This window comes from Poeciliopsis prolifica, unplaced genomic scaffold (assembly GCF_027474105.1).
Source record: "Poeciliopsis prolifica strain line A6 unplaced genomic scaffold, Auburn_PproV2 SCAFFOLD038, whole genome shotgun sequence".
Taxonomy (NCBI): Eukaryota; Metazoa; Chordata; class Actinopteri; order Cyprinodontiformes; family Poeciliidae; genus Poeciliopsis; species Poeciliopsis prolifica.
In genome coordinates, this window is record NW_026562413.1 from 1,837,858 (window position 1) to 1,908,238 (window position 70,381).

Here is a 70,381-nt window from a genome sequence, read left to right on the forward strand (position 1 = left end):
GTTGCGCCGGGCCAGACGGGGGATGCAAAAAGTCAAGGAAGACAGCTTCACAAAGACGGGCATGGTGCTGCGCCGGGGAGGGGCGGACAGTGTGAAATCAGGCAGCGCGAGGGAAGAGAGGGAACTGGGTTCAAGTTCAACTGCAAATCCTCATCTCCATGAAGAAGTGATGAGGATAGAACATCGCAAAATTATGTCACACAAATATTTCACGCGTCTTTATGTGGATTTAAAAACCAGAGTTCAGTCTAGAGCTGGTTCTTTGCTTACAGCTTTAGAAAATAGACAACTCAGTCCCAGAAGATCAAAAATGTTTGTTTTAAATAAAACTGAAAATAAAATGCACTTTTTGTTTGGTACAGTCCTTGATGTTTACCCAGATGTATTTGACAGAAAACCTGTAGATAACTTACAGTATTTAAGTATTCAGCGTTTCAATCAGCTCAGAATGCTTCAAAAAGACAACACTTGATGTTTGAAGGATGTTTGTTTCTGCGTCTGAATGGAGGCTTGGCTCCTTTTTTGGTGTATGGCACCCAAAAGATAAACTTTAGCCAACTAATTAACTGCAAATGGTCATTTTTAAAGGTACAGACTAGAAATGGGTGATAAGGGCTTAAAGTTTCATTGCAGTATTTTGTGGTACTATTGTTATAACAGTAACTATGTATCACCTATTAAATATTTGGTTGTGTCTGCATTAAGCAGCGTTTAGAGCATAACAAATATAAATACTGCTTTTAAAATACTATAAGAAGTGCAGCCAAAAGCCACTTCTTGAAGGTAAGCAGTTAAAAATATACATTTATAATACACTTCTTTAGGACACCAATGATTTAAAAAGGATGATTTGTATCACTAAACTGAATCATATTTTAAAATGTATTGATTTATGGAATTAATAAAGTATTTTATAATTAGAATTTTTTAAAATTCATTCTGAATATTTACTTTATTTTCATTAAACAAACCGTGGAGTAAATAGTAAAAATAACAATTTTGACAATATAGACAGTTTTGATTTTTTAAAAGTCATTAGCTGGAATGTATTGTGACGATAATAAATCAACATTTTTATCAATAAATGATAAAACAATACATTTATGCCCAACTTTAGCACAGACTACTGATCAAATTTACCTAAAAATGTAAGAAAAATAATTGAGTTGTATTCAGATGACTTAACTAATTCGCTCATTTTAGAATTTATTAACAGAAAAAAAGGTTTTGAATTCATAATACAACACCCTAAATTTACAGATACTAGAAAGCTTTAGGCAAAGGAAATTTTGATATTTCTGTTTGATAAAAACATTGTTCATTTTCCTGAGAGACATTTCAGATGAATCAGAATCAAATGTTTATTCAGAAAACTTCTCATCAGAGCTATAATCCATTAAAACATTTATGTTGCTGCCAGATTGAAACAACTTGAGCCGTTTTATTTTAATTTCAGAGCTCTTTGTTTTTTCTGCTGACTTTCTTTATAAATGGGACGAATACAAAACGTCTCATAACTATTTTACTTTTGATCACTTTGGTATGCAGTGACTGATAAGTGGGTTTTGTTTGTTTGTTAAAGCTAGAAAGACGTTATTGCCAATTAATTGGCAAAAGTTCTTAAGATCAGGTGATAGAAATAACAGAAGAAAGTACAATTTCCAGAGAAAAAGTGTCTGTACCATTTTAAAGCATTTTAGTGCAACGAGTAAAATTGTGGGAAAATTTGAATGAGTTGAAAAACGTATAAGTCAATTCAAAACACTTTGTAAGAAAAAAATTATTGATTTTTATACTCTTGTTCATAATACGAAAAAGATTAGACATAAGATTAGACATATAAACTTGACGAAATGTTTTGTAAATAAATGATGTAATTCAAATCTAGAAAACAAAACCACTCGGATAAACATCTGAATAATTGTTTTATGCCTCTTCTGGCTATTAGTAAAAACATTTTACAATAACAACTTGATTTTCAACTTCAATATTTATAGTAAAAGTGTCCACAGATCTAAACATTTTATTTAAGTGAACATCATGTGCAGTTAATGAAGAGCCTCAACATGTCCGAGGTCAAAAATTAAGTGTTACACAAAGAAATGTGACCCCAGGGCAGCTGGACAAAGGTCACATCTCCCTGCTCATGACCTCTCTCCATAGACTGTGGTGAATGGAGGAGGGTTCTCCCCGTGACCCTCACTGATAGTCTTTTAAATCCACAAGTTGTTTGACCTTTGAACCCTTTGATTGTGGCTGTGCTTCCTGCCAGGCCACTGGGATTTCCCATAAAGACACCTGTGAAATCCTGCTGTTAGCTTTATGTGCCGACACACCCTCCTGATTTAACACAACTAATTTCTGCTAATATGGGGAAAGCATTGTGACAGAAAGGATGACAAAAGCTAAAATAAATATGGAAAAATCAGCAGGTGTTCATATAAAAGCTATGTGGAAAAAAAAGACTGACAAAATGCATGAGCTTGTTATCAATTTTCAGGCATTTTAAAGTTACCACTAAAATTCACCTTCATTGTGATTTAAAGTGACTATTTCTCATCTTTGATTCCTTCTGTGTTGCCAGTTTTAGATGCTATAGCCTACTTCACGTTGCTTAGCAGGTTCTATTTTAGGGATTTCTTTGTTCCAATGCAAATCTTTACTTTGTTTTGCTAATAAAAGAGATGCTCAAAAGTTTGTCTGAACACAATTAATATATGATGTAACAAGAGCAAGAATTATAAGTAGCTAAATGTGACTAAAATACAAAAACACAACCCGAATGGTAAGAACTCTTTTATAAATATTTAAAGAAAAGAAAAAAGAAAAACAAAAAAAGAAGAAAAAAAAACAAATAAATAGAGAGGAAGAGAGAAAAGAATAAAGGAAGTAAAAGAAAGTGGCAAAAGAAAGAATCAAGGAAACAGAAGAAAAACAGAGAAAAGGGGAAGAGAAATAAAATAAAGCAAAAAAAGAGAAACAAGGAAAAAAGAAAAAGGAAAAATGAGAAAGAGAAACAAAGTAATAGCAAGAAAGATGGAAAAAATAAGGAAATAAACGCAGCATGAACGGCAGAAAATAGCAAGGAATAAAAAAGGAAGAAGGTGAAAAGGAAAACCACACAAGAAAATAGAAAAGAAGAAAAAACATAGAAAAGGAAAAAACAAATTGCGAAAGAGGAATAATGAGATAAAGCAAAAAAGGAGAGAAGCTAGTAAAGAACAAAGAGAAACAAAGCAAGAAAGATGGAAAAAAACAAAGATAGGAAGAAAAAACCAAAAGAGAGATAAAATATCAAGAAGGAAAGAAAGAAAAAAGGAAAGAAAGTTTTCTGCTGGAATTAAAAAAAAAAAGCTTGACTCAGAAAATCTAAAAAAAGTTGTTGATTTTTCTGTCTATTTTTTCAAATCATGTCAGCAACTGAAGAACCAGAGAAAGAAAAACACGTTTTCTTTCCTGGCGTTTCCAACTTCTCCACAGGGACGAAGAGGTCGTGTCCGGATAAAGAGCCTGTTGACCTGCTGGTTTGCTGAGTTTAACCTCTGCCTTTTTTTTGATGGGAGGTCAGAGGTCAGGTCTCAGCTGGGAGCAGCATCCTCGGACTGCAAGACAGGAGGCCGGAGCGTGTTGGACCGTGGAGGTCTGCGTTTAGGCGTGTGCTAACCAGGCTAACGCTGAAACAACAGACTCCATGTTTTTTGTGCTGCAGATGCTGCATGGGAAACTGCTGCCTCAATATTCAGCACCGTCTGAAATTCTGACCAAAGTCATTCACCCTCCACTGAAAGCGTCTGGTGGCTCCTATTGAACATTTTTTGAATTATTCCTTCTCTCTCACACACACACACGCACACACAGACACACACACCGCTCGACGGGAAAACAATGCGTCATAGATTACGATAAATAACAGATCCATCCAGACTAAGACACAGGCACAAAACATGGCGAGAAATCATCCATGAGTTTGTCATGGCATGGTGGAGGGTCTGACTGCTTAATTAGATGAATAAAAGGGCCGGGTCAGACGGATCAGACAGGCAGAGAAAGGCAGGCGAGATGAGGCCCTTCAGATCGTCTGCGTCACACTGAGGCTGTGTGTGTGTGTGTGTGTGTGTGTGTGTGTGTGTGTGTGTGTGTGTGTGTGTGTGTGTGTGTGTGTGTGTGTGTGTGTGTGTGTGTCTGGGTTGTGAGAACCTGTGAACATGTCTGCGTTCTGGTTGTGTGCAGGAATGTCTGCCTGTCTGGAACAGTTTTCTATTTTAAACAGATTAGAAAAGAAGAATTATTGATACTCACTACCTGGAACATCTGAAAGCGATAAAAGCTTTTCAATGGCCGAAGATGATGGTGCAAGATTAGGACTGAAAATATGAATCGGATAATTGCAATTAATATCCGATTAATCGAAAATATCCGACTAATGAGTTAGAGTTATTCTTTTGTTAAAAAAGCCCAGATGGACCGGTGCCAGTGAACTGTTAATATCTGCTCTGTCAGCTCTTTAATGGCTGCTTTAAGAAAGATTATGTGAAAATTTATGTGCCATTTAAACGAGTCTAATAGTAGAATTTCTCTATTGTTGACTAACATTAAATATAATGCAGAAAGACACTCATCTGTACTTTGGAGACATTGGTATGACTGTCTCCTGAATGGTTAGGGGATTTTTTATGTACTTTTTTATTCTCCTTTTTTATTGATTCTTTTTCTTGTTCTTCTAAATGGGATTTAGGATCTTCAATAAAATCTATCTTAACGCGACATAGTTTTAGCTCTTTCGTTCTTTGTCTTGTAAGACAAATCACCTATTAAGCACATTTTCTGTGCAATTACTAATTAGTCAATCCAAAAATAATCAACACATCAGGACTACACTGTATTGATGCAACCAGAAAAGGTTTTCTCATGTTGGTGGTGAAACTATATTTAGCTGCAGATCTATCTTTACTACAAATCATTAAGCATTCACTAAACTAATGTTATTGTATTCTAGGCAATTAAATTTTTATTTTCTTTTTTTAAAAAGTGAATTGAATTATTTGTATTTTAAAATGTGTTTCTAATATTGTATGAAAAGGCTTAAAAATCTGAGAAATGTCCCAATTTTTATCCAATGAATAGTCAAATTAATGAATAGTCAAATTAATCATATACTAGTTATTCTAGTATCTGATTACTAGAATAACTAGTACTCATATAATACGTCACACAAAGAGAAAACAAATCTACAGGTGATATAAAGTTGGTAGTAAGATTATTTAAACTATTTTAGCTCTTATTTCAGGGTTGTTTTGCTAAAAAATAATAATTGATTATCAGAATTGTTTAAAAATAAATACTTAGGTAATATTTAAATACTCATATGGTCCATCACAACAGAAGAAAAAAAGGGAACTCTGGTCCACTTAAAAACCCGGTTTGGTTTTTGTGACCTCTCTCTGGTCACTTCCAAAACCAGGAAGTGGACTACAGCACAGAGCATTCTGGGTAAATACAAGCAAAAACAAACAAGTAAGCTGACCACCAGCTGGAAAAATTGCTTGTTGCTTTTAGCCAAAGACAAAAGAGAAATCCCACAAACCACTAAAACTTGACAACACTCCGTTTTTGTTTACGTGAAGCAGGAAGTTGTGGTCAGCATTTTCATCAGACGTTTTTCTGTTGTTTCATTCAATAGTTTTTGGTGCAGTGCCACCACAGGTGAGGAGGGGATCTGGTTTTCTAATGGATTTGGATCATTTGATTTAGTGGAGTGTGAAAGTGAATCACATTAGCTGCAACTGGATCTTACGGTGAAAACACCCTTCCTTTCATCTTCTTGCAGAGAAGACTTCCTCCAGACGTCTTTCTACGTCCATAAAGCTCAGAAAAGTCAGAAAACGTCACATTTCACAATTGTGACCTTTTGTTTGTGGATCTGATGCACAGAATCCCAGTCAAACGTAGCAATAGTTATGCTTGTAACACGACAAGGTGCATGAATACTTTTGCAAATCACCATATGCGTTAAAACCCGAGAACTGACAGAGGGGTTTGTTTCTTTTCAGAGCTGGTGCTTAAACAACACAGAGAGTGTCTGAAGAAGTCATTAACGATCAAAACAAGTCAGAATCACTTAAAATAATCACTTTTTCTTACCCACTCAGAGATGCTTCTGAGCAGACGTGTCCCAGTCTGGAGTCTGCGGGTGAGAACCGACCAGTAAGCCTCTGCCTCAGCTGCAGCTATTTGTTATCTGAGACACAGAGGAGAGGTCAGAGGTCAAATAAGTTCACAGGAACTCCATGCTTTCAAATGTTAATGCATCGCAGCAGCACATTAAGAAAACACACAGACTCGGTGGTGATTCTAACATGGTCAGAACAGAGTTTATTTAAATGAGTTTGACAGACACGTCTGCTTAACTGGTAGAAACAAATGACTTTCTGTCCTTGTTGCTCAAAATAAGCAGTAAATACAAACATGAAATAGATAAATGATGATGCTGCAGCTGGAGAAATGGCTCTAAAATGTTTATTTTTACAGATAATTTTCAATTTTACTATCCAAGCTCCACCTTTCAGTTTAAATATACCTGATAAACAAGACCTAGATGTCACACTGAAGCATTACTCGTAGAAAATTTTGACTCAATGTCAACATTTAATTGTGGTTCAAAGTCAGAATACATTAATAAGAAATATATAAAGTGCAAGAGCACAAGTTTGGAGTACAAACTTGGAGTTTGGAGAAATGTCTGAAGTCCGAAAACATCTGAATCACCTCCAGTCCAGACTGCCCCCTGCTGGACATGTGCGGCTCTGCAGCTACAACGTAAAATCAGACACATCCGAGCACAGATTAAATCAGCAAAAGACTGAATGTTTCAGATGCTTTTGTGCCAAAACTGACATTTGAGTCATTTTAAAAGTATTAGATAAACAGAAAGAAAGCGAAGCCCTAAACCAGGGGTGCTCAATATGGCGGTCGCAGAAGTTTCGCAGAGCAGGAGTTTAAATTAGCTAATCAACCACTGCCATGTTCAGGTCTCCGGTTTGAGACCAGCTTCTGACTGAGAAACCAGTAACCTGCTCCCAGTGTCAGAATCTCACTGAGGAAGAAACCGCATTAAGTTTTCTATCACTTTATCACTTTTGACATAACTGATGTATATTTGCATATAAAATGAGTCAATAGAGTTTAATTTACATTTTGTATGTCTTCGTGTCATGAGGTAGATCTCAGCCGGCTGGTGAGAGGAAAAATAGATCTTGGTCTCAAAATATTTGGGCACCCCTACCTTAAAGCCTAGCCACTGTTCACTCTTTGTGACCTTCTGACCCCAGGGTCAAAGGTCTGAGTACACTCCACCAATCCAAACATCTAGAGGTAAGTTGTCGGCTCTACGGCCAAAAGGACGGACACCAAACTTTTTATTAGGATTGAACTGAATGAGCTTGTTAAAGACTTCACAAGTGGAGTCCTGGTGTTCTTCTATTTATTAAACATGTCTGATAAAATTGACCTGTCCTTTTTACCTATTTATTTGGTGCATTTTAATGGGATTTTTATAAAATAGAACAATACAAAGGGGAAAATAATTTTTAATTTCTGAACAATGTCTCTACCAGTTTTTCACATGTAGAGATTAAATTACTTGCAATGAAGGAAGATTAATTGAAATCCCATGCAACAGCGTCATTGCTTTCTGTAAAATATCATTTCATGAAACATGTTCCAACGCTGCCATCTGGTGGCTAAATCCGTCCATGCAGCTCTTAAAAAAAGCATTTTTAATATCTAAATAAACTCGGAAGTTGTCAAATTATCAGAGCACAGATAGGTAAATAGCACAAAATATACGTATACAGTTTATCAGTAAACAACATTTCTTTACAAATTTTAAAGGGTCATTTTATGCAAAAGAAGCAAGAGGCCTTCTCCTGTTCACCTAGATTTGTGCATTTTCATGTTTTTACGAGTCTTTAAGGTCACTTCTGATTTACTAAAACTTACCTGTATCAATTTCTTTCTCTTTCTTTTCTATTCAACTTATTTTAAATACTCATACTCGGTTGCTGGGAACAAATATGGCAGCCGAAAAGCGAGACAGTCATGCTGCTAATTAACGCTTTGGTTTTAGAGATGTTTTATGCGGTACTTTTCTTTTAAATTTGAACTGTAGATAATTTATTAAAGTCTTTGGTTTGTCAAAGATGCTCTATTGTTATCTTGAGTTGGAGATAATTTGCTACACATACAGAGCAGCACATAAGGGTTCAAACAAATCTATTTCATAGCAGCTGGCACATCAGAAACAGTAAAAACAGTAAATACTTTTACATGAATCAATATGAAATAAAGCCAACACACAGTGAGAGTAAAATAGACTGATTTATTCTTGGCTCTGTTCTACAAAACTTTATTACAACATAAAGCCACCGAACAAAACTGTGTCTGTTTGATCTTAAGTTTCCTGTTGGAAAAAAAAACGTGGAAAGTAATTTTAGCTGTGAAAACCAACATATACAACATTTCTTGGTATCTGACGAATCACTTAGAGGTGTCAGGATCTTTGATAAAGTACGAACATGACACAATAAAAATCTAACTCTGTAAAAGTGTCTTAAAAGCTTAGCACCATTGTGTGAAAAGACCCTAGCAAAAACCACACCAAGAACAATTATTAGGAAATATTTATAGATCATGGCTTGATTTGGGGGTAATTAAATGCCACATGATGAGTTAAAAATATTCATAATCATTGGTGCACATTCTTATCTGAAGCAAATTTTCATAATTTGCCATCATTTTTTGTTTTTGTGGTTCATTATTCAAGATAATTTGCATTTTGTCATGGTACAGTAACCAAACTGTATTTTTAAGGTGTTAAAACTTGATGTCCCAGAACTGTGGTGTCTCTTTAGTGGCTTCAAATTCAGTTTCAGCTGCTGAAAAGTTGCTGTCGGTTTGCGACAACAAGGCGAGGTGCTGCATAATTTCTCCACCTTCTGGATTAAATTTGAACAAACAAATAATTAGACATAATTAAAATGAATAATTGGGTATATTTATGGAATAAACTCCAATCTCACCAGGGATGCAGAGGATTTGAGGTCTCTCCCATCGGCCTCCGGACAGACACCGGACCACAGGGTTCAGTCTCTGCTGGAAGCCCTCTGAGCAGCGATACCGCACAACTGCATTGGTCTCATATCTCACTCGCGGTTTTCCGAATATGGACGCATTACGAACTTTTGGTGGAGGCCCACAAGAGGCTGTAAAAAGAGAGAACAAATTGTGATGTAATGGCTTCTATTAACCAGTAGAGGGAGCTGCAATCTCAGGTCCAAATGATGTCTGCTCAGTCTTGACTGGCGGAGCTTACAGGTGCCTTTCTTGCAGGTGTATGCCAGGTGGTAGTTGCAGGGTACGTCACTCCAGCGGCCGTTATCGTGCCACACCATCACCACGCAGTCTTCTCCAGACAGGAAGTAGCTGTCAGGCTGCCCTCGGTACCAGTTCTCATACAGCTGTATTGATTTGGAGAATAAGTTTGAATTTGAAAAAAGGGGTATTTCTTTCATACATTTTAATTTTGGAGTAATAAGAGTTTTAAAAATTATTTAGTGGCGTTACAAAACTTTTAAAATGTACCAAAAACCACAACTGATGTCCTGAAAAGATTGTAACTTTCTTGTGATTTTCTCCATATTCTTCATGGTTATTTTTGTCTTTCTGTCCACCTGTCTATATACAACTGAAAGGAAAAATAATCTTCAGAGATATTTTTAAGATGGAGTAAAAAGGCCAACTAAACAGAAAAGTGAAAAAAAATTACTATCTGAGAATAAATTCATAACATGAAGAAAAGAAAGTCAAAATAATGCAAGAATAAATTCATTGTATTACAAGAATATGTTATATGAGAATAAAGTTATTATATTATGAGAATACTTTAATAGGATTATGACTTTATTCTATGAATATTCCAACTTTATTCTTGTAATATTGTTGTTTTTTTGTTGATGTTTTTCTCATTTTCTTAGCATGGCTGTAATACTTTGTCGTAATTTTGTGTGATGTTTGTTGCTTGTCTTTTTTAAAAGCAGTGTGTCTAACTTTTCTCACCAGTGGGTTTCCGTCAGACCAACGAAAATCATCCTCAACCGTCTTATCGTTCAGACCAGTCCATTGGTACTCCTTGTAGTTACCTAGTAGAGACATATCCCAGTTCAATCATAAAATAAAACACAGGAAAGAAAAGGTGAACTGGACTTCGTGGCCCTACTGTTGATGTAGTCCTGCTCCTCTGGGGTCATGATGGACACTAGATGAGCTCCTTGCGTGCGGCAGTGCCTCTCTGCCACCTCCCAGCTCTGGCGCTGGCTGAAGTGTCGATAGCAGAAACCGTGAAATTTATCCCAGCCTGGTTCACATCGCTCCAAGTCTGAAACACAGCAGGGAGTCAGGAAAGCACAACAAAGAAAGTTTAGATGACTCAGCAGGTTCTGCACTAAATGAATGCTTAGTTTTGTTCATTTTGTGGTAATTAATGGCTCAAGAGAAACTTGTGGCCTGTTTACTTTTATTCCACTCGCTGCTCTGCATAAAATTATAATAAAGGTGTGGAAAAATCTTTACTGTTCATTTCCTTACTTTTATTTTCTGCTTTTATATTTCACTTTGCTGCTACCAGAGCTGAATTTCCCCAAAATAAAGAATATTTCTGTTTTTTTCCATCAGCTGTTTAGTAACCTCAATGACCTGCTTTTGTTTTATCAATCATGGACAACAACCACTAGTCGCAGTATCACTGTGTTTCCATATTTTCTCAAACAATTGTCTTCATTCTTGGCACTTTAAATGTTACAATGTGGATTTTTGCACTCTCTCCTGACACAATGAGAAACTTCTTCAAACTGAGTGCAAGCTAATCTGCAGCTAAAGAATGCAAAAGAGCAACTTAAAGACCCATCTAGGATAGCGAACCCTTATTTATAGTTAATTGTGTAAATTATGACAGCTTTGTGTGTTGAAGGAAATTTAACACTGATTTGAATTAAAAGATGAACCTGTAAAGTATCATTTAAAGGGGCTGCTGGGTTCATTTAGAGTTTTTTAGGCAGTTAGGATATTTAACCTAAAACTGCAATTAACATTTATATTGGGAATTGATATGATTATTTTGATAAGTTTTTGATAAGATCCCCCGATTAATAAAAAAAAAATTAAGAACACACCAGAGGGCATGGCAAAGATGTTTTTAGTTTTTTTAAATAAATTTTTGGGTGATTTTCTGAACTTGTAAGATCAGATCAAGTTAACTTTGGTTCGCATCTAAGTTGTAAGAAATTTTTAGTTATTAAAATATATATATATATAAAAAAAAAAAAGGTAAATCAAGTCAGAAGTGCATTTAAGAAACAAACCACCTGTTTCCACCCACTTCCTTTTCTTGGGATACTTTTGATTGAGTCTTTAACTTTTCATTGCATTTTTCCTGTGAAAGATTAGTTTTCATTTCAGATGATGAATAATTTTCACTTTACAGGTGGAAAAAGTCCTAGATTGACTGATCACGATCTTATTTTCTTAGTGAGAAAAACATTTGATACCTCTGTAAACAGGTTACATTTCTATTCAGTTATAATTACACAAAATGTTTTTTGTTATTCGGATTCTCCCTTTAGCTGACTAAAGCTGAAGGGACAATGATAGAGTAAACTATCATTGTCATTACCTGTGACTTTACTATTGTTGTTCTTGTCAGAATAAACCAAGAAACCACCAATAAATAAAAAAATAACGTGTCACAGCCAAAACATTTAATAAAATCAACACAATGTAGGAAGGATCCAATTAAATGTGCATGTGCTTCAAAACTCTGGACAGCAACGACAGGCAGGAATCTCACCGCTCTGACAGAACCTTCCTCCATAAGTCGGCAAACAGAGACATTTAATGTGTCCGTCCCGCTCAGTGCAGGTCCCTCCATTGAGACAGGGGTTGTCCAAACAGGCATCTGAAACACAAGAGAGGGGCTACTGCAGATCAATGTTGAAATGAAAACCACAGATCTGACCCACGTGGGAACATTTTTCAAAATATTACTTAAGCACACTAGTTTAAAGGTAGGAACTTGTTGTTTTATACATTTATTAGTATAATTTAAAATGCAAGACACAGAATTAAAGACAAAATGTAGGCCCAGAGAGGACAGGGTGATCTTTTCGTCTTCTTAGGTCCTTCCTCTGTCGTCTTCGTTCCTTTTTGTTCTTCTCCTTCTTGTTTATTTTTGGCATTTATGTTCATTATTTTTATTAAAAGTACCTACAGTTTTTTTGCTATGGTAATGAAAACTATAAAGGAATAATCTGAGCTAAATGTGCCAGTCAGATGACTCAACATCATTTCATACAAAGTGTTCACTCAAGCAAAATGTTACTTGAGTAACAAGTGCACAAAACAAAAAAGTATTTGCTTTGTCACATTGAGATGGTAGCTTGCTTGTTTAAAGCCTTCAAAAGAAGAAAGAGAGCTCAAAGTCTGGATTTATTTTAAAATATATGAAAATAAAGCAAAATATGACATATCTATAGAACCAGAAATCAAATATTTAACAACATAAGCTTTGTCTTGTCATTATGTTCACTTTCACATAAAGCTCCTTCCAGAAACATCTCTGCAGTGTATGTAAAAGGTAATAACTACCTTTCACAACACAAATGGGAATCATATGCTCTTCAGGCGCAACTGTTGTCATATTCCTTTGCTTTATAAATAAAGCAAAGGAATATAAATAAAGCGTGGGAAACCAGAGACTCCTTTAAAGTCTAAAGGACCCCGTCCTCTCATTAAGATTGTTTTACTCATGTTTATGCTCACTAAAACATCAAAGTTTTACTAACTTGGCAAAGTTTAACTCAGTAGAGATGTTTTCACTTTTCTTCACCAAAAGGGGAGATGGTTGTTTATGCGTCACTAAATCTGAAAATCAAGGCTGCAACTGGTATATTACTAAACCAAGCACAATAATTGTGTGATTACTTTTATTTTAGCAAACGAAAATGAACACCTTAAGCATTTAGAGGACAACAGACTTAAAATATGTAAATCTGTGAAGTCCATCTCCTTATACATGCATTGCTAACATATTTAAAAGACTTTGTTTTCAGTGCAGTTACTTGAATAAAAGGGACAGTTTTAGTATAAACACAAATAAAACAGATTAAAACCCAGAATAACAAAAAAGAAAACAAGTGCTAATCAAGAAAATTCTGTTGTAGCAATTACATAAAGTATATGGAGAACTAGAACCAAATAATGTATTTTAGAAATGGCTCAATATGCCCACAAAATAATAAAAACAACTAGTTGAAATCATTATGGATTTATTAAATGTGGCAAAAAATTATATTTCTATTTTAATTTATATTTGTAAAAAAACAGCACAACTATTTTTTAGCATTTGACTTGTAATTGTGACATTCATTTTAAAATTATTTCACATCGAAAAGTAAATGAGAAAAAATAAGAAAGTGAGAAACTCAGAAATTAAAGTTAACGTGGTTGTGAATTTTGTAATAAATATAAAGCAAGCGAGGAAAATGATACCAAGATAAATTATTGAAAGAACATATAAAATAAAATATTTATAAATTACTGATTTAAGAGTAAAGAAAAAAAATTATTACATTAACAAAGCTGAAGTGAAGTCTACTAGAAATGAAAATATAAAACAATTAAGCCACATTTTATAGATGATATAACTGTTTTTGTGTTATATTTTACCAATTGTTATTATCAATTTGTTGTCAGATGTTGACATTTATAGTCTCTTTTTCTGATATTGTGCAGAGTATTTCAATATTTAAAATCCAAATTAAATATTTAAATTTTTAGATTTTTGGTGACAAATGCTTAATATTATGGTAAGCGTGATGATGTATTCATAAGAAATTAAAATATAATAGTTTTGACTGTTTTTTATTATTGTCATGAGAATAAAATGTTTATATTTCTTTGTGGGATGAAATATTCAACAAAACTTTCTTTTTTGCACTGTTCTGTCAATAATTAAGCAGCCATTTCTGACTAAACTAATAATGATTTAACTTTAACTTGTTACATTGAGTTCAAAATAAAAGGATCTTAATTTACTAACACAATGACACTTCAATTAAAATGGATTTCTGTCAAGCAAATTTTATACAAGCCTTGTTTTTTTTGTTAAAGTATTTTTCTTTTTTTTCAAAGAAATTAACATTTAATGCCTCTGGATGTAGAAACTACCAACCACAAAATTACTATGTTTTTACTACGGTAAACAGAAATACAATATATAATAATGGAATTACTTCTTAAAAACACAACACACATCCTAAGCAATCATGAATACACAACAGGCAATATAATAAGGGAACAGCTTAAAGATAATTAAAAACAAGGTGCAAAAGCAGTGGCAGTTCTTGCATGAATGGCAACTGTGCTTATCCCGCCTCTTGCCTCTCCCAAGCCAATCATAATGCAAGAAGGTTTTTCATTTTTCTGAGTTTCTCCATTTGATATGCTCAAAACCATCAGAAAATCTTTTTATTGCTGCCCTGGGCAACTGCCCACATGGCCAACCTCAAAAACCCCCACTGCTCACAACAAATTGTGAATAAAAATGGTTTGTGCTTCTAAACCTTAACACAATGTGTGCTTATGTTAGCTAAAGAGGCAATATCAGAGAACATTCCTGTCAAAAAACATTATTCCAGTTGCATTGGTCAGTGCTTTCACATTCAAATTAATTTATGTTACATTCATAAATTAAGCTACATGCACACTGCAGCCTGACGTAATCCAAATCCGTTTTCTTTTTGTTTTTTTTTTACCTTAATACCACCTGTATTTGATCTCCTGTGACTGTCTGAATGACAGAGGTCCGTATCCGGTCTTTTCAAATGTGACCTGAATCCCAACGGCCAGGTCCTGAACGTCATTGATACTCGACAAACGTCACTGTTCTGCGTCTTCAAAATGCTGATACGCGCAAGCGGGAAGGAAAACAACAACCATGGCGGACGACAATGACAATTATGGTGTTAATGTGTTATTTCGGACAACAAAATCGTAAGCTATGCTACACCGTTAGCATCCACATTTACTCCCGAAAACACTGAGACCTTCTTCTTCTTCCTCCTTTATGGCGGTTGGCAAAACACCGATCATGCTCACTATGTGTGACGCTATTGCGCTCTCTACTGCGCATGCGAGACACTTTCAGGAAGTTTGCAGTTCACACAGGGGAACACATACAAGTGGAATAAACGACCACACCCCCAAAAATCTGATTTTATAAAAGAATTGAATATCAAAAGCCTGCAGTGTGAATGTAGCCTTAGTTTCAACATTTATGCAAAACACATTCTGATTTCAGGGGCTACTGCCACCATTCTTGTAAGGGAAACACTAAAACATTCATTCAAACTTATCTGTACTTCACAGAAGTCAGTCTTTGGATGAGTAGGAAAATGTCATGCAAAAAAGAAAAAAATGTTGACAAAATGTCAACTGTCCGAGTGTGAGTAGCAGGAGAGCAGTGAGGAGCGTAGGAGTGTTTTAAAAGGGTGAAGCGTTTAGGAGTCAGAAAGGTGTGAGGATCTGTTGAGACAGCGAGTGAAACAAACAGGGAGAGGGTTTTGTTTTTTGGGGGGATTTTTGTTTTACAGAACATGGAGGAAGTTTGTCAGAAAATAAACCTGGGATTTTAGTGCATCAGTGTGCTGAGCAAGAAGAGGACGGTTAGGTTGATTAGAGTGGTTTTAGCATTACCTGAAAATGCCCCTGTACCACCTACAGCTGCCCTCTCTTTGGGCAAGTTATGCAGGGTGGGTTGCTGGGTGAGGATAATGTCAAGATCAATCACACCTTGATCCAATGGTGGGATGAAATGGTTCACCTTCTGGGTTTCTGTCGTCTTCTGGAAAGTGTGAGGTCTTGTGGTTCTTGGGCTCCAGGTGCGCTGGGGCACATATGTTGGGGTAGAAATGGTAGGGGCAGAAGACATAGACTTGGTATTCATTGAGGGCTCTGACACTGACATGAAGGGGGGTTTCTGACTGATCTTTACACTATTCAGATGCTCCTGAGGTTCAGTTGTGGTAGTCAACAGACTCCACATAGATGTTTGCGTATTCACAGGAAAGATTGTAAAGTCCTCAAGGGTTGGTGCAACATCAGCTTCCTGCTCAAAATTAAAGATTGAAGTAACTTCAAGTTCATCAGTCACAAAGGCTGGGGTTACTTTGGATTCTTCTTCAGGGGCACCAGAAAGATTAGTAATTTCCTCTGAATTGTCAAACTTCAGGACATTGACTTCTTCCTCCTGGAGGGGGATTTGGGTAGATTTACTTTCCTCATAAATCAAAGTGGGAACAACATGAACTTCTTCTTTAGCACTTGGAGTAAAACTAGCTTCTTTTTCAAGAACCAGAGTTGAGTCAACTTTAGCTTTTTCTTCGGAAGTAAGTCTGGATTCCTCATCAATAACAACTCCAAGGACTGGAGTTGGGTCAACATTAGCCTCTTCCTCAAAACCCAGAGTTGGGGGACTTGAAGTTTTTTCTGTAATTTCTGGGTCAACTTTAGATTCTTCTTCAATTGCAGAGGTTGATGCAGTTTCAGAGTCTTCTTCAAGAGCAGCTGTTGGGGCTACTTTATTTTCTTCAACAGCCAATGTTGGGATAACTTTATCTTCTTTTGCTGGGACAACAGTTGGGTCCATAGTAGCTTCTTCTTTAGGAACCATAGTTGGGCGAATTTTAGCTTCTTCTGCAACCGTTGCTTCAACATTAGTGTCTTCTTCGGTAACCAGAACTGGAGCAACTTTCACTTCTTCAAGGACCACAGTTGGGCTAACTTTAGTCTCTTCATCTAGGACAACAGTTGGGTCAACATGAGCTGCTTCTTCAGAAACCACAGTTGTTGTAACTTTAGCTTCTTCTGCAACATTTGGATCAGCTTTAGTTTCTTCTTCAAAAATTGGGGTTGATGCAATCTTAGAGTCTTCTTCAAGAGCAGCTGTTGGGGTTATGTTACCATCTTCTCCAAGAGCAGCTATTGGGGTTATGTCAACATCTTCTCCAAGAGCAGTTGTTGGGGTTATGTTAACATCTTCTCCAAGAACAGCTGTTGGGGTTATGTCAACATCTTCTTTAAGAGCAGTTGTTGGTGTTCCTTCAGCTTTGTCTTCAGCAACTACAGCTGGAAAAACTTTACTGTCTTCAAGACCCAATGTTGTGCTAACTTTAGCTTCTTCTACTAGGACAACAGTTGGTGTAACTATGGTTTCTACTTCAAGAACAAGTGTTGTGGCAATTTTTTCAGTGCTTTGGCTAGCTTCTTCTATGGGCACAGCAGTTGAGAAAAAAATAGCTTCTTCTTCAATTGAAGTTGAATTGTACTCTTCCTTGCCATGGGTTGGGGAAACTACAAAAGTTTTCTCAAAAGGCGATGCAACTCTAATGCCTTCCTGAAAGATGGAAGTAACTGTTCCAAGTTCAGATCCGCTTGCCTCTTCATAAGAGCTGCCTAATGTCTGATACTGTTCCGTTGCAAATTCAGACGGTGAATGAGAGATATTGAAGTCCTCTGGAGATTCGGTCATAGGCAAACTTACTCCAGAAACTACCTGTTTAGGAGCCTGAGTTGCATCTACCTCCTCCGTGTCTAAGCTTGTACTTCCTTCCTGTCTAGAAATAGTGAGTTCCCACAAGTCTGGTGTCGCGGTGTGGTTTTCAAAATTCAATTTGTCCATATGGCGTGACACAGAAGACAGGGTTGGATCAGGAGTCTCCCTCAGAGGTGTGGTGCTAGCCACTGCAGAATCCAGCGGTTTAGCGGTGTATCCAGCAGCGGAGGATTGAGACGAGGACATGAAGGTGGCTGCTTCCGTTTCAAATTCTCTTTCTGAAAGAAAGCATAAAATGTTTTGGGTTATAGGTTTGACAAAATGCTTAACTGATAAGAATTTACTGAGATAACATATTATCTAAGTATCAGGTTTGTAAAGTAAAAACTGTGGAAATCTGAATAAAAAGTCTTCAATAACATTGTTTTTGAAAAAGTTTAAATTGATTTACACATCGTCGTTTTTTCAACTTTGCACCTAGTTTCCTAGCTCTCATTTAGCCTTAAATATTGCACCTAAATTTCAAAAACATTTCGCTCAAGCAGTTTAGTCTTGCAAAATAAAATCTTTTTTAAACCACTAAAACACTGAGGATTTTCAGCTCAAGTAAAAATATAAGAAAGAAATTCTGACACTTCAAAACATTTTATTTTGATATCAAAAAAGCTTCTCATAACTTAACACCTGGCACAAAAATCCAAAGTCAAATACAATTTGTGTGCAAGTAGTTTTAAATTAAGCAACTTGATCTTTGTTGGATATTGTTCAGAAAAATATTTAAAGTGGCTAAAATATAAACCAATAATTACATAATTTCCTGTAAATAAATAAACAAGAAGAGAATAAATAAATAAACAAATCAATTGAAAAAATTCAATTCTTAATATAAATGTTTGTTGTAGATACTGTAGGAAACTTGTTTGCAGTGTTATTAAAAAACACTGCAAAAACACAAAAAGTATTTTTGGTCTAGTTTCCAATGCACTAAGTTAGTACACCTGAAATAAGACAAAACTAACTTACAAATAACTTTTCAGTGAGATACAGGAGCTTGTTTTAAATAAATAATTGCTTAATATTGATGAAAAAGTACTAGTGTCACTTGGAATTTTATTCAACTTGTAAAATGGGAAAAATGTCTGGTTATAAGTGAAATAATCTGTCAGGGAAACTGGTACTTTTTCATCAATATTAAAGCATTATTCACTTATCTTGCTGAGAAGTTACTTGTCTTATTTCATATGAACAAAGACAATTTCCCTTATGAAATAAACTAAAATTCAATGGTAAGATTTTGTGTTTTTGCAGTTAAATCTGTCGTGTTTGACCTTAGTTTAGATAGAAAATACCAACCTCTTGAAAATTCTGCCTTGATCCAACTTTCTAAATGTGGTTTATGACATGTATTGAATATTGACATTTTGAGCTAATATGCTCTGATTCTAAACATATCATTTAATTATACAATGACACATTTTCAGGTGATTGGCCTATATAAATGCACTTATTTTATTAAAGTAATTTCCTACCTTGGGAAATATCTCCGGATCCATCACTGGGAGTCCATATTGAGTAGGCCTCAATGGTTAGTTTAGTAGTTGGAGTTTCTTGTGTGGCTGGAGTTTCTTTGTCTTGGATCGTCTTAGTCGTGTTCATCTGTCCAAGATCGTCTGTGATTGCATCTTCCAACTTTACCTGAAGCAACGGACCAGCCGCCAAAGTCGTCCCCTCCCAAATCGCTTTCTCTACATCTACGTCTGTATGGTTGTTCTTGGTTTCGCCGTAATTGGTGTGAGATTTGTCCAAACTGGTCTCCTGAATTTCTTGGTATTGGATTGTCTGTTCAGTTGATTGTAGAGACTCAGTAGAGTTTGTGTCTGATGCTGTCTGGTTCTGGGTCTGTGGTCCATATGTGCTTCTCTCAAACTCTGATGTGTGAAAGGTGAAGCTCAGGTTCTGGTGTAAGTCTGTCCCATTGTCATCACCAGGAAGAATCGTTGTGCTAGGAATCATTGTGCTTTGTGTTGAATCAAAGGTCTTCGTTGTGCTGATTGTGCTGACAGCTGCCTCTGGAAGACCCTGGGAGTCGTAACGTATTTCTGTGCTTTCATTTAGTGGTTTAAGGAAGTCCAAAGCGTAAGCTGTAGTAGGGAAAGATTCTGCTCTGTCTGAGGTGACCGTTTGGTTTCTGTCGAGTGGATCTTTTGTAGTAAAAGAGTCGGGCAACAGGGGTAAAGATTCCAGTTCGCTTTGTGCTTCACGTTCCACTTGTTTCTCCAGTTGATTAAGATGGATTTCTTGTTCTCGTTCCACTAGAATAACAACATTTTGTTGTAAGTTTTCAGCTTCTGTGATCAGATTATTCACTGGAGAGACAGTAGAAGTTTCTCCATATCCTGTTGAGGACATATAAGAAATTAAAAGTTTGATTTCAGAGTAAAAACACCAACAAACGGGAATAATAAAGTGTAACTAACTCCCAAAAAATTAAAGTTATTTTTTCTGATTAACTTACTAAATTGGTTTTTTGTTTCTATCTCCAATGGTCATAATACACTGTCAATTTTCAGGTTTTGCAACTTGGCAATCTTTCTTCTTTTTTTTTTTTAATCTGGACCAAAACTTTTCCTTGCAGTCAAGCAAAACAGTGATGTATCAGTTGTCGCTTCATGATGACCTGTTGGAGAAAATTACTGCATATATATCTTTGATTTACGGTTACATTGCCGGTATGTACTAAATGAATAATTTTGTAACACTGTTTTAATGCTAGATGCATTATTTGACTGTAAAATGAGTCATTTTGCTATAAGAATTAGACACAATTTGCAAAGTTGTACAAGATGGCGTCAGTAGTGTAAGTTCTTATAGATGTTTTGGCTTTTATTCAGCAGAAATTCAGTCAATGCTGCACAGCTTTATAAGTTTTATGACATTGTCTTTTTTCAATTTCACTCTTGTGCATGTCAATTAACCTGCTGACAACAATCTTTGGTCTCCACAGTCGTGATAGTGACAGGCCATGGGAGGTTAGTCACACTTTAAAGAACCACTTCACAGTCTGGCGTATTTAAAGACACCCACCTTTGAAACAATAGACATCATGCAGGTCAGACGGCTCTGGGAAACCGGTTTGGTTGCTGAAGCGGTAGAGTGTTTTGACACCTGCTTGTGGGCCACCACATCGCTCTCTTGGAATTACGATGGGATAGCGCACGCTGCCGTCAGACAGCCAGCCTGGACTGCAGCGGTCCAGCCCTTCGCTCCACTCCAAGTACAGCTGTGCGGTTGTAGCCAGCTGTGCTCCCGCAGCTCTGCAATATGACTGGGCTTCGTCAAATGACAACTGCTGTGGGACGGGGTCATTGAAGACCTTTCCTAAAAACACAAAATATTAACTTTGATTATATTTGTATTGTATACTTGTACGGAACAGATCGAGGTTATAGATTTTATTTCTTGTCATTTTTAAGGTCCCTCAGGCTTTTCATTTTCAGAACGTGGCTTGTATTTGCATAGTGTGCTTAAAACAATAAGACTGATGAAGGAGAGAAGAAGGTTCTGATCTATAAAAACTATCCAGAACAAAGTGACAGTATCTGCAAATCAACTACTTAAAATCAGGAATAAAATTCAGCAAAAACTTGTCAGAGAAATCAAGAGATTCATCACCTCTCTATTGATCATAGTTTCAGTTTTTATGCCTTTTGCTGTTTTTTTTCTTTTTTTACAAATGTTCGGCCCATTGCACATGGTAATTTTCGGATTATGTTTTTACATTAGTTAAATGTTGTTAGGATTTTAGTTGGTGTGAGTGTTCTTGCAATAGACGATCTTCGTGGGAGCGCATCTGAAGCGCACCTGAAGCGGATCTCCTACAATGGGCGGCAGGATTCTTAAGGAGCGGTGGTGCAACCAGTCATCGCTCGATGGTCCCACTTGTTGGTCAGAGTCAAATCTAATGTCTTGTTAAGTCTCAGGTCCACAGAAGATCTAAGTAAGCTGTGTGTGTTCTCCCACAGATTGATGACGTCTCGTTGGGATTTTGCCAGGAACTGCACCTGCCCTATACTGCCAAGCTGACCACGGATTGACCGGAAACATCTGCCTGCCGCCTCGGCAGGCAGATGTTGCCGGAATCTACACACACACAATTCCTACCACCTCCCTCAGCAACTCTCCTTCCCCGACGACCCGTAAGCCTTCTCGTTCCCTCCTTTGCCACGATCCCGCCGTCCTTCTCCTTTCTAAACCTCTCCCCTCTCCGAGCAGCACCCGAGCCGACCCTCTGTTTTCCAGCTCAGAGGACAACCCGGACTCACCACCCTTACAAAACTGTAAAATAAATTTTTTGAACTTTAATTCTCATGGCTTGTTGTTTGAAGCCTGCATGTGGGTAAAAAAACTAAAATCCAACATGACAAATGTAGCTTTAAAATGTGAAATATTCAGACTTAAAAAGTCTCCTAACCCACTATTGTGTTCAAGCTTCTTTTCTGTTGTTTCTCTCATGTGTCTTGATAATTTATGCTCTTCTGGTTTTCCTAGTGTCATTCTAAGGTTGTCTTAAGAAAATATCCTTTATTTTGAGACTTTTATTCATCTGTCTACTTTTTAGTCTGACTCCATCTCATGGTTTTATGAACCAGAAGATCCAGAAACAGCAGTGAAATTGTCCACAGACTCTAAACTTTTAAATTTAGATGTAAATTTTGAAAATACCTTTTGAAAGTGTGAGGAAATTCATTTCAACAGTACACTAAGATTGCAACTTACAATATAAATAACTCACAAGATATTCACAAGAATGTATGACAGCAAAAAATAACCTAATATTGCCAAACAGTGAGAAAAAGTTTTGTGTACTTTTTAGAAAGCTTATCTAAACATCTGATTTGAAGTGTTTCTTTCTGTGTATACCACATCTAATTTTACACTATGATAAATCGTACCGTGAATTTGCTCTATGTAGCAATAGACGTCAAAGAGATCATCTGGATCCATCGTCCCATAGTTCCTCACTCCTGGTTGCCCGTCCATGTCTCCATAGCAACCTTCACGGGGCACTTGGATTGGATACCTGCGTCAGTCAAGAATAATGCTTTCTAAAAGGAAACTGACATCTGATTGACCGAGAAATTAATGCTGGTTTGACAAAATAAAAAACAAATCCTAGGTTAATAAAAGTTCAAAGATATTATGCTTTGAGCTTTAGTAGTGCTGTACAAAACATTTTGGTTATATTTGTTTTACACAAAATCATTCTCCAATGAGATTTCAGTCTGTATTTTCTTCTAGAATGAGCTGCTGTAGGGTGTCTTATCAATTTAAATCCAGATGATCTGCTGCTGGCCATGCCCCCCAACTCAACGTTCACACTCGCACATGAAAATGGCTACAAAAAGATGCAACCATGTATCTTTGAAAAGGAGAAGTAGAGCCTCCTGCACAACCAAAATGAATGCAGTAAGTGGTTTCTGGATGGTAAGTCAACAACAAAACACTTTTCCAGCAGCCATTATGCAGCGCATACTACTATAAAACCAGCTGACCAAACGTGCTGGGGTTGCTAGGTAGCAGTGCAGTGCCCATTAAATGTGACTTAACAATCAGGGAAGATTTTGAAGCATTTTCCAAAAAAACATTAACTGATTGCCAGAAAATGACTGGGTTGTTTTTAGAAGCAGCAGAAACCCAAATAGAAAGACAAAGATGTGCATTTTACACAATAGGTCCCCTTTAAAGAGTAAAAAACCTACCTGACAGATTGGTCCGCCAGCCAACCTGCGTCACATTGCTCATATCCATCAAAATAAGCTGCAAGCAGCTGGTCGGGTGTGGCGACCTGAGCACCAATCCCCTCACAAGCCCTCTGGGCCTGCTGGAAGGAGAAGGAGTACCGACCCAAAGCATCTCGGTAGTGGAAGACCACACCTGAAAACATCAGAACATATGTACACATTCAGAAATATACTGGATACTATGGTAGTGCAATTATTAACATGTCATAATATAATAGTTTGCAGCTGACACATAGCAAGCTGGGAAGAATACACAAAAATTGTAGTCAATTAACAGTAGCACTACTTCAACATATTTTTATTTAAGTAAAAGTGAAAAGTAGCATCCAAGAAATTACTCAAGTAAGAGTAAAAAAGTATTTGGTAAAAAGTCTACTCAAGTACTGAGTAAGTGATCAAATTATTAATTTTATATCTTAAAATGACATAATCAGACGGACCAAAAGGTAAAGTTAAGTGGGAATGTTTGGTATTTTTTGCACGAAAATGACAATTCATATAAGTAACAAAAGACAACAAAATCAGGCAAAAGAAAAAAATTTCTGAATCAGTTTCTTTCAACAAAAAAACGTATGAAACTTGAAAAAAACTGCATTGTGTGTCTGAATTTTTTATTAAAACATGTTTGTTTTTCATTCAGTGTGCAGAGAATGCAGAAATTTTACTCAAGAGTTGCAATACTTCATAATAAAATTACTCAAGTAAAAATAAAATGTATAGCATAGTAAAAATACTCCTAAAAATTTATTGTAATTGAATAAATGTAACTATTTACAACCCAACTCTGGATACAGTATGATCAAATATTTTTCAAAATTTCCACCAGGTTTCCCCCAGAAAATTTGCCAAGTCATGTTTTTGAGTTCAAAGACGGTTGAATTTTAAAATATCACTTGATAATTGTGTTATTGAAATATTGTAAGATTAACCCCTGAACACCAACTATAAAGTCTTAAATAAAAGACTTATTTATTTAAGTCTTTTGAAAAGACTGCTTTGCCTGGCGGGGTCACAAGGAAAGCCTGGTGGCCCACCAGGCTTTTAATACACTGGGGGAAAGTGTTGCACAGACAGAAATCTCAAATAAGCCTCAACATGCTGATGCTACCTTTGACTTTGACTTGCACGACTTTGCTGGCATCTTCCAGTCCCTGCTGCACCTCGCAGCGATAGTGACCGGAGTCGCTGTGGCGCAGATCGCCTAACCACAGAGAAACGTCTTCAGGGGACGACGTGTAGTTCAGCAGTGCCACGCGGTCGCGGTACGCTTCATTGATCTTCACCCTTGAACTCCGCGCTACCAAGATCTGCGTCTCAATCCCGCCGGACACAACTGTCCACTTCACCCGGGGGACAACAGACGGGGACGAAGAAGAGGAGGAGGACAGAGACACGAAACAAGGGATGGAGATGGAGCTGCCCAGAGGAACAAGAATTGGACCTGAATGGGGGATGTCCAGCTTCAGCTGTCGCACGTCATCTGATGGAAACAAGAAAAAAAAAAAAAAAAAAAAAACATCATTACAGGGGACGAAATGGCTCTGAAAGCTTCCCAAAACTAAATTTATTTACTTTTATGCTAGAAATAACATGGAGGAGACAATAATACAAGAAAAGGACAAATTAGCTTAGCTATAAACACTAAGGGACTGTTGTCTTATTCAGTTTGTCTAGGCTAATGTGTGTCTATCTCTATCAAATAAACATAAAGTATAGCTTTACAACATTTTCCACATCCATCATTTTATTGCAGCTGTAAAACTGCCTTTTCTTGTTGGAGTTCTCATGGACTCCAACAAGAATGTAATGTTATAACTATTCTTGCCATATTCCGACTTTATTTGCATATTATTACAACTTTATTATTGTATTACTTTGACTTTATTCTGGTAATATAATTATCTCTTTTCTTAGCCTGGATATGGTAACTTAATAACACTAGTTCATGGTGAAATTAGACATATATATCGAGCATATTTTTTGCTTGCTTACTTAAAGCAAATACAAAAACAGTTCCTTTGCAAAAATACAAATTATTATACATCATAACTATAAACTTTTATGTAGCTTATAAAGGCTTAATGTGATTGCACAAAAATTAGTAAAAAAAAGTTTAAATAAAATAAAGTTTTCCACTAACATTCTGAAAACTGTAACGTGTATTGATATTCAACCCTGCTTTCCTCTTATCTACCTTATTCCTGGAAGGTTTATTGTGGAAACGATTACGGGTCTTACTTCCGGCGCTCACCGGAAGTAGCAGTATTTCGTGTAATTTGTAGGTTTTTTGCTGACAATAACAGGTGTGTCTAGAACATGTTCCCAAAGCAAAGGCGGTAGTTTTCATCGCCTACCGATAAATGAGGAAACAAAAATAATTTGGCTTTCAGAGAGAATCCAAAATGCTTTATGTGCTCGTTTCATTGTGTGGATAAAAAGTCAAGGGAAGTGAAGTAGCTAACTATGCTAGTGCGGGTTATTTGCGCCCATTTCTTCAAGTCCCGGCATTAGTTATAGGTAGTGGTAAAACAATATTGCCACATGTAAGCTGTAATAGTCGGAGTTCCCACTTATTTTATAGCTTAAAACCTCTGCGGAAACCCGGTTAGGGAGGTGTGAGCATGTAAACAAATGGCGGTTCCGGGTAGTGGCGGAAGACGCGCCCATAAATCACGCAAAGCCTCATGGGAGCTCGGAATAAGGTGGATACCTCTTGATAAATATTCACTGCAACCAAATGCATAATGAAGCAGCTAATGTCACATAATGTGGTGAAAGTTCAGACGGTTTTTCAATGATTTTGTAAGGCAGTAAATGTGAACTCACCGTGAGCTGATGGCGTTTGGATGGGGAAGGCCAGGGTGAGATGACAAACTGCACAGATGACTGGAAGGATCTGGACATATCTGGAAAGATAAAACAGTAATCACTCTAATTACCACAATAAATGACCTGAAACAATCACCAACATTGTGATTAATTGTCCATCAATTTAGAATACAGACTCAAAGATATGACATGTCCTGAAGAATAACAACTTTAGAACAATAAATAGAAACAATTGCATTTAAGATGAAAAGTACTATTCTAAATCTCCTGGAGAATAACAAAGAAAATAGATTTTTGATGCTGGAAAGCGTGCATATTGTTGGTTTAGCTAATTATACTCCATTGATCTCAAATTGATCATGCATGTGCATTACACCTGGTTATATCCTGCTGTTCAATTAACTATCATTATTATTGATTGACTTCATTTCTTGACAAGAACAACTGGAGATCTATTTGATATAACTGCTTTTTCAGATTTATTCTGCTTTTGATTTATTTTGTTAACATTAATCTTGTTTATTTTTTATCTTAAGTATATGGTTGAAAGTCATTTATAGACTATGATGGAGTATATATCGACAGGGTATATAGATCAAAGTAGTACTTTAGTTATGAAACAAAAACAATGAAAATCTGTGTGTTTATATCTACTGAAATCTGCAAATGTTTTGTGATGGTTTTATACATTTTCTACCTGAATGTCACATGAATCCGACTAAAACTAGTTCATTTTAACCAGCTGGTTTCAAGGAAAGAATCCATGTGATTTGAACAAACTGTGGGGGCTTTTGTAAATTACAGGAGCCACGAAAGCAACTAAAAGCCCAACCATACAGCAGATTTTTCTGATTTTCAAAGGGAAATCGATGCCGCAGGCCTCTGACCTCAAGCTATTTATCACCTCCGTGAGCTAATGACACAGTGTCTCAGCCGGGAGGCATCTGTCCAGCTCTCCATCACCAGCCCAGGTCTGTTATTAACCCAGCAGCCATGACGGGATGTCTGCAGTGACCTCATACAACCTCTGGAACAACTGGAAAGGTTCCTTCATTGTGGAAAGACAGTGCTTCTGCACTATTTCTTTATCGCGGAGTAGATTAGGTCTCTTATGTTCAACCCAAGTCACATGTATAAAGATTAGGGTCACCTCTTATGTCAAACTTTGTTTTATTTGAATCAATCAAGCAGTCAATCAATTCTAGCTATAAAGCACTCTTCATGTTGGAAGCAGCTAGCTGGAAACACATAATAAATGCCGTTTTTGAACTGGTTTTAAACCATCCAGGATCACAGTCTGTAGGTGCAAATACCAGAGTTGTGAAATAAACTGAAACTGGTGGGATACTCCCTTTTGCTCCAATCTTTGTAATAGGACTGGTGGATATTAAAATGTATCTTCATATTTTCTTTACTTCCCTGGACTAGCCAGGGGAGTCATTGCTATGTTCTTTGCTTAATTTCTTAATAAAATAATAATCAAAATGCATTTTGACTCATTTTTGATTGACTCAGTGTTTCACCTTAGGTAAGACTCCTTAACACACCGGACAAAAAAAACTAAATAAAGACTTCTGACTTTAAAGGAAATGGGCACCTGGGAGGAACTGAGTCAGTAACCAGTGTGAGATTTATCAGGGAGACTAATGAACTTTCCGGAAGAACATGTTGGATCTACGCTTTCTGTGATCTACACAAGTTTTTCTGTGACTGAGGAATTGTCATTTTAAGCTACGTGATACAGCAGTGACATCACAGCGCCTCAAAATTCTGATATGAAGTCAAAATAATTCCAAGAAAGAAAAAGAAAAACAGAATTCTGAGATTAAACTCATAATTCTGAGGGGGGAAAAAACTACATTCTGAGAAGAAAAGCAAAAATTTTGGGATTAAAGTCAGAATTCTGAGGAAAAAACATCAAAATTCTGAGATCAATGTTGGAATTTTGAAAAAAGTCAGAATTTTAAGATTAAAGTCATAATTCTGAGGAAAAAAGTCAAAGTTCTGAGATTAAAGAATATGAAATAAGGGATTATGGTCAAAATTCTGAGATCATCATCAGAATCATGATATTAAAATTAGAATTGTAAGAAAATTCAGTCAGAAAACTTTATCATCACTGACCCTAATCCTCCTCCATATATATAAACTTATTCAGAGATCATTTTTGAAGCTTACTGAGGATTTATCTTTATTGAGACAAACCTCCCATGTGGAGAGACAGGTCCTGAAAATCAGAGACAGGGATGTTTAGATGTTGTGGAGACTCTCAGCTTTGAAAACTTTAGTTTCTTGGATGATGTCTGATGATTAATTGAGCGCTCCTAAAAATATCTGCCCAAACTTCTAAATACTCTTGCTCCACTTGTGCCAGCAGCTCTCCCTGCCCCAGCAACTCAATAAGGCCTGGCAGGCGATCAAACCTTGGAGTTAAGTCCAGTGAGATCATAGTTTCTCTCAGAGGGTTCATTCGCAGTATCAATGAATATTTTAGCTGCCATATATACTTCCTCTAAGTCTTTAGGACTTAGCAAGTCCGCTAAATACATTCTGGTCAGTTCATTCCTTTAATAGCTACATGCTCCCTCCATACAACCGCTTATCCATCTATGTAGCCATCAAAAGTTTGAAATCATGGAAATATTCTGGTAATAATGATGAATTCACTAAAGCTGTGACAGAAACTGAAACCTGGGCAGAACATTTAAATGCCACCCAAACAGAACAGCAAATAAATGCTAATTACTAGATTTCTTTTAATCTGATTAGCATTTTTTTTCCTTTGATTTGAGCCTGAACTGATTCTAAAAACAGCCTAAGAGCTTAAAAAACACCCAGACATGTTTGGAAAAAGGTGAAAGTGGTTTTGGTATACAGAAAATGCTACGTCACATTTGGCGGTCTTTGCTACCTAGCAACTGCTAGCAACCCAAGCTGCTTATTTGGATTTAAAGTGACAGGACGCCCTAAAACGGCTCATTCTGAAAGGATCTTAGGCCCTGTTAGCACGACAACAGTTTCAGGTGAAAAAGGAAGAGTTTTGTGTACATTTACATGAAACCACCGAATGTGTTCTCTGACTACGGCACAGACTGAAAACGGGTTCGAGAGTGCAATGTTTCCGAAACGTACAAGCTTGTAAACAGAGTAAATGGATCTTTTCTGAGTATGACGCAACACATAGCTGCTGGTTCCTAAGAAACTACTGACAATGGTGGTCTTACGACACAATTCACGTTTCGCCATCAGATACCATCAAGGAAGCATAAAAGTCACCTTCGAAAGAAACTATTGCAGAGGCAGAGCAAGAACAAAACAAATCAATCTGTTAATAATGCCATAAGAAAATAAGTATTATCTAAAAAATGGAAATAAAAAGGATACCCAGACACACCTATTTGATTAAAAAATATCCCAAACTGCAAAGTGGATGTTGGAGTCAAAACCCAAGAGTAGATATTATATTATTAAAGTTATAACCTCTGAACTGAAGCATACAAAATGCTAAATAAATTTATACTTTCTGCATTTATGTGAAACAGTTTCTTTGAAATGAGTCGGCACAACTAGAGCTCATTGACTTTTGCCAAATGAAATGGCCTTCTCTTATGGCAGTATAATCGCCGTCTGTTTTTCTGGCAGCTGGCTGGACTCTACAAGGCTGGTATCACTATTAGTATTCTTGACAAGAAAACGGCTCATAAAAGAGTAAGCATGGAGCCAAAGGGACAGCTGCACACTGTGCTTTCACTTCATACCAACTCCCTCACAAAAGGCTGCATGGAAAATTAAAGGACAGGCCACTGGCACACACGCACACTGTTTCTCTTTTCTTTTTCTTGCTCTTTTCATGGCTCAAAAGGGAAGTTTTCAGCACTTAGGATCGCTGTGCACCAGGCTTTGTAGAAGAGAAACAGCGGCATTAAGACCCCGGACACTGATTCAAACGCTCGCACTGTTAGGCCCAAATGACAGTTTGTGAATCGAGTTGATGGGAGAGGAGAATAATTGCGGTTGCTGGGTGTTGTGCCATCTTTATATTGCATTTGCCCCTGAAGGCTCGCAGCTCCTCTTGTTTAAATGGCACTGAAGAAAAGTCAAGCTGAAATCAATGCCACCCAGTGCATTTAGGGGTCTGCAAACTGTTATCCCGTCGACACAGATTAGCTCCAGACTATTAACGCCATTATAACCAAAACTAGCAAAAACTGAAACTGAGAAAAAAATGTTTTAACTGAAATAAATGAAAATGGTGATTAAAGGGGAAATCCTATATCTAAATAGGACTATATTGTAAATTAGCTAAAACATACCAAAATTATAGAAATGTTATCCATCGTTTTCGTGTTTATGAATCTATTTATTAGACTTTTAAACTGATGTGAAATTGTTTTGTTTTATTCCACACCAACAGTTTATGTTTGTGCAGGAACATACTGTTGCAGGCTAACACTAATGCTAGCCCGCAAAATGGCGACAGCAAAAGTTGGTAGATAGCACCAACCAATTGTTTCTTGTCCAACAATAACTGAATACATTTTCTGAAACGATACCTTCTATTACATACTCCTTACCAAATCAATGTATACATAAATCCTTTTGCATTCTGCACCTAAAATTGAGAAAAAAATGAGAAAAAACAAAAGCTAATACTATAGCAAATAAAAACTAAACTGAAACTAAACAACATTAAACTAATTATAGCCAATAAAACTAGCAAACACTAAAAATTCATTACATCTAACTGAATTAGACAAATAAAAAGTGACTACAAAGTTACTCTGCTTTCGTTATTGAAACATGAAAATATGTTAGCCTAAGTCAGAGGTCCCCAAAGTGTGGGGTGCGCCCTCTAGGGGGGGCGCAGTGCCATTGCAGGAGGAGTGCGGGAAGCGCTATGGATGAATGAAAAAAATAAATAAATAACAGTTACACAAAAGTGTTTCACTGTAAAGATGATTTGTAGTTTCTTTTGTTGCAACCTGAAGTGAAGTGTGAAATAAACTTCAGTGGAGTTTGAAAACAAAATATGTGTTTAGGTTCATGTGTGGTTGAACGATGTGTGTGATTTTTTTTTTTCTTTTTTGGGGGAGGTTTAATGTAATCTGTAGGGGGGCCCAGAAGAAAATCTTTAGCAACCACTGGTCTATGGATCGCTTTAAAATATATTCAGTAGATCAAGAAACATAAAGAGCGAGGTTACACCATATTTGCAAATGTTGTGCTGTAACTCGTGGGTGGTCTCTGCAGAGTGTTACATCACTGTCAATACAGGGAGACCTCGTCCCCGGTTCCAACCAGCAAGCCAGAAAATGACTCGGGATCCCAATTCAGGCCGGTCAAACACGTCTGTTTGACGGATGTGCAGCGAGCTCAGAGGAGTGCTGAGATGGAACAACACATGTCTTCTCTAAAGCACACTAATTGAGCTTTTACGAGGTGTAAACGTCTAGCTTTCTTACTCTACAAGTACGCTCAGTTTACCCCAGATTTTTGATTTTAGTGTGGTTGCAGTACAATTACATGCTGTATAAAGTACAAATTCTCGTGCAAAACACCAAAAAGACCCAAAGCAACATCTGGCACACAAAAAGATGATTTAAACAGAAAAGTGAATTCTCTCTAAAATCTATTTTTCTGCTGACTTTGTAGTTTTCTTGTTGCCAGAAACAGCACTATAGGTTATTTAAAACAGATAAGTTTCTTGCATTTGTTTGAAAAAGTTCCAACATGTTAATTTTTTTGTTTTTTTACCATTTCAATCTCTTAAATGAGATCTTTTCAGTATGTACTTGTTATTTTGAAAGCTTATATTCTGATTGCTAGAGTTAACTTATTTGTGATCACTTTGTATGAAACAATATTAACAATTTACCAGCTGGTTTGTGTGGTTACATTTTGTAAGCTTTATGGAGTTTCAGATAAATTCTGATTTATTCACATGATTGTCAAATGGAAAACACTTTGTAAGCTTTATGGAATTTCATGGAAACTTTCTTTTTGATTAGTGTAATCAAATAGATTATATTATCCACTGTCAGCTCTTCTTGGAGATGACAACAGAGCACTGTAGCTCTGTTGTCTTTTACTATCAATTTTGTTGCAGTTAGCTGCATGCCAGAAGCAACACACACATTCCAATGACTTGACGTGTGCAGACGCTGTCCTGCCTACAGTAGTAGCATACGGCCAATTACATTGTGGTGTGAGCCTGAGTCCAGCCTATTATCTTAAGAAGATAAATATTTAATACTCTAACTACTTTGCTCTATCTGTGGTTTTCACGATTCATAAAGGGTCCAGCGTGGTAAAACTTGATATGTCAGGCACGTGCAATCTGTATGTCAGGAGGCCTGCTTGTGCCCTCAGCAATAATATGTCACTAAATATAATGATTTATCAAAATAAACTAGTCTGGCTGCCTTCAATGTAATAATGACCCTCAGTTTCTGGCTCCATGTTGTTCAGACTCCAGGTCCCTGGTGAGGAGGAGGAGGATCTGTGCCTCTAACTATCAAATCATGGGCAGGAATATTTTTTTCATGCACTGGTTTGTGAATAAAAACGTTGGTCTGATGTTGACTTAGAAAAACAGTTTCTATTTATATTTTCATAATTGTCCTCGCAATAGCGGGACAAAACCCGCCTCGCCCCAAAACACAGAAAAGCTGCAGAGAAACTTCAGACTTTAACTTCATCATTATGCTGAAGGCCCGGTTCTACAGGCAGTCTGGGTCGGTACCACCGACAGATAGAAAGGACGTCTGTCTTTATATCAAACATCCTGATGGGTACCGACTGTCACCGCGAGTCGCAACGCACCTCAAAGCCCGGTACCATGGTACCACTCACCAGAGGTACCACCTGGTACCACTACATTACTACCAGGCGGGTTAAAGCCACCGCTGACAGGATCTGGGCTGGAGGTGAGCGGCTGTGAATAGAAGTTATTGCAGAACCTCAAGTGTGAGAGGATTCGGTCCAATTAGAGTTCACACAATAAACATCAGAGAAATACTGATGCTTAAAGTCAAACATGCCACAATTAAATGAACCAAAATGTCCCCAAAGCATCGGTGGACTGACATGAGGGCCACCGGGGGAACCAGGTAGATTCCAGGTAGATTCCAGGTAGATTCCAGGTGGATTCCAGAGATCTGCATCGCAGCGGCTGTTCATGCAGGGCCGGCCCAAGGTAATATGGGGCCTTAGACAGGACAGTCCCCATCCTCCGTCCCTTGTGCCCCTTCTTACTAAGAACCTCAGCATCACTAACATGTTTAAATATCGATAAGGTGATTCTGTGAGAGGGAGACCAGGTTTATTGGCCGAGTTTAAAATCAATCACTGATTATTGGTTATTTGCTGTGATGTATTTGTGAACAAACTCAAACGCAAAGATTACACCCTATTGTAACCATGGTAACACAACAATCAAACTATCAAGATGATTCTTTAAACTTTTACAAGGAAAATTTTCTAGTTAAATCCTAAATTTTCAAATTTTCTCAGCTGAATGCATCAAATAAAATTTTATAACACTGTCAATATTTAAACAGATGGCCAGCCGGCATCTTTAACAGTTTGTTGCTTTATATAAAGTATTTGTTTTTTCACTCCCTAACAGGTAAGATACATCCAAACAACACTTTTCCAGCATTTCTTTGAGAAAAGTCACAAAGGTTTTCCTCCAGAAACTTTCAAGCTTCACCCTTTTGATTCTCAGCCATCAGATACGTTGATGCAACAGAGAGAAAGGGATAATGTCTGGAGCAATGCTATGCAGAGTTGAGTGCCAAACAAGGAGATAAAAACGGCACAACTAAAACTGATTTAAAAAATATATCCTGAATGTATCAAAATACCAGTTAATTTGACAACGTTACTTGTACTTAAGAATTGGGTTTTTGGGTGTTATGACAGATTTCTGTTTAAGTCTAGATTTTATGTTTGTGTATTATGGAAACTCTACCTACTACACGCAAAACAATTACTTTTAACATCCAAGTATCCAACAAACTAACAGTGTACCTGCACAAAAGACTGGGCAGAGATTTTTCTCTTTTTTTTGGAGTAAAAAACAATATTCAGTATTTGGGTTTTAAGGTACCTTAAAACGGTTGGAAAATTACATGTCGTTTGACGCACCTGAAATGACCAAAGGCTCTAAATAATGTTAATTATCTGTGAGAGAAGTTAGAGTACTAACTTGACACCATGATACAGGCTTTTTTCCTCTTCCGCTCGCACATCTCCAAGAAAAACCACCAGGATGTCTCCCCACTACATTCATCTCTGTGCCAGAAAGCCACCCACTATGATTCACCATCCAGTGGGTCTGGAAAAGCTTCAAACTATGTTTCCACTTATTTTCACTGCAGTACCTGGTCGTTTTGAGAGCAATGTTTTTCTGTTTGTAAAACCACTAACCAACTCTGAACTAGAACTCTACCAGGTATCTTTTTTTCCTCTGTATGTGAGCGTTCTTAATTCTCAAAGGCTTCAAAAAAAGATTAAATAGAAGATAATAAAAATCACAAAAAAAAAAAAAACATCAGCATGTTTTAAAAGCTATTGATTACAGTCACTTTAAAACATTGCAAGAAAGCCTGACTTCTTGGACGTAAAATCCTTTAAAAATAAAAAGGTTCATCATGAGTGAGTTTTATGTTGTTTGAAGACCTGATAAACCATTAGAGTTTGGTTTATCAGAGTCTACTGGACCAAAATCGCAACATTTGCTACATTTTCAGCTGGTGCAGTTTGCTTTCACACTGGACTGTGTCAGATGAACCAAACTAATTAAAAAGCCTGTTCATTTCCTTGCCTGAGGTGGCGCTGCACAAGAAACTATTGAAGGAAACGACACAAAAACCAACGAAGAAGACCAGCGCAATTTCCTGCTTCACAAAATCTAAACAAAAACGGAGAAGCGTCAGATTTTAGCGGATGTAGGATTTCTCTTTTGTCTCTGGTGAAAAGCAAAGGAGAAACTGTAGCGCTAGAAACTGGGTTTATTTTGGTTGTATTTACCCACAATGCTCTGCCATGTGGCTCACATCCTGCTTTTGGAGCAGTACCGGTCGGATTGCGTTCACATTCAAACCCCGTCGTTCACTTCAACCGAACCGATGACTTGGTTTTCGGGAAAACCGGAGTTTTCTTTTCTGGTCCGGATCAGAGTCCGATTGAGCATTTACACCTCCACAAAAAAAATCTGACTTTCTGGACAAACGAACTAGAGCTCAGTTCAAGTGAACTGATTAAATCAATCAGTTGCAAAAATAGGGCTGTTCAGTTAACATTACCAGGAAGTAACTATGTAATACGTTTAGATTAATAATACAAACCATTAGATAATACAGTTTTTCTGTCAAAGGTACAAGAAGAAAACTAAAAATGGATAGAAAAGAAAAGGTATGGTAGAGATTGTCAGATTGACGCCTTTAAAAACTACCAGGGACTCGTTTTAAATCCCAGACTGGGGTTCAGAGTCACTCTTGAAACTTGCAGTTGCTTGACATTTTTTGAAGTAGTTTAATAAGAAATGAGTACTGAATGTTGATTCACCATTACAAGCAAAGATAGAATATTATATCTGAATCTTCACGTCTTTACCTCTTAAACTCCAGAATCCATTGAAGCGTTACATAAACAGAAGCTACTAGAACATGACTGAATGTGACCACTGGCTCTCCGTGTGTCCATTACTTAAATCTACCTGCGGCTCAAGGTGAACTGCAGAAACAGAGGCAACGTTTGGAGAAAGCACTCAAAACTAAAAGCAGCATCCTGGATCTCCAGAGTACATAAAAACCTGCAGTTTATGAATATACAATATATGTTTTGCTTTCATCTTGATAAAACTATAATGCAAATTTTCACAGCTACAGAACTAGGTAAAAATAATTATTTCCCCCCTTTTTTATATATTTTGCAACCAACAAGTCAAGATTTCTTCTAATTATTATTATTTTAATGGCTTGTATTGGCTTTCTAAATATCCAGATCCTGGCTACTTTCAGATATATCTTATCCACACCACTCGAACCCTCAACACTAGACTTAAAAACTTTTCTTTTTGTCTGGATTATCTTGAACTTCTTCTGCGTAGGGCTGCTGGAGGACATAAAGTTCACGCACTTTTCTCCCATTTTCTTACCATTCTTACCTTTTTGTACTCTCTTTGCTTTTCTTTCACATTAAAAGTCCTGCCAGCCCGAGGCCTTTTGCGTTACTTTGAGTTTCTCTCTACAGAACCAATGGGAATGCTCTGGGGTGGGATATGTTCTGAACTGGAGCCATGTAAAATAAAGTGATCTGAATTTAAATGGGAAAAAGATATGAAGGTGTATGTGACGTTCTTTCCTTGTGTTTCAACATCTGTTCTTCTTAGATTAAGGCAGCAGAGTGTTGATTGACAGATATCTGCGCTTCAGCCATTTAAAATCTCACTTCCTCTTTGTTTCAGGCAAGTTTTTCTCTCCGTCATTTGTTTGTTTTGAGGATTTAACACATGCAATTGAACGTTGCTGCACTGGTTGCTACACTGTTATTCAGTGCTTTATTTTTATTGTTAATTTAATAAATATCATAAATTTTGTCATGTCTGTTGAGCCAGTTTTTTGCAGTGTAAAATGTTTAAGTGTTGCGTCTAAACATAATAAATAACTTTAACTCAGTTCATTTGGTAGGTGCCACCAGGACATAGTAGGTTCTGATTTCTTTAGTTGAACCTGTTACACATAGATTAGTTTGATAGATATAAATTGTGTATCAATGTGGTGGTTCCCAAAGAAGAGAGTGACTTCTGGCAAACAGCTGGAACATGATTATCTCTTATCTACTGCGTCGACTACAGTGTGATGTGACAAAATAGGGACACCTCATTAAATATTCAGTTCTTGATTACGAAATGTCTGGAAAGCTGATACGTTTCTTGTCGCCATCTGACGGTTTCTGACATCAGAAGAAAGAAAGTTCACCATTCTGCTCACTTTCAGTTGTGAGATTTTTGAGCACAGCGTCTCTGTGGCGTTTTGATCTGGGATTTGACTCATACAGGCTCTTACATTTAGTGGTTTTTAACTTGTCTTTGGTGAATTTACTGGTTTGTTTTGGGCCACTGTCGTGTTGCAGGGTCCAGTTTCAGACCCAGGACTACAGATTTTTCTCCAACATCCTTCAAAATGTGGTAGAAGCCGTGATATATCAGATGATGCAGCAGCAAAGCATCCACAAACGATGACACTTCCACCTCCATGCTTCAATGTTCACATGACGTTCTCTTCCTGTAACACTGTACATATGAATCAACTAATTACATAATAAATTAAAATGAATCTGATTATTTCTATATGCATGATTGTTTTTCTTCTTTTTCTATCTTGCTCAACCAGAGACTGAATAACAAGAGTTTTAAATCTGATGCCTTGGTCTCCACAAGTTCTTTTCTTTGAGGACAATTGTTTACAAAGACTTCAGTATACATTCTAGTTGTTTTTACTTTGGATATTTAAAATGTCTTAAATTGACCTGGAAATTAAAGTTTATTGATCTCTGAGAAAGTGGAATTCTGTTATATTACTAGAAAATGGTCTCAAAACAACAATATTTTCTAGAAGTTTTAAACAATTCAGTTTTATTTATGTTTCTTGAATTAGTCAATATTGTTAAAATTGAAATTGAAAATCCATATTTTCTAATATTTCAGAAAATCACACACACAGGTCTGTTATCTCTTGATCTTATGAAAAAAAAACTTTTGTAAATTAATTGGCAATGATCTCTTTTAAGCTTTAAGCATAACTAATAGCATTTTAAATTAACCAAGTCCCTCATGGTAATCTTAATTTCTTGAACTTAATTGACTCTGAAGAAATACAATGCCAAAGCAAACAAAGTCCAAGGAAAACTTTTTTTTTTTAAATCCCCATTAAGACACTAAAAGCCTGTTAGGATTGAAGCAAAGTTTAAGAAATGATGGAATGGTTTAAAACTTTTGCACAGCAATGCACCTCACACTTATCCGCAGCTGCAATGAACTTCACTCCGTCACAATGCAAAGCGCAAAAGAGACGGCATGGAGTCATTATTGAGACATGAAGCGAATGGAAAGCCTACCTGGTTGGTGTCAGCAGCATTTCAGCTGGAGCAGGTCGGCCTGGCTGCTCGGTGCAAGTCTGTTCCGTCAGCTCCTCTCTGCGTGCTGCAGTGCGTCTGTCCGGTCAGGGGGGGAAGCGGCTGGATGCTCTGCGCAGGTAGACACAAGCTGGAGCTGCAGCCGCGCTCTGACAGGCTCGGAGGCTCGGGGAGAAAGGAGGGAGATGGAGAAAGTGACGCCACAAATGAAACCGTGAAGTGCCCACTCCCTCCCTCCCTACCTCTCTCACTCCCTTCCTCCCTCCCTCCCTACCTCCCTCCCCATCCAGCAGCCGGGATGGAGGTGACGCAGGACGGCCAGGAGGGGGTGTGGGTGCTGGGAGGAAGGGCATCCACAGAAACTTATGCAGAAGATTGAAATGTTCGGGAAGTTATCCAAGGACGCATGTCAGATTAGAGGAAGGATGAGCCAGAGCCATGACAAGTCGAATCAGCATCGACTGCAGCTGCAGGTGAACTGATGATGCAAGTCACCTGCACAGAAAACACAACAGACAAACCAGACACAAAAAAACATATTCAATAAAAAGCATAATGGCCTACAGTTTAAGAAACATATTTCAGATTTGTTTGAATCTATGTTTCTACTTTAATAAACTCAAGTAAACAAAAGACACTTTTCTCCACCAGAGGTAGAGAAACCAAACATTGTACTACTTCAACATGCTTTTACTCAAGCAATCATAAAAAGTCTAAGAAATTACTCAAGTAAGAGTAAAAAGGTATTTGGTAAATAGCTACTCAAGCACAGAGTTTGAGTTGCCTACATTATTGATATTACATCAATAATGTAATATTTAAAAATTACATGAAACATGGACCAAAGTATAAAGTTATGTGGACATTTTGGGCACATCTGAATGAAAACAATTCATACACAATTATAAAATCAGGCAAAAACATGACAGCATCTTTAGATAGAGAATAAAGGAGGGTTACATGTTGGCCCAAAGAGCTCAGAAATGTTGGGGATATCCTCAGAAATCTTCCATCTAATTCTGTGTTTTGTGTGCTGAGTGTCATCGTGCTTTATTATTTATTTTACATAATAATTAGAATTCCTAATTTCACAGTGTTGCAGTTTATTTTTTACATGTTATTTTACATGTTATTTTTTACATATTTTACATGTTATTTTTTACATCGACCAAGGTGTTGTTTTTGTCTGGCTATTATACTCCCAGTTGTACTGACTGAAGGTGATGTTTTTAAATGTTTGACCAACATTGTAAAGCTTTCTGTGTGTTTAAGTGGGCTGTGCTAGAGCAAAGTCATCAAATAAATTTGTAATTCAGTATATGTCTGTGTTTATAAAAAAGAAAAGTGTTAAATCGGTTCAGCGCTGATATCGGTATCAGCGACGAACCGATACTGGTATCGGTATCGGAAATGAAAAAAGTGGATCCGTTCATCTCTATGACTTTTACTTTGCACTCTGACCTAATGAACAGCACAAAATAAATGAATATCAAAAGCACAAAGAGTATTTCCAAATGTCTTTTGAATATCTCTTTAAAAGTTGTTTTAAATCTCATTAGATCAGAGATGACAGATCCTTTTTGTCTACCACATTGGACAAATGGAGAGCCAAGGACATTCTTTGACATATGAAATGAGACAAGCATGATGGCAAGTGAAATTGAAAGAAAGGTCAAAGAAGTAAGCAGTGTCTGATTTAATGTATATAACTGTCCATCATAGCTTATGTGGTACTGAAAGAAGGTTTATGGATATTATTCTGTGCAGCTGTCCACATCTTGTCAAGCCCAATCTTCAGTACATCTCGCTGGGATTTCATGTTGATAAACCAACACAATGTTGTGAACCGTTGATATAAAGTGACAGAAGGTTTTATAATTTCACATAATGTTGCAGATGTGAAGTTTGTCGAAATGTGTTTATTTATTCTTCAAATTCATTTTTGAAGAATAACCGTCAGCTCCTCCCCTTTTCTGTTGTCCTTCTATAACTGTTATGTTTTAGGATCAGCTGCTCTGTGTTGTCTCTACAATTTTTGTTATAGTTTAACATATATTTAACATATATTTTAGACAAATTCATTTATATGCATGGTTTTGTATGTTATTTTGCCATGTTTCATGTACATATAGTGTGTTTTAGCTGTGTTTAATTTTATCTATTAACTGCTGTTAGCTGTTCATTCACCTCTGCAGCTTGTTCAGGGTTATTTATTATATAAAGGCAGAAGCTGCTGGGCTGATGTTAACCACCACCTTGATTTTCTTTCTTGATAGAATAAATGCAGGGAACTTAGAAAACACTAGAGAAGACAGCAGAGATATCTCTGACTAAAATCAATTAGTTTATTCACTTGATTTAACAAATTTCATTATTAATTCACAAGCATTCTCTTACTACTTACCAATAAGTGAAAAGGGAGCAGAAAGAAGTAAAACATCTTGTGTAAATCTGTCCCTTTCTTTTCATGGCCGTATGCATTAAATTTCCAATACGAGTTGCAAACAATATATTATTGTCCTCATTACTAACTATTAACATTACTATTAACTATAAAACAAATTGTTCCATAGTTTTTACTCCATGCAGCAAAATGCATGATAGCACAAACATTTTCACTTTGGAAATTTTCCTCTTTTATTTCTATCACAATTCTTTGTAAGGACAAAGAATGTTTGGCAATAATCTTTTCTCGCTTTAAACTTAACTAATAGCATTTTTAAATTAACCAAGTCTCTAAGATTCAAGATATTTGACTGAATCAACACTTTGCTTTCGTTCACTTTATATAAAAGTCACATAGCTTTATTTGGTGTCACAAACAGAGGGTTAGTGTTGGTTTTAGATGCGTTGCTCCGTTCAGCGTACCGGAGCAACGACCACAAGAAACAAGAACAAACCCCAACAACATGTTTATAGAACCACAAAACAGAAAATCAAAAATAACACAACCTCCATGAACCATGTTTCTCTGTGCAGTGTATTTGGCTAAACGTTTAGCTTTTTACTAGATTCAGATTTATGCAGTCTCCCTGAATGTTTTTGTTGCCTAGTAAGGAAAATAAGATGGGGAAGTGTGCAGACGCTGAATGGTGCTTTGTGGTGGCCGCCCTGTGATTCAGCAGCATCTCTTGGCTCTGCACACCTGAGGAATCTGACGCCCAGGTGACAGTCTGGGAAGGAAATGCCAGCGCTCAAAGAGATCAGAGGTCTTGCTTCAGTCCTGGACCAGCTGCCACAGTGACCTAGATTAACTCCACAGGCAGCAGAACAACATCATTTATACAAGGAATTTCTCCCTCAGAGAACATAAAGAGAAACTTTCTGACTAAAATGTATGTGAACCAACAAATCAGGTTGTAAGGATGACATAAAAGAGAAAAGAAATCTCATATTTCTTTGTAACAATCTTCTAGTTATTCCAGAAATCCTCCATTGTGACTTCAAGAAGATGAACACACTGATGTACTTTCAGGTTCTTTACTGGATAATGAAGAGGTGAAAGTTGTCCTGGTTCTGCTTTTAATCAAAGATTTCACAATGGCTCTTTAAAACTTTCGCCCAAAAAATCACTAGATTGCTTATGTTTTAAATATAGATACACTAACAAAAGCATGATTTAGTAATTTGCATTGCATTAAACTTATACAACAGAATGACATTAAAATTTATATATTCTTTAAATATATTATATAGATTTTTTCTTGTCAAAGTGAGGAAAAGATGTGACTTTTTTCGTTTTATCAGTAATATACATAAAATTGTGGTTATTTGAAAATTACAACAAATTTCGACACTAAACATCTGTCAAAAATGAAAGGCGCTTTTTGTAAACTTCATTTAATATTTGTGGATCTAAATGAGTTTTATTTAGATGAACTGAGAGAAAATATTGGTGTTTGGACTGTTGCCAGATGTTTGACCTATTGGTGTAGTTGGAAATGTTTGAGTTTTTGTTTTTTTTTCATCCTGAGGCCATAATTCTCTGAGTTATGCTTGCAATCAATGAAGTGGTGAACTTACGATTAATTGTCCATTACTGATTTATTAGATGAAAATTAGTTCCAGTTGATTAATTACAATCCTTTAATCCTTTGGGCCTTTTCTCACTGTTGTGGTTCCAAATTGTTGTAGTTTGGCCGCCGTCCAGGAGGGGGCGCCGCTGGTCATCCCAGATCTAATAATAGATGTTTTCTGTTTTCAAATTTAAAAATAAATTTATGTGATCTGAGCTTCATGAAATACTTATTTCTTATATGTGTACGTATATTGTTTCTTTATACTTTTTATTATTAACTATTATTTAAGGTGTGTGCTGTAAAAGGTTAAATGATTAAAAATGGCTTTTCACTCAAAGTTTTATTGTTTATTGAGATAAATTATATTATTAAAAACCTCCTTAATTTCAGTAACTCAATTTACACCCCGAATTATGTTTTCAATCCTATATTTCAGTAAATTATAATTATTTTCCGTTTACTACCAATGAAAACACAACATTTACGGTTAAAATATTTTATCAGACAGATAAAAATAATACAGAATACAGAAATCTGGCTCAATTATGAGTATGTTTATTACGTACTTAAATGTGTTTTTCAAAAGCATCTGCCAAGCACAACATTGGTCTGCAAAACTGACGCTATCAGAAGAAATGAAAGATCTAAAGAAGTTTGTTTTATCATTTGAACCACTATAAATTACAGTCACACACAAATATGTGCTTGCAGCTGACTAAATCTCCCCAAACACAGTTAAACATGCAGGCAGATGATGGCTCAGAGCTGCATGAGGGCTAAAGTTACATTTTCCAGCAGCCTTTAAACATCCAGCCTATAATCAGCCTCTGTCATTACTGAAGCTGCAGCTTAGATCATGTGCCGAGTCCAGAGCAGCACATGAATTTAGTCAGAAACGGTCTTCAGATGTTCTGGACGTCCTAGGGGTTTTAAACGCGCATTGTCCACCACTCCATCAGTTTGCTTTTGACGTAATCTCACGCTCAATAAGCAGTTTCTGCTTGTAAATTCAGCTGTTTTACATGCAATGGTCGCTGCCAGGTGGGACTCATTAATGCTTGCGGTGGAGGAGCAAATATGACTCAGCTAAACAGCAGCAGAGCCTCCAGTTTACTCTTTATGCATCTTTGATTCTGCTTGAGTCACGCAAGCGGGTTCCTTTAACTGGATTACCAGAACTGCTGTCAACTCACCACAAGACAGAAATTATAAGACGGACAACTTGAGGCTAAAATCCGCACTTTCCATGAGCAAATGGAAAAAAAAAGGAACAAATAAGACAAATGAAGTAATGCATCAGTTCCACTTCACCACTACACCTCACCTAGCTGCAGACTCAAAGCCATACAATGACAGCTGAGACGACCGGCCTCAGACTCATTTTTCCTCCCATAAAGTTGAAAACCTCAAAGAAAAAAAAACAAAAAAAAACAACATGTTTCCGCTGACTGGCAGCTTTTATTCCCTCCTGGATGTGGAGGCAAACCGGTTCAGGAGGGGCGAGTCTGGGAAAATCTGCAGCACTCATCCCACCACCGGCCAAACCGACGACTCACCACGCTTTCTGCATGGCACTGACCAGAAATTATGGTATAGGGATCCACTGTGAAATCTCAGCGCAAACGTACGATCCGCAACACGTCAGCTCCTTCTGTCGATGAATGAAGCTTTAGTTGCTTCACCAGCTGAGGAGCTGGCATGGAAGCTGCTTGGTTTCACAGTAAATCAACACAACGTGGTCGACCAGATGGAAAAAGAAACCTTCACATGAAGCACGCTCCTTTTATGCAAACCTGTAGATCACATTAAAGTCACTGGTTATTCATCCATACATATAAAGCTGGATATTTATGGGTGAAAGTGAAAATGTTGGCTTATTTATGACCGTGTGGCCAAAATGTTTTAATTCCAGAAGTTAGAATGGATGAGTGCGAGAAAATAAAGAAGCAATGCTTCCAGCAAACTTTGATTATAACTCTTGTTTGCGCCGTCGTGTTGTTTTTCAATCAGAATCAAGATTTCAAAGTTTGTACTTTGGATTTCCCATAAAGTCATCTGTCTAAAGTATTGACAGCCCTTCCCATCCCCTTATATTTACTGCAAATTATATGTGATATCCAGACAAAAGCCAGACAATTTAATAAAAATTGTGACAAGGGACATAAATGACAAAAATGGCAAATCAATTCTGAAAGGTCAGACATATTTGGTCTCTTTTACTAATTAGATTCCTGTTATTATATCAGCTACATGGCTAAGAATGAACAATAAGTGTGATTCTAAACAAACACACTAAACAGCCTAAACACAATAACACATGGTGATGGCAGCATCATAGAGTGAAGGTCAGAGGTCATAGGTTAAAGGTTGGAGCTGAACATGAGACAATCAGGGAAGAAAACCCGTTTATGAATACGACAGTTGAGACGATGCTTTAAAAACACAAAATCTTAATAAGCATCTTTGGTCTCGTTTCTTGTGCAAATATTGTAGCACTGAAAATAAAACAAAATTATTTGTACAAGTAACTTTCCAGCTAGAAATAAAAGCTTCCTTTAAGACAATAATTCATTAATATTGAATTTAATAAGTACTAGATCCACTGGATCCATACATTTTTACCTTGTTATAAGTAAAATGATCTGCTTGTGAACTGAAACTTTTTAGAGAATTGTTGACTTCAAATAAGCTCCTGAATAGCTGAAAAGCTACTTGCAAGTTTCTTTTGTCTTATTTCAGCTGTAATCTTGAAATAATTTGACCGAAAATGCTCGGTAAGATTTTGTGTTCTTTGCAGAGAAGGGTGGAAGCTCGCCTTCTCCAATATTATAATTTAAATTCAAAGTATTTGATGTGTTAAAATGGCTTTGACCTGAATTTAATAGTGAATCTCTGGGAAGACTTGACAATCTGACTGAACTCATTTAATTTTGAAAATAGGAAGTGGACTGAAGGTGGGTCTAAAAATGCTTAAATCAAGCAAATAAATACAAATAAATAAATAAATCCTGATAGTTTGTAGGTAGATATTACTTTGTTTTGGCCTATTAGAAAATATCTCAATGAAATATATTCAACGTTGTGGTTATTATGGGACAAATTGTGAAGTGTTTCTTGTAGAGGAGGCATCTGAAGCCTGCAGTACCAGATGTATTGGCTCTTAATAAAATATAAAAATAAAAAAATTGTTCGCCGTTTTAAAATGTTAAGAAATTTAAATGCTAGTTTAATACAAATAGTGCAAGCAATGTTTTTGTGAACTAATGTTTTGGTCTTTAGGTTGCAAACTTTTTTTTTTATGTTTTATCAAAAAGGAATATATTTTTCTTTTTACCAAATAATCAAAATAATGATGATTGTCTTTATTCACTCATCCATTTTATTTTGAAATGTTGTATAGTTTTTGTGGCCCTAAGCTGAATTTGTCTCCGAAAGGCAACAAACTGGTTCTCGTGGTTTTAAAATGTTTACAACATTTCAGGCGAATACTTTTTCAACCCACTTCAAATTCTATCTGTAAATTGGACGTTTTTTTCCCCACCAACTTCAAAAATGAACATGTCTGCAGCCATATTGGATTTTCTAGAAGAAATGGCGCCTTTTTCCTCGTTGCACGTAATTTCAGAAAATGACTTCAGCTCGTTTTGCTGTTACCTGCATTTGGTCAAAACATTTAAAATGGGAAACATACCAGAGGCAAAAAGGTAAAGCAGTTAGTTTAGACAAGCATCTGTGATTATTTCGACTAAATAAAAAGTAACAGTAATTATCCTGTAATAAATGCAACTCAAGGTGTTTTTTTCCCACTGGTTGCCTGATTTAGATTCTAAACTGCTGAAGTTTCCACAGCTGGTAATAAATGTGTAGATTAAGTCATTCTTGCGAAGGTTTAACTCGTCGCAGGTGGAGCCAGAGAGAAAGAGTCATATGAGGTGAGTGAGGACTTTGTTGAAACTATCCAGGCTGTGTAGTCTTCTCCTTCCAGACCGTTTCCACGTCTCCCTCAGGTTTCCCAGACATTTTGGAAAGACAGACTCATTTGTCTGACAGCTTTACCTTTTAGAGAGCTGTCTGGGCATTGGTTTAAAAAAAAAGAAAGAAGAAGAAAAAATAAGCCCATTTTCTGCCTTATGACTGATCCAGAACAGGCGGGACCCGTTTCCGTTCCTGAAGCTGCCAATAGAACTAATAACCTCGTTTTTCAGACAGACCGAATGAAGCCTGAAATAAAGTTATTACTGTTCTGTTAGTCCTGGCTATAAGATAATGCTACTCCTCACTGCCATCTGCTATTTGGAGGACCAAAACTGACATAATAAAAAATAAAAGCATAAATATTTTGGTCCTCCATACTGCAAGAGATACACAATGGCACAATTTAAAACCTCAGGCTCGACAACACAGAACATGGCTGGTTAAAGCGATCCACTTCTCAGCATCACATGTTTTATATTTAGAAATTCAAATCATAGCCTGCTTGCTGGAAGAAAGTTTAGTTTTTGAGAAAACTTATTTTATACTTCTACTACTAATTAATTTATAAAGAACCTCAAAACAACTATAGTTGCGAAAAAGTGGTGTTCAGATAAAAAATAAACATTCAAAATATGGTTTTGTATATTAAGTATCTGCAACGTTTGATTGACCTTTTAAAAACAAAAGACACGCTTTAACCAAAAAACCCTAAAATATCATTTCAACCTGCAGGTTGATTCTAATCAAATAGGATTTAACAGATCTGGCTTTTCACCAGTTCAGAATCTGTCATTATTCAAATCTCACTAATCAAACTACAATCTCACATAGTCCTATTTTTTTCCTACATTAACAATAAGTGTAAATCTGTTTATTTAATGGTCATGTTTTACTAAATGTGGAAATTTTTTGTGGCAAGTACAGTTAATATCATTTGGAAAACTATTCCAATGAGCCGTTGCAGCAAAAGAAAAGGAAGTTTTATTAAAAATAGTCTTACATTTTAAGATGGAGCACTCATAAAATAAATCTGTAGTCATCTTGATGGAGGTTGCTGCTTGTTTTTTTTTTGTGTGTTTTTTTTTAAGTTTTAAGAGATTTAAATTTCTTTGGCTGCTAAATACAACATTCTATTTCATAGTCAAACTTAAAGCTGACTTTGTCTGGGTACGTTTCAAACCAAAAAGGCTTAAAATGCCCCACTAAGCTTGGAAAAGTCGTTTTATTTTGTGGAGGTGTGGAACTGCAGAAAAGTACTTTTGCACAACCATAATTTAGGACTTTGCTATTTATTATTGTTTCCTGCATAACAATAAAACACAGGCCTAACATTTATTCACAATATTCTGAAAAAAAAAAAAAATTCCCAGAATACCTCAGGAACATAAGTTGCACCCAGATGAGGTCCACAAAATGCTGAAACTGTGTTTGTAAGTTCGTTTGGGCTCCTTCTGTTGTCTTCACACAGTCCAGAGGACGCTATGGTCAGCATGGCTGTAGGAACCGGACAGAACCAGGAAGAACCAGTCTGACGTTTATCTTCAGTACCAGTAGGACTTCTGGTGCCTCCTGTGCTCCTGAATACCCAGTTTCTCCATCACCTCCTCTTCCAGGGTTTTCAGAGACGGAGCGTACGTTTTTTCAAGCGTGTCTTCAGGACTGGTGTCTTTGGGTCCGTCTGAGTGGAAACAGAAATAACTCCAGTTCGAAATGTGAAATTAAATGCGTTTTGAAGGTGACTTTTTATGCTTCCTGGAACATATATTAAAAAATGTTTCTGCGTAGCCTTATTTCTCCTCATCTAACAGGAAATATAACAAATACACAAAAATATGTAAATAAGCAAAAGTGGCATCATTCCACACTAGCTTAACCAATGCTAACACTCCTTATGTGACTTTTATTTGTGGGAATGAAAGGAAAGCTCTAGTTAAAGTAAATCATCTGGTTTTAATGTGCTGGCTGACATAATCTGCTCCCCACTCACCTTTCCACTGTTGAGGCACGATGCCGTCTCGTCGCTCCACCACAGGTTTGGGGATGATTCGTCCCGTCCTGCTGGACACTCTCACCCTCTCGCCTTCTTCTGTGTATTTCCACTCAATCTGAGTGGGCTTCCTGTAGATCAACCATCAAAATGTAATGACAGAAAAGATCTGCTCCGGTACCTTAAAGTCTGCCGAAACTATTAAAATATTGGAGACAAAAACTGACTTATTGAGAGATTAAATTACAACTGGTGCCTTTTCTAGTCCTTTCTGCATGTTGTAACTTTATACAGACTTTTACTCCTGTGTTTTTTTTTGTTGTTTTTTTTTCAAGTGAAGAGTAAATAACTTTTTGTACCATATCTATGATTGTATTGGAGGGAAACATTGGATCTAACTTTTGCTGGATGATAAATTGTTCCAAAATTGTGATAAACAATAACATAACAGCATCATAACGTAATACACTTTAATTTTGTAAAGAACACTTAACAAAGGAATTGGAAGATATTTGAAATAGCCAAAATAAAACCTGAGAATGAAGAACTATATAAAAAAGGAAATATAAACCACATACAACTAATACCATGAATAAAATGCACTATGAAGTCACTGTAAACAAAATATCTTATTTCATTTTAATTTATTATGATATTAATTGATTCATTGCTTATTGCGACAGTTGTCACTACACCTAACTCTGTGTTCTGATTTTAATTGAAATACTTCAATTGAAATATTAAATATTAATTAAATATTAATTGAAATATTTCTTAAGGTTTTTACGGTTAAATAATGCTGAACTTAATAAATGCGTCCGGTTTTTTTCCCTCTTTATTCTACCTGTCTGTAGGGTCAATGAGGGCGACATCCCTGAGCAGCAAAGGAGCCTCGCTGGCAATGTAGGTCCCACGGTAATCCCATGTTTTCCCCACAAACCTGTAATGCTACCGCAAGAAAAAAAAAAAAACGTTGGTCACAATTACTCAGTCAGATTTATGGCTCCATCTAGTGGAGTTAAAGAGTCTGGCTATGAAAAAAAAAAAAACAAATACTGAGTTTTATTGTAAAATATAAAGAGTCTTATACAAAGAAAGTTTCTGTAGTTATTTTCAAGTACTTTCTGAAGACAAAACTCAGTATTTAGACATCAAAACATACAGCATACCTTCAAATCATTAACAGCATTACAAGTAGAAAAATCAAATGAGATTTTAATAATGTAAGTCGCAGGAGAATCAGAGAAATGAAAGCAGTAAAATGCTAGCTTGCGGGTTTTTAAAAAAATATTTTAACAAGAAAACAACTCTCACAATAGCAGGGACAGAAACATAAAAAAATTATAAAGTTTGAATCCAGTCTGCACCAAACAATACTCCTTACAGGCCAGATTTTATATACATTCTTAAATAAAATAACAAAAAGACAAGCATCAAAGCTGGATAATGAATGCCAACTTGAAACACAAAATAAAAAGGGAATAAAATGTTAAACAGTCACACACCTGGTGGTGTCTCTTGATAACCTAGCTGTTTATTATTAGTATCAAGCTGCATTACAAGTTACAAACTGTATATGACTAACTAGAACTAATGTGGAGAAACTTTGTGTTCAGCCTCCTGCTACTCTTACAACCGCAGTTTCTAAGTTTTAACATAAACTTAGAAAAAACACAGATGAATGAAGACGACACATAAGTCCTATTTGGCTCATTATTACAGCATACAGCGAAGTCTTAATAAATTGCTTTCTTACCGTATTCAATCCCTCCAAGATGACCCAGTTTCTGCGTCTAAAGACTTGCACCACCTTTCCCTGCTTGCCTTTATCTTTACCAGCAAGAATCTCAACCTGCAAGAAAAAATATTTTGAAAAGACTTGACACTCAACATTTTATTGATAACACTGGTAAACCCAAAAGTAGTTATTGAGTTGGAAACACCAGGTCGTGTTGTATTCTTTTCCTTTAGGATAGTAAAAGCTTATTGCCTTGTAACCCAAGTTTGGGACTTAGTCAAGAACAATTATTTCTTGAGAAAGAACATGGAAAAAGACAATTACCAACTAAACCTAGTGACTTCTCTTGTCATGCTTAATGGCAACAAATAACTGGCATTTAGACTTCTGGCTCACTCTTCTTTTCATTTTTGTTTTTATAAAATGAGATTAGAGATCTGATTTCCATAATGTGGAAAAAGCAGACAAAAACGGCATTATTTCAGGCAAAGAAAAGCAGAATTCACTGTACAGTGCAGAACTGCTCCTGTCATGCACAGGTGAGACATTGTCAACTACATTTAGGGAATCTGATAGTCCAATTATAACAACTGTATTTATATTTACGTTTAAGTTAAGACAATGGATCTGCATCCAGGTCTGAAGAGAGTTATGTTGGAGGAGATGGCGGTAGGTCTGGCTGTTTTGTGGTGTTTTCCAGTAGAATAAAACACTATCATAAAGCAGACCAGGCAGCTCTTACGGCGTTGGACCGTTAGAACGAGCCTGTGAAGGCTTGATTATTCCTTCCGGACTCAGTGTCTTGCTCTCACCATGTCCCCCTTCAGTATGGTCCAGTCCTTTGCCTCTATCGGCTCCACGAACACCTTCTTCCTCTTCTTTCCCGGAGGATTCAACCTCTTAGCGGCCTCCGTCCAGGGCCTATTGGTGCCGTAACGGTAATCTTTAGGCACTACGACCCGGGCTGCCATGGAGAGGAGAGCGGTCAGCCTCATGGTGCTGTGGGAACCAAAGCAAAGAACGTTATCCGTCTAGTCTACTCGCAATTCACTGAGCTAACGCAAGCTAGGCTAACGTTAGCTCAATGGTAAACACGTTAGTATTAGCTCTTAACTCTTCTCACCTATTTTCGCAAATATATTACTGTAAAACTGCAGCTACTGTTTTAGTTATATCATACGAATGTGAATTTTAAAAGAAACCGAAAAAACATATAGCTTACCCTTTGTTGTCAATGTCACATGTAGCAGGACGAATGAGGCTCCTACGTAGTTGTAGCGCCACCTGCTGGACCGGAGCGTCTTGACGTGACTTCACGCATGCGCAACTGCGTTTCAAAGAACGTCCTCAAAGACCAAAGTGGCAGACGTTGCTGCATCAATTCGTGTTTGTTTATATTCCCAAGGGTACATTTCTGTATTTGATTGTTTCTTCTGAATTAAACTAAATTTCAACTTCCAGAGTAATTAGTTTGGGGAAAGAAAAATAATGATAAAAAAAAAGATACACAAGTGAAAAGTTGCTAAATCTATTAATTCACTTAACACCCATGAAACCCAAGACAACAAAACCAGGATTAATTTTTGGTAATCAACATATTTATTAAATTGACTTTCAACTACAATGGCAAACTAAGCAGTAGCTCAAGATGAATGTCTGCATCTGAAATAAACAGAAAAAGCAAAACCCCAAAAATAAAAACGCTTAAAAACAAAATTTACTCTGAATATTAAGTGAAGGAAAGGATTTATAATCTTTTTTTTTTACCATAGTTTTCCCTTTTTTCAATGACTTGATAAACTTTTAAGCCGACACTGGTAAACAGATGAAATAACACCAACGCAATGAGAACAATCACATCCACAACTTTGTATCACAGCGAAAACAATAAGACCACTGAAGTAAAATGACTCGTATTCCAGTTAAAAGGTTGGGCAAAATAATAAAAAAATAAAATAAAATTTTACAAAGTCAAAACTCTGTAATGGTAACACTCTGATTTCTTAGAGGCAAAAAAAAACAACAACAATCAAATTATGTTAGAGTTCATCATTTCAGGAACATTTCCGAAAGAAAATTCTGTGCAACTAATCTGTGAATGCGGTGAATCTTGGTGACATATTTGGAAAAGTTTAACTAGAGCTTGTTTACCGAGTTAATGGTTCTGACGGGTTTCATTCAGGTGATCCAGATACTTTAAAACGAATGTTGCCACCACCCCACCTTTCAAGATCGAGCTGAGACAACACTCAGGAATGTCTTTCTGCTTTCTACACAAGTCGTCTGAGATCTCAGGGCAGGTCTGTGAGTGAAACAGGCTGAACTCAACAGGGTTTGCATGTTCAATGTGTTTGGAAGCCAAGAAGTCACGTGTGGGGAAATGTAGAAATTCGTTACACAGTTTGGTCACCTTCAGTGAGGCATTTACTTGCTGAAGATGTCAAGTCTCATGCATTCAATGACTGCATCATAAAGGGCTTAATGAGGCTGAGAAGCAGGTTGATTCAAACAGGGTGAAATGGTTACAAACTGAAGCTGAGTTGGTGAATTTTTATTTTTTTTTCCTTCTGTACACTGTTTTAAAACCCACTGAATGGGAGTAGTTTGTGATTTAATCTTCTTTTGTGTTAAATGTAGTATATATTAAGTTTATTTCTTCCCTCAAACTGACAAATGTTTTGACACCTATTTTTCAGTCTTTGTAATTATGTAATTGCACTTAGAAATAAAAAATATATAAACACCAAAATCCTGTTTGTACACAAGCTTGAAAACGTTCAGTTTAATTGTTTGAAGCCTGATCAGCAAATGTTTACTTTTGTTTATTCTGGGATATATAATATCCCAATAGTGGCAAATGGAAATTTGTTTGTCTTTCAATACAAACATGTGTTTTTCAATGTTTTTCCTCACATAATTCGCTCATTAATTAAACAGCTGGAATCTGGCATTCTACAGTTGTTTATTTCGAAGCCTGAATTCCAGAGAGAAGCATTGAGGGTTGTTGGTTTTCTTCTGAGTGGACGTTAAGCGCTGTCTGTGACTGACTGCAGGGAGAAAAGACAACTGCAATTAGTGCAGTGGTTTAAACATAAGCAGTGTAAAATTCATAAATACCATATGCACAAAAAATAGCAATTATTCTGATGATTATTTTTTTTACACAATATTATAAATAGATAAAAACATGCTTATAATTAAATTCCTTTCTAAAATAAGAAAAACAGTTTTGACCTTAAACTGCAATATTAATAAAATGGTGTCATTTATGCTGAAATGTATATTAAATAAGAGACATGTTGCTGTTGAACTGGTTTATAGTTGAAACCAGATAGCCACACAGATGCTCTGTATGAACAGACAACCAGGTTTGGTTTATCTGACTAATGACATGCAGCATCTTTACTCGCCTACAAGTATGTTAGTCAGTTCTAAAACTTTGATCGTAGCCATCATTCATGAGGACATTTCACCTTTTCCGCCGTTAGCTGGGCCTCTGCTGGAGCTTTCTCCTGGCCTTCTGGTTTCGACTCGCTCTGTGAGGAAGGCGCTGTTGCCACATCATTAAGCTTGGCCTCTGTGTTGGGCTTTTCGGTTTCTTCCTCTGAAATCTTTGGCCGCTTGGGAGATTCCTATCGAAGTGCAGCGAACGTTGAGGACAGCCTAGCAGTGATCTAACTGTGACGGTTTGGACAATCTGACAAACCAAAGCTCACCTCTGTGGACTCCTCTGCTTTTCGTTTAGTCCCTCCCCTCTCGTTCTTCTCGTCGATGACCAGAGTGCCCTCCTCTTCGTCACTGCTGCCCTCAGTGTTGGCTTTCTCTGCTATGTCTCCGGTAGCTTCCGATGAGTTCTCATTCTTTGCTGACTAAAACGAGAATAAAGTAAATCTAAAAGTCACCATGAACCAAGAGATAGACATCCATTCATAAAACATTCTACAGAACAGGATTAGAGGTTAAGAACTTATTGTGCTTAATATCTGTTGCATTGATCGAGTCAATATTTTATAAAACAAAACCTTAAACCACAAGCAACAAAATGGAATCATACAGGAATTAGGAACTGCACAGAAGGGAAACATGTGATAATGGTGGTGAAAATTTAAATAAAAACAACATATATCAACATATACAGTATTAACCACTTTCATTGCAAACCAATACCCCTGACAGTGAGGAATTAATAAAGCCATTGACAAAAATCACAACCAAAGATTCATTATATTTATCTCAACACAGTGGTTTATTGAAAACACTTTTGTATTTGAGGTTATGGTGCGAAAAAAAGAGAAAATCCAAACATTTTAGTGCTCCCTTGGAATGTTTTCTGCTGCTTTAACCAGTAAAGCATCCACAAATATATCAAACAGAAACCCGATTATTTGATGCGTCTATCAATCTGACCAGTTGTTTGCAATATTGATGGTTTGCACAGTGATACACATTCATTCAGGCAGACTACCAACCTCGTAGGCTTCGTGAGTGACAGTGGGGTTGTTCTCAATTTCCCAGAGTCCCTCAGCAAAGCCTTTCCTCTTGTTGGTCTTTCCAAATTTCTCCTTGCATTCCTCATATGAGAAAAGATCCTTGGCCCCCAGAAAAGCCCTGTGATCATCGAACATTTGAGATTAACCAAAATCTGACATCAAGTTCACAACAAAAATATTTCGACAATGACAGAGCTCTGCAAGCAACATATTATCACCTATGACAAAATGCATGTCAGTGATTGATCAACAATAAAAGTAATGAGTAATAACATTGCCGTTCAAAATATATCATGTTTTAAGGATTTTTTTTTATGCAACATTTTTTTAGTGTGTACCAAGATGTGAGCATTGAGGCTGCACAGTAATTGATATCTGACCAATCTAAAATAGTAAAGTGGCACGGTTATTGACATTTCTCCTGCACAAAGTAAACTAACAACAGGTTGAGCATAAAATACTTACGTCTCATGTGTTCCAAAGAAGAACACCTGGTACTTATTTGAGGGTGACTTCACAGCTCCTTCGGGTAGTTCATCAATCTGGAAAAGAAGAGGAGATGAATAATAAAATGCAAAGTTAACAAAAAGAAAAATGGGAAAGGATGCTTTCTCAAACTATTTAAATCAACAGTCTGAGTCTCATAATTTAATGTCAGTGAATTGCTGAACATCCTTTCTGTGTGCCTTTTGGGCCTGTCATTCTTCTGGCATCAATAGCCTTTCAAAAGGGCATAGCAAAGTACGGGGGGACAAAAACACCACCAGAATGATGGACAGACGTAGTGACCATTTGCCTCTGCCAGACGGGGCTTTTGGCATTCACCAGATAGGAGCGTTTTGAGCTGGTAATTGGGGCTGGGCCCAAATTCTGTTGAGATGAAGCTGATAAAATTGAATAAAGGGAGGGAAAAAACTGTGCCAAAAGTTACCGTCACAGCTGAAAGTAAAGAGTAATCTGTCTGCAATAACCTTTATTGAATAAAAGGGTATTAATTACTCACATTTACTAAGGTAACTTCTTGAACAATCACATTTTACTTTAGTAAAGTTATGTTTAAATATTACTTCAGTGCAATTTGGGGTTGTAAGAAAAATGAGAGAGACACAACTCTCCATTTCATTTAAAGGGTAAGAAAAAACATGAAAATTTAAAACTTCGCCCCAAAATACAGGACCTGGTCAAACTGTATAAGCACATAGAAATGTCCAACGACCAAGGGATCCTAATGTGGCAAAAAATGAACCCTGGGACGAACAGTGTCTGTCTTAAACGATAAGCTAAAGACCGTTTCAACGTGAGAAGCAGCGCAGTTGTGAGGCCAGGTGCGCATGTTTACAAACAGCGAAGCATAAAACCGTCATGAACGAGTCAGTAATTAAACAGCTGTAAAGAAAACAAACACATCTAATATGCATTTAATGGCGATAAATTACTTAGTGCGTCGTTGTACCACAGGCTAAGCTGTTAGTTAACGTTCACTCCGGGTCAGCGGTTATCGGCGCTTGACATGACCGTTAGAGTTAGTGGCTCACGCGCTGCTCCCTGTAACGGCTGCGAAGAGCTTAAAGTTAACGCTAGCCCCTCCAAAGGCCTCAGGGGACACGAAAGCGGCACATAACGAGAACTAACCAATAAGTAAATGACAGCATCGGTTCTTTTATAAGACGCCTGCAATTTGTATGTTATGGTGCGCACGAAAGCAGAGTGTAATCGCTAACTATTGGGTCTTTTCGTTTACGCTGGCTAAAAACGGCCGCGCTAAGCTAACTCATGGTAGCTGGTTACCGTTAGGCCTCTCGGGTGAACAAGTGGAAGGCAGAACGGCAGCAGCAGACGGACAAATTCAAGTTAGCAGCACAGTCAAAGCTGGAAGCTAAACATGTTACGGCGGGAGCTTACCCTTGCAGGCCAGTGTGGATACCCCTTCATTTTAGCAAACACCAGGTCTCCAGGTTTGTATTCCTTTTGCCTGTTGGATCTCGGCATGGTTCTGGTTGAATATCAGATATGTGTTTGAATAAAAAGAAATGCTGGTGTGGCTTAAAATTTATTGTGAACACCTTCTGCGACAAAACCCAAAGCAGACTGTCGATTTGATAACCAAATAAACAAACCAGGCGCGGAAAAATTGAAGCTAAGACGCAGCGGGCTATTTTTTCCTTCGTTCTTCTTCTTTGGATTCAGAGCAAGGAAAATAACCCACAGACAAAAAATAAGAGAGCAATTTCTGCGCTACATAAATGTCTACTGGTTAGCGAGAAATATGTTCTACCGAGTATAAACGTTAGCCCGTCCTCCGGACTATTTAGGTTTGAAATGGAAACCCGCTTTCCTCGACAGACGCGCCCCCCAGTATTTACATGGAATCAAAACACAGCGCCCCTACTGGCCAGAACTTCACATCAAAGCAAATTTCTCAAACATGAAATTGTGATCAAGTACATGGGTGACGTCGAGACTAAAACCTCGACCTTTATTCTTGACTATCTATAAATGCTTAATGTATTTCTGACCTTAATGCTGAGATCAAGGTCAGACCTTAATCTTAACATTCATCTCAATTTCTGACCTTAATCTCAGAATACTGAAATGTTCAACATTCGAAATGCTTAGATTAATTTCAAAATGTGGTCTTCTTCTTAAAATAATGGCCCAAGTCTTTTTTTCTTTATTTGTTTATTTTTTTCCCCTAAATCATTCCTCGGCAATAAGAAGGGGTGATTTTTTTTCACTTTGTTTCCACCCAAAATCACTTAGGCCATTATTTCAGGAAGGTGACGATATACATCTACTTTTCTGTAACATTGAAACGCACAAGTATTTAGGACGAGAACCTGTTGTTTTACTACCAGATCATTAGGTGGCGCTATAGTTTCAGTGCTGCTGTCAATAGCACAGGAAAAAGAAGTCGGCGGTCGTCCTCAATCACTGGATGATGAAGGCGAATGTTTTGATGGAGTCAAGGGAGTACTGGGCGTAGTTTACGAATGCAGAGTAACTTTAAAGCGACACGCTGTGTTCGTTTTGCTCAGTCGTAGACATTATAGTTAACATTTCTGCATCCGGGCAAGAAACTGCGCGAAGATAGGTCACGGTGGCCTAGCTAGCATTCGCTAGCTCCGTGCTTCCAGTTGATCAACTCAGCCCGACTTTAATGCTCTAATCGCTGTTATTTTATGTGTTTAGCATAGAAAGTCTTGCATTAAAAACTCGGGTCACCTCACCTGGAAACACGCTTGTGCGGCTTTTTCAGAGCGACTCATCCATGTCCACTAGTTCCTCCATAATACTAATCCTCGGTAGCCTCAGCAAACATGTCTCTAGTCGCTTATGGTAGCAGTGATGAGAGTGACTCGGAGGAAACCTCGACCTCCGCCGCAGCTGAGAGTAAAGCAAGCGGGGGAGGGCTCTTCTCTTTCCTGCCTGCGCCTAAAGCATCTGGATCTGCAGCTGGAGGGAAGGAGGCAGCATCCAGAGCAAAAAACTCTGCAGCAAAGGAAAGCACAGGCGGGTTCCTGTCCAGTCTGCCCAAGCCCAAGAAACGAACAGAGCCTGTCAAGATCCCTGTGCCACAACTTCAGAGGCGGGATGTAAGTTGAATCAGACTCCTGATCATGCGCAGTGCTTCCTCTGGTTGGCCTGAGATGATCATTTCTAGTCATTTTTATTTACAGTCAGACTCAGATGAAGATGAGCCAGTCCCAAAGAAGCTGCAAACCCAGGTAAGACGGGGCAATCAGTCGGCCTCTCACGATGATAACAATATATTGTTCCAGAATTTATTGCGATAAACGATAATGTTGTTTTGAGACAATTTTTAAGCAATATGATGGTAATGGCAAAATCATACTTCAAGGACACTTTCTAAAAGATCAGTAAACTTTAAATTATAATGAACATTTAACACTGGAACTAGAAAATAAATATTCTAAATAAATAAAACGAAAAATAAAATTAACTTTCACATCTGTGTAAACAAAATTGTCCTTCAAAATAAGGGCTAGTTGAGACCAAATCACCAAACATAAGACTTTGATCATTCAGTTTTTGGTAGAAAAAGAATAAAAAAGAGATGAACAATAAATTATGCCAATGAAAATTATTGAGTTTGTTTTAATTTATTATGCTATTTATTGATTATTGTGACAGGCCTAATAACCGGTGTTTATCTCATTAGTACTCACTTCAGCGTAGTTTATTGGAATTTTATGAGACAGACCAAATCAAGAGTTGCACAGAATTGTGAAGTGGTAGTAAAATTAAATGGAGCTTAATTTAAGCTGTTCTGTCCAAAACTGTAAACTACATCAAAAAATCCAAATGACACTACAGAGAGATCAGCGACAAAGTTTTGAAGAGGTTTAAAGTAGATCTAACAATTATTTTAGTTGTTGATTATTCTGGCATTTGTTTGATTGTATAAAAAATTGACACATTTTGTAGATTTTTAATTTAAGCTTTTTTATACAATATTAAAAATACATCAGTGATGTGAATCATCAATTCAATTCATTTTTTAAATAAGAAAAAAAAAGCATTCCTTTAGAGAATCTGAACTGGGTGAAGCTAAAACTATTGTGACTCTTGGAGTTTTGGGTAAAACATTTACTGAGTTTTTTTTTTTTATGAAAAATGTATATATAGCTTGTACATTTTTGACTTGATTACTGCTCTGAATATTTCTGGCGTTTTGGGGCTGTGTGCTCCAATTAATAATTTATTTGATTTTTAAAAATAATCTAGCTCTTTTCATTTCACCTTCTGAAGTTCAAAGGAGTCGTAAACCTATCAAGAAAAACTAAAACTCCTTTGAGTTTGTCACTGTAACAGGAATCATTCCCATTTTAACCAGTTTGACCGTTCCTCTCACCAGAGTGCCGGTTCAGGTTCAGGTCTGTCCTCCATTCTCCCCAAACCCAAAAACCTAACAGTGAAGGAGACGGACCGACCTTTGATCCCTCACACTCTCACTAAGCGTCCAGACCCCAAAGCACCTAAACCTGGAGCTGCTGCTTCGGGTCTGATCGGTTCCAGTGCGTCTCCCTCCGCCATCAAAGCCGCGGCCAAGTCAGCGGCCCTGCAGGTGGCGAAGCAGATCGCAGCAGAAGACCAGAACGAGGAGGACATAACCCCTCAGAACTACTTTTCCCTTGAGGACAACTCCCAGCCTCTTCCTGACGTCGTCCCCATTGTGGATCCTGAGCCGGCGACCCCAGCCGAGCCCTGTCCTTACGTGGCCGCTGATGAGCCGGGACTGTCGAACGCACCTTTGGACTTTGGAGGGAGCCATGAGGGAGCGAGCGCATGGGACGGTCAATACGACCAGTATCAGCAACCTATGGCCGGCCCAGAGGCGTTCCCCGAGGTAAAAGCAACTATTTATAGGAGCCAGCTCGAGTAATGCACTTTGTGCTCAACTCTTTACTTATACAATCTGACCTGATATGTAACTAAAGCCAACTATCACTCCAACTAACATTCAGTATAGGAATCAGTTCATTTAATTCTGTAGTTTATTCATTTAACCTCTTAAGCTCTTTTATGCAATATTAGAAAGACATTAAAATATGCAAACAATCACATTTCTTTTAAAAAACAAATACATTTATTTATTTTTACCTAATTTAGCATTTCTTTAGTGAATTTGACCTGAGTGAAGCTAAAATCGCCATTCGAGGAGTTTTGGATAAAACATATTGACAGGCAAATGTGAAGTTTTGGATTAATTTCTGCTCTGAATGTTTTTTTCCAGCAAATAGCTTTTTTTTTTTTTTTTTTTTTTTTTGAGTATCTATACTCCAATTAGCTATTAATCGATTACTAAATTAGTTGCCAATTGTTTCAGCAATTGATTGGATTAATCATTTCAGCCCTTAAGCCAACATTTTCTCAGTTTGTTGTAAATAAATGAATACTTTGGTCCTATCTATAAATATAATAAAGCTGTACTTCAGGTGACTTTTGTTTTCATTTAAAGGGTTACTATGACGCGCCGTACTACCAGAACCCCAACTCGGAGTTAGCAGAAGCCGAGCCGCCGGACAACTCCACCATGTTTGACGACGAAGGGGTAAGAAAGAATTGCAGTTTAATAAAACTGCCTTTCTGAGCCCGTTTAAAGGCAGACTTAAAATTTGCAAACCACCACAAACTCCTTCTCGCTTGCCTGCTGTGCAGTTCATGCGGCTGCAGGGGAAAAGAAACCGAGGCAAAGAGGAGGTGAAGTTTCTGGAAATCAAAGGAGACGACCAGCTGAGTGGGAACCAGCAGTGGATGACGAAGAGCATCTCTGAGGAAAAACAAACCCGCCAGTCGTACAGCAAGGTGAACGATTTGCACGAGCTCTGTGTGGTTTTGCTTAAAAACGGGAAACGTACATAAAAACACTAGAAGTAATGATGCGTTTAAATCTGACGGTAGTGCTTTTTGATGTTTCTGCAGAGAAGAGGAGACCAGCCTACAGGGCAACAGAGGCGAAAGCATCAGATAACGTATCTCATTCACCAGGTGAGCAGCTGCTGAAAGATGCAGAGATTTAAATAATAACTCTTGGAAACATTAAACCATAAAGGAGAAGTTTCATTGATCAGTGTTTACATTTCTTTTTCATTTTAAAAAACACTTTAATTTGCATTTTATGTCACAAGAGCACAAATTCTGCCTAACGGGGAAATAGATGGAAAATTATACATGTGGTTTTCTCTGCGTTAGCATCGAAACAATTTAGCTGTAATTTTTGGGTTTTTAATCAAACAACTTCCAACAATTTTACTGGAGCCAGAATTTATCATTTTTAATAGTAGTTCTTCATAATGTGCATTTCACCTGCTGCAATAACAATAAATTTACAAAATACTGTGTTGCTCTAATCTGTATAAACATGTATTTTTAAGACTGTCACATTGACTTAGGTCCATACTTTGACTAGGCCATTTTAAGCACATAAATATGCTTTGAACTGCATGGGGATGGTGAGTTGTGGATGGACAGTGTTAGTTTTTCGCTCACACCGTTTCTGCTCTTCAGGTCAAAAAGTTAAGTTTTGGCCTCCGAACTAAACTGTGGAAGAGGAATACCGATACGCCCAAATGTTTTCTTTGTTTATTTATGGAAAAAATACTTGAAAACCTTATTTATGTCCTGTGTTAGTGCATCACATAAAATCTAATTGAAAATGGAAAATATTCACAGTATAAGTACTTTAAGCTGTTTTATACTATTGTAAAAAAAATCCTGCAGATTAACAGACTAGCTAATGGTCAATGTGTGATTTGTATATATATAATACATAGAATTTCTGAATTTTCTTGGTTTGCTTGTTCCCAGGCGAAGGAACGTGAGATTGAGCTGAAGAACAACTGGGCAGAAAACAGGATGACCCGGCGTCAGACCCAGGCCAAATATGGCTTCTAGATCCTGTATCTTTGGACTGCTGTGGCGTACAGACACATCGTATCCCAACTTACCGATATCCAGATTTATCCTCTTCCTTTAGGAGCAAAACCTGTTCCTTTCTTCCTGATCTGCAGCCTGCAATGTCTTGAACTGATAATACTCTGTTTGATATGGTGTTACTCTGTCCGAATCCCGGTCACTCCTAGTAAATACAAAGAAACCCAACCGGTGTTTTTAAGGTACCAGAGCCACACATGTTTTTCCTTTGGATGTTTATAAAACATATTCATGGTATTTTCTAAGCTCTGGTTTATTTTTGTTGTGCATTTAGTTGTTTTTAGTTCCAATTTAAAGATAGACAGTTCGACGTAAAATATTCACTGAATCATCACCTAATCAGTAAATTATGCTGCAATGACGACTTTGTCGAGAGCTAACTATGCGCTTAAATTTGGTCAATATTTGTTGCAAAAAAATAAATAAAATTAAGTCTTTAAAAATTTAGTCCCACTCCTTGAAAAGAAGAATTCTCATTTTTAACGTAAAAATTCTTGACTTTTTTGCCTCAGAAATCTTAAAGTAGATTCAGAATTTCCTAATAATTCTTGGGTATTTAAGACAAAATTTTAAGAAAAACCCCCCTCAAAATTCTGACTAATCCCAGATTTTTTTCTTCTTCAAAAAGTCTGAGATTGAAGGAAGATTTTTGATTAATATTAATGTATGAATTCTTGACTTTTTGCCTCAAAAATCAGAATAAAATAAAAAAATTGTGTTTAATCTAAGAATTTTCAGGTAGGGAATTACGAGATTACAGCTAAATTCTAAGAAACAAAAGGCACAAATTCCTTTTTAGAAATTCTCAACTTTTTCCAATTCCAAGAGTGAAATTTTGAGCAAAAATAGTTTTGCCTTAAGTAAATTTCCCAGAAAAAAACTAAATTATTAGATTAAATCCAGAAAACTAAATGTGGAAACTGTCAAAATCTCAAAATTGTCTTGTTTCTCTCTTTTTTTTCAATTTTTGTCATAATTTTCATATTAAAGTCAGATTTTTTAGTTATTGGGCTTTTATTTCTAGATTATAACTTTTATCTCAAAATTTTGAGATTAAACTCAGAATTCAGGCTTTAATCTGTTAAATTGACTAATTTGAGATTTTTTTTCCCCTCTCAGATTAAGTCGTTTTTTCTGTGATGCTGTTCTGTAGCAAACATCTCAAGTTATTTAATTTTACTTGGAGTTCTAGAAATGTGTGACACCTTTCTTTTTCTTCTGCGGGTTTCAGACATTTTAGGTTCAATCTGAACAATTTGATCGCAGGGTTGTTGGGAGAAACTGTGAATTTCAAAAGCCCAAACTAAACTGTCCAGATGGACACATTTGCATCTTCTTCCGTTTTCACATCTGATGTAAACTATAGGAGCAGCTCTGTACATATTATATTTCTCTGAAATGCCAGGTAAACCCTCCAGTAATAATGTGCTGGTTTTCTCCAATAGCTTAGCGATGCTAACAAGACACCAGTAGGATTTCTTTAAAAGCCTGTAAATGTGAACAGATCCAACTCGACACCAGATAAAAACCCAAATGTTATATATCGGCAGTAAAAAGGTGAATTTGTAGTCAGAAAGGAATTTAAGTTACAGAAGTTTAAATATATACTTATGTTGAAACAGGACTAAATGTTCAAATTTTCAATTTGCATTGCAAAAAATCTCCAGCGCTCACCCTGTTTTTGTTCACTTTATAAGTGTGTATTTAAAATCCAATAAACAAGTTTTGAATTTTTCTTGTTTTCTTACATTTTTCATGCCTTTTTGCAGTTTCTTAAATGTGACATATTATGATTCCTTGAACTGGTTTGGTCTATTTTCTGTACAAAATATATTCATAACATTTTTTGCCAAAAATAATTCTTGAAGCTAAAAAAAATACTTATATCAATGTGAAAAGCTCTTTCTGTTTGATTCATCCAACTCAGAACTAATCTGCTTATTTTTGGAATAACCAATTAATAAATGGATAGAAAAAAGTGCTTAAAAGATTTTTTTAATAGTATTTTAATAAGGTGAAGCTAATACAGCCACTAGAGGATTTTTTGGTAGAATATATTAACAGTATTTTTCACCATCTTAAATGCAAAATGCATTGGTTTTTTTGTACATTTTTTGGAGTATGTAGTATTCTGAGAATGATATTCTTTCAGCAAATGGCCTTTTTGAGTCTAAATACTCCAGTTAACGATTAATCAGAATGAATTGTGTATAATTATTCCACACTGGAAAATTACAGCTCGAATATGTCATTAAAACCCCGAAATCAACAAAAAAATACTCCAAATGAAACATTATCTTTTCAGGAAATTCTCACCCTACTATACAGTAAGCTTTTATTTTCCATAATGAAGAACAAACTTACTGATTCCAGAGTGAGATAAAGATTTATACCTACATGTTTTGTTTAGCGATATAAAAACCATCAGCTGGATATTTCTTAACTATTTGGGAGTCCTTTACTTTTTATCAGTTTCCAGTCGGCGGTGATGTTGATCCCTGCTGAGTTTGGACGGTTGTTGTCGAGTCTTTACCGTCTTCCGCTTCCGGCGCGTCAGAAACGGTCGTTAAAGTGGCGTCGTCTTCCTCGGCGTCAGCCTGTGAGTCGTCTTCGGCCATCAGCAGCTTCCGATGCTTCTGGTGGACCGCGGACTGATCTTCGTACGGCAACAAAGAGAGAGGAACGCGAACTGTGTCCTTCCCATTAACCTGGAGGACATTCCGAGAAGAGACGCAATTTATGGATTAATAATGAGTTAATCCAAAGTTGTCTGATCGACTAACGATTCATGAAAATGCGGCCATTTTCTGAAAAACAAAACCCGTCTTTCCATAGTATAAAGGGCTACATTCTTCATAATATGTTATTTTCATATAACTTTCTAACAACTGCATTAGATAGTGACTGAATAAACAAAAATTTGTTATTAAACCCAAGATACATATCACAAAACATAATAAACCAAGAACCATTTATGTAGCTGAAACGAATAAAATATGTGAAATACTGCAGCTCGGCTTAAGGAGCGCCATTAAGCAGAAACGTAAAGAGTTTATGTCGAATATTTATATTTTAAAACAGAACCGCACAAAGTGCATTTTTCATCCCACACCGGTCTGTTTTGCTCGTTACTCTCATGTCCTGGTACGGTCCCGCCGCCATCTTTGTTTCTGTTTCAACTTTTCCGCTGAAAGATGACTAGCTGCGCCCTCTGCTGGACGGCGGCCAAACTATAACACTAAAAGGTTTAGGGCGGACTTCATTAATTGAAACTAATTTTAATCTAATAACCTATTCATCCACAAGTAAAGTTAAGTCAGTTAATTATCTGTATTCTTAATTCAAAGGCAAAGTAAGCACATTGTTAATGTATTTCAAAGCAAAAAAAAAAAAAAGGTAACTGTCCAGAAGGTACTGTAAAAAGTAGAGAAAATGAAAGAGAGAAACTCACTGTAATATCACACCAGTACTCTCCCAGTTCCTTTATTGGCTCAAACGGCAGACTCAGCACATGAGGTGGAACAACAATTCCCAGCTGAAGAGGTGTGACAAAAACAAGAACAAATCAGCTGCTTATATTCTCACTCAAGTTATTTTGTACACAGTAATTCAGTCCAACAACCCATGAAAGAACTTCTACTACGCTGGCACAAAATATCAAATCGCAGCAGTCCTGGCTGTGTGCAAAAATCATGCCTGCAAAAAGTTGTTTGAATGCCATATTTTAACAGTATGCATGTATGTCAAGTGTCTTGCATTTGCATTTTGCATACCAATATTACATTTGACCACCTTGAAGAAGTGCCCCTGCTTTTCATGCACACACCTTTCCACACTGATATTGCAATTGGCTGTTTCAGATAAAAAACAATTAAAAACCCAATTAAGACCTAATTGGGCCATCATTATCAAATCAAAATGTCCTCTTGGCAAAAGGTGGTTGAACAAAGAAGGAGGCATCAAATTGATTATTAATTAAAGATTAGCGGCTTCAGTTATAGCTTAATTTCTTTTAAAATTTCTTTACCAGTGTTGCCAACAACAGTGAATACAAAATAAAAGTAGACAAACCTTCTTTTCAAACTGTCTGCAGACGACTTCTTTAGTGAGCTGGAAGTCGTCAGAAAACGTTTTGATGACTTTTAGATTAGATCGCTTAAGGAGCTCAACTGTCTGTAAATTAAAAAAAGTTGGAAAACATTCAGTAAAAGCAGTTCATTTTACATTCCAGTGTTTTCAGCCAGACGTAGGAGCAATCCTGAGTAAATGAATCATTAGTGCCAAATAAACTCACCATTTGTCCTGTTCTGGTTTGCACTCTCTGATCTGGTTGTCCCTCACGCAGAAGCTGTGTATAAATAAATGATATGAAACGGCTACATTTTACCGTTTTAAATGTAAAATGAACTGTTACGTTTAGAACGCACTTTCAGCTCCTCAGCAAACATCTGTTTATTCTCCGGTGATGGATAAACAGCGAGGCCTTGGGCCAGCAGCTTATTTCGCCCGATGGACTTCTTCACAAATACGGTGTCGCCTCTCCCACCAAGTTCTGTTATTTCAAACCAAAGGAGGAGGTTTTGACATGATATTTGACTTTGGTATCAACTTTGGGGGTGGGGGGTAGACACTCACTTTCTACAGTTTGGGTGAGAATGAGCTTCATCTTCTCCTTGGGAGCGTGTTTGGTATCCTCGACCAGCTTGTAGACTCTGTGTCTTCGGGGGTAAAGCCTTGGCGGACTGCCCTCTTTGGACAAAGGGACCTCCCACCATCGCTCCACTATAACCGTGTGCTGTGGACATTATTTAAATGATTTCAGCTGTCTTCACATTAAGAAAAGACATTAAAACACCACAAACAGGCAGGAATATCCTGAATTTAAATCAGAAGGGAACAATGGAGAAATCATCAGTTAATCAAGTTTATCTGTACAGCACATTTCAGGAAGTTCGAAGTGCTTTACATTGTGAAAACATAAAAGCATAGTCGACAACATAAGAACTGAGGTAAGAGAATCAAACGAGGTCCAGAGTTCGGACAGATTCTACATTTCAAAACTGAGAATTTTTCCAGTTTACTTTCATTGAACTAACTAGAGACTATTTGTTTATATCAGTATATTGAAGTAATGAGAACTTTGGTTTAGTAATAGTTTCAGTATGTCAATGTAACAAGCTTTATTTTTGAAATAATTGTATATCTATATTGTATTTAAAAAAAAGCAAAAGTCCATTATTTTATATGATGGAAAGTTTAATCATGTTGAAATTAAACTCAATTCTTACCGTATTAGCAACTTCACAATCTTACTGTGTCGAGAAAAGATTTTAATATTTGGTTTGTTATAATCACAGTTTCATAATGTCAGTTAATTGAGATAAGATTGTTGTGCTCTAACAATTACCTATTGCAATCATCTCACAATAACTTGACCTCAATCTCATAATGTTGAAATATTTTTATTTCATCTATTCTGGAGATAACTTGCTGTCAAGACCACCTGATATAAAACTCTCAGAATTTCATTCGTTTAAATAAAAAATACCTCATGCTTGTCATCATCTATCTATATAAAATAAGATTTAAAATTGAATTTTTGAAGATATCTACATTTTCATAATCTCGTCTTTAGTTGCCAACAATCTCATTATCTCATAATATCAAAATAACAATAACATGGTGGTTTTGTTGTGACCAAATGTATTTCCGGTGGTTTTTGACATGTTTATGTAAATTTATGTGAAAATTTAAAATGCTAAAGCAGAATTAGAAGAAAAAAAGTCAGAGCCCGATAGTAAAAAAAAGTCTGTCTCATAAATTGATAAAGGTTTGGCATGAATAAAAGTATAATAACCTGATAGTTTTAGAGGTGAAACTTCGCCACTGACCTGAGCAGGAGTCCGGGAGAAGCTCCGGACAGCGGGCTGTCTGAGCAGAACCTGAAGGGCGAAACGGCCGCAACTAAACATGTTGGTCCAAGACCGAACTGGGAACCAGGGCCGCCAGTAACCTCACCGATACCGGTCCCTCAGAGCTTCACCCGGCCCTCGGACCCAACACCGACCGACCACACTAACTAACCAATAAGCTAAACTCTGCTAGCTTCAGCCATGATGCTCTCACTACTACAAACATGCGTCCGTTGAGTGGCGTAAAAGCAGGCGGCAGTGCGCCATCTATCAGACTGGAGGAGGTACTACAGGCACTTATTTACTTTAGTGGAAAATGTGTTAGAAAATGAAGATTGTCATTTAGATGAAATGACAATCCAGTTTACACATTATATTCCCTGATAATGCTCTCATTAAACCAAACTTATAATCAAACTTATTGGACTTGCTTTGTTTATTTTGTCTATTATAATCCATGACAAATGTAAATAAAATCTATCCAGATAAATTCTCATAATAATGAATGTTATTTAACATGAGAGTGAATTATCTATTTCTCCAACAGTTGCAATATTACACTATTTGTTAAAAATGTTCACTTTAAAAAAACCCAACTTAAAACAATTAACATCCATATCCAGGTTATTGAGGCTGCAAAGTGGCGCAGTGGGTAGCGCTGTTGCCTTGCAGCAAGAAAGTCCTGGGTTTGATTCCCGGCCCAGGGTCTTTCTGCGCGGAGTTTGCATGTTCTTCCTGTGCATGCGTGGGTTCTCTCCGGGTTCTCCAGCTTCCTCCCACAGTCCAAAAACATGACTCAGGTTAATTGGCCTTCCCAAATTCTCCCTAGGTGTGAATGTGTGTGTGCATGGTTGTTTGTCCTGTTTGTCTCTCTGTGTTGCCCTGCGACAGACTGGCGACCTGTCCAGGGTGAATCCCGCCTCTCGCCCGGAACGCAGCTGGAGATAGGCACCAGCACCTCCCGACCCCGTTAGGGAGAAGGGTGCTCAGAAAATAGATGGATGGGTCCAGGTTATTGTTTCAAAATAAAAATGGATGGACAGATTTTCATTGTCATTTAAACGTGGAAAATAATTAATTAAGTTGTGTATTACTACAAAACATAGTTCCCAATACATAGAACTGGAAGTGCTCTGCGCCATCGTGGTAGGCAGAGAAACGTTACATGAGCTAAGCTATTTTTTTCTAGTTTGGCAGTAAGAACTACAGTAAATATCTCTGATATTTATCTTAGAACTACACAGAGGTGGTAGAGAACTACCAATTTGTAATCGAGTAATAGTTCTAACTAACTATAAAGTTTCCGAAAGTGTCACATCACATGAAAGCTATAAATAAGTACTTCTTATTTTGTCAAAACTGTAAGGCAACGTAATCAAATTCAGTCTTAGAAATGCTATTAATAATCACTCAGCATTCAGCCTTCCCATTTATAGCCATAATTATTATCATAGATTTAATGTCTGGAACACTTGCACACAATGTTAGCAGAATTAAAGAACAGTTTTACACTAGCTGAAAAGATTATAAAATCAAAACTGTAAGTGCGCTAAAGAATCTTGCCAAGAACAGTACAATGTACAAAGATTTCAAACATATACAACCAAAAGAATAATAATTACAATGATGATGGGTTGAAAACTGTTAAACTGGGCCTGATTAGAAATAAGGTAACAATGAGCTAAGCTATTTTTTTCTAGTTTGGCAGTAGCAAAGCATGTTGACAAAGCATGTTGCAAAAAGCCACCAATTTGTAATCAGGTCAGCAGAATAACAGATTTCCTTTTAACATTTTGCATTGTAAACATCTGGCGTCTTATCATATTTTGACTTAAAAGTATTGCGTTTTTGTAGGTGGGAAGCTGCAATGTGAAGAAGATTTGATATCTGATGAGTTATACCACAACCTGCAGAGAACAACAGACACTGAGTCGATGTTGAGGCTATAAGCCATAAAACATAAATTAAATTATTGCAAAAACATGTTTTTTAGAGAAACAAGCAGGGACAAGGCATGTAGGGTGGAATTTCTGGCTACAGCTACCTAACATTTTTCTATCTAGTGTACCAGCTTTAATAATGTCAAGAAAAAAGCAAGAAACTGTCAGCAATAAGACAGAAATCTACACAACCAGCAGGGCAACAATAACCTTCTCAGTCACTTTAAGACCTGAACCCTGATTTAAGTCACACATCCCCAGTTGCTGGCTCCTGAAAACTGGTTGCACCATAGAAGCTTTTGCGGTCTGGCAGCAGGTGGCGTCCTGCGAATACGGTGGTGCAGCAGGTGAGCAGAGCCATGCAGCAGCCGCAAACGAACACCAGGGCCATGGCGACCCACAGCAGCGTCGTCACAACAAAGGCGAACTGGT

The 70,381-nt window shown here is 37.0% G+C and overlaps 6 protein-coding genes and 1 long non-coding RNA gene across 7 annotated transcripts in view; 2 read left to right on the forward strand and 5 right to left on the reverse strand.

The window, feature by feature from the left end:
• Nucleotides 1-8,357: 8,357 nt before the first annotated feature.
• LOC129375056 (brevican core protein-like) lies at nucleotides 8,358-38,598 on the reverse strand. Its single transcript, XM_055053868.1, has 14 exons — nucleotides 38,416-38,598; nucleotides 26,290-26,369; nucleotides 24,572-24,943; nucleotides 23,422-23,596; nucleotides 22,615-22,742; nucleotides 20,747-21,040; nucleotides 19,192-20,058; nucleotides 15,805-17,940; nucleotides 11,900-12,007; nucleotides 10,274-10,432; nucleotides 10,114-10,196; nucleotides 9,371-9,515; nucleotides 9,078-9,260; nucleotides 8,358-8,993 (listed from the first exon to the last, which is right to left on the reverse strand). The coding sequence occupies exons 1-14, from the start codon at nucleotides 38,433-38,435 to the stop codon at nucleotides 8,872-8,874; spliced, it is 4,872 nt and encodes a 1,623-aa protein (XP_054909843.1). The 5' UTR covers nucleotides 38,436-38,598; the 3' UTR covers nucleotides 8,358-8,871.
• Nucleotides 15,004-22,023, forward strand: LOC129375057 (uncharacterized). Its single transcript, XR_008607597.1, has 4 exons — nucleotides 15,004-15,102; nucleotides 21,492-21,607; nucleotides 21,685-21,858; nucleotides 21,935-22,023. It is a non-coding gene; the product is annotated as an uncharacterized LOC129375057 (long non-coding RNA).
• A 9,099-nt stretch (nucleotides 38,599-47,697) lies between the features above and the next one.
• mrpl24 (mitochondrial ribosomal protein L24) lies at nucleotides 47,698-51,481 on the reverse strand. Its single transcript, XM_055053869.1, has 6 exons — nucleotides 51,375-51,481; nucleotides 50,965-51,151; nucleotides 50,171-50,266; nucleotides 49,259-49,362; nucleotides 48,415-48,545; nucleotides 47,698-48,105 (listed from the first exon to the last, which is right to left on the reverse strand). Exons 2-6 carry the CDS (start codon nucleotides 51,145-51,147, stop codon nucleotides 47,969-47,971), a joined length of 651 nt encoding a protein of 216 aa, XP_054909844.1. The 5' UTR covers nucleotides 51,148-51,151; nucleotides 51,375-51,481; the 3' UTR covers nucleotides 47,698-47,968.
• A 247-nt stretch (nucleotides 51,482-51,728) lies between these two features.
• LOC129375019 (hepatoma-derived growth factor-like) lies at nucleotides 51,729-56,987 on the reverse strand. Its single transcript, XM_055053797.1, has 6 exons — nucleotides 56,545-56,987; nucleotides 55,108-55,184; nucleotides 54,622-54,760; nucleotides 53,869-54,021; nucleotides 53,626-53,784; nucleotides 51,729-53,199 (listed from the first exon to the last, which is right to left on the reverse strand). Exons 1-6 carry the CDS (start codon nucleotides 56,629-56,631, stop codon nucleotides 53,179-53,181), a joined length of 636 nt encoding a protein of 211 aa, XP_054909772.1. The 5' UTR covers nucleotides 56,632-56,987; the 3' UTR covers nucleotides 51,729-53,178.
• Nucleotides 56,988-57,524: 537 nt separating this feature from the next.
• prcc (proline rich mitotic checkpoint control factor) lies at nucleotides 57,525-63,831 on the forward strand. The gene is made up of 7 exons (XM_055053794.1): nucleotides 57,525-58,235; nucleotides 58,320-58,367; nucleotides 59,519-60,010; nucleotides 60,623-60,715; nucleotides 60,823-60,969; nucleotides 61,087-61,152; nucleotides 61,972-63,831. The coding sequence occupies exons 1-7, from the start codon at nucleotides 57,960-57,962 to the stop codon at nucleotides 62,056-62,058; spliced, it is 1,209 nt and encodes a 402-aa protein (XP_054909769.1). The 5' UTR covers nucleotides 57,525-57,959; the 3' UTR covers nucleotides 62,059-63,831.
• Nucleotides 63,832-64,415: 584 nt separating this feature from the next.
• mrpl9 (mitochondrial ribosomal protein L9) lies at nucleotides 64,416-68,252 on the reverse strand. Its single transcript, XM_055053796.1, has 7 exons — nucleotides 67,989-68,252; nucleotides 66,733-66,892; nucleotides 66,525-66,649; nucleotides 66,392-66,445; nucleotides 66,169-66,270; nucleotides 65,549-65,632; nucleotides 64,416-64,805 (listed from the first exon to the last, which is right to left on the reverse strand). The coding sequence occupies exons 1-7, from the start codon at nucleotides 68,067-68,069 to the stop codon at nucleotides 64,566-64,568; spliced, it is 846 nt and encodes a 281-aa protein (XP_054909771.1). The 5' UTR covers nucleotides 68,070-68,252; the 3' UTR covers nucleotides 64,416-64,565.
• A 1,217-nt stretch (nucleotides 68,253-69,469) lies between these two features.
• LOC129375107 (transmembrane protein 272-like) overlaps nucleotides 69,470-70,381 on the reverse strand; it is a 2,681-nt gene continuing 1,769 nt past the window's right edge. The window contains exon 4 of the mRNA XM_055053938.1: nucleotides 69,470-70,381. This exon is cut by the window's right edge and continues 72 nt beyond it. Coding sequence (XP_054909913.1) covers nucleotides 70,197-70,381 — 185 coding nt within the window. The 3' untranslated portion in view covers nucleotides 69,470-70,196.

Bases quoted from the DNA above. Each gene is read 5' to 3' on its own strand.
- LOC129375056 (XM_055053868.1), bottom strand. From the start codon at position 38,435: ATGCTGCTGACACCAACCAG. The intron at 24,944-26,289 runs GTGAGTTCACAT...TGTTTCCATCAG, and splicing joins CCAAACGCCATCAGCTCACG to ATGACGTGCGACAGCTGAAG. The intron at 8,994-9,077 runs GTGAGATTGGAG...AATTTAATCCAG, and splicing joins TCAAATCCTCTGCATCCCTG to AAGGTGGAGAAATTATGCAG.
- mrpl24 (XM_055053869.1), bottom strand. From the start codon at position 51,147: ATGAGGCTGACCGCTCTCCTCTCCATGGCAGCCCGGGTCGTAGTGCCT. The intron at 50,267-50,964 runs GTGAGAGCAAGA...TTTTTCTTGCAG, and splicing joins CCATACTGAAGGGGGACATG to GTTGAGATTCTTGCTGGTAA. The intron at 48,106-48,414 runs GTGAGTGGGGAG...GTTTCCACTCAG, and splicing joins CGTGCCTCAACAGTGGAAAG to ACGGACCCAAAGACACCAGT.
- LOC129375019 (XM_055053797.1), bottom strand. From the start codon at position 56,631: ATGCCGAGATCCAACAGGCAAAAGGAATACAAACCTGGAGACCTGGTG. The intron at 55,185-56,544 runs GTAAGCTCCCGC...CTTCTTTTCCAG, and splicing joins ATCCACACTGGCCTGCAAGG to ATTGATGAACTACCCGAAGG. The intron at 53,200-53,625 runs GTGAAATGTCCT...TTCTCCCTGCAG, and splicing joins CCCAGCTAACGGCGGAAAAG to TCAGTCACAGACAGCGCTTA.
- prcc (XM_055053794.1), top strand. From the start codon at position 57,960: ATGTCTCTAGTCGCTTATGGTAGCAGTGATGAGAGTGACTCGGAGGAA. The intron at 58,368-59,518 runs GTAAGACGGGGC...TCCTCTCACCAG, and splicing joins CAAAGAAGCTGCAAACCCAG to AGTGCCGGTTCAGGTTCAGG. The intron at 61,153-61,971 runs GTGAGCAGCTGC...GCTTGTTCCCAG, and splicing joins TAACGTATCTCATTCACCAG to GCGAAGGAACGTGAGATTGA.
- mrpl9 (XM_055053796.1), bottom strand. From the start codon at position 68,069: ATGTTTAGTTGCGGCCGTTTCGCCCTTCAGGTTCTGCTCAGACAGCCC. The intron at 66,893-67,988 runs GTCAGTGGCGAA...TAATGTCCACAG, and splicing joins TCTCCCGGACTCCTGCTCAG to CACACGGTTATAGTGGAGCG. The intron at 66,650-66,732 runs GTGAGTGTCTAC...TTGAAATAACAG, and splicing joins TCTCACCCAAACTGTAGAAA to AACTTGGTGGGAGAGGCGAC.